At 39.3% G+C, this 72,089-nt stretch overlaps 3 protein-coding genes across 3 annotated transcripts; 2 read left to right on the top strand and 1 right to left on the bottom strand.

Moving 5' to 3' along the window:
* Positions 1 to 11,893: 11,893 nt before the first annotated feature.
* glulb (glutamate-ammonia ligase (glutamine synthase) b) lies at positions 11,894 to 14,745 on the top strand. Its single transcript, XM_041791930.1, has 7 exons — positions 11,894 to 12,044; positions 12,658 to 12,840; positions 12,922 to 13,083; positions 13,167 to 13,313; positions 13,405 to 13,532; positions 13,637 to 13,836; positions 13,920 to 14,745. The coding sequence occupies exons 2-7, from the start codon at positions 12,675 to 12,677 to the stop codon at positions 14,236 to 14,238; spliced, it is 1,122 nt and encodes a 373-aa protein (XP_041647864.1). The 5' UTR covers positions 11,894 to 12,044; positions 12,658 to 12,674; the 3' UTR covers positions 14,239 to 14,745.
* A 29,420-nt stretch (positions 14,746 to 44,165) lies between these two features.
* Positions 44,166 to 50,226, top strand: znf648 (zinc finger protein 648). The gene is made up of 2 exons (XM_041791738.1): positions 44,166 to 44,331; positions 44,440 to 50,226. Exon 2 carries the CDS (start codon positions 44,493 to 44,495, stop codon positions 45,957 to 45,959), a length of 1,467 nt encoding a protein of 488 aa, XP_041647672.1. The 5' UTR covers positions 44,166 to 44,331; positions 44,440 to 44,492; the 3' UTR covers positions 45,960 to 50,226.
* Positions 50,227 to 50,359: 133 nt separating this feature from the next.
* On the bottom strand, positions 50,360 to 71,697 carry sec16b (SEC16 homolog B, endoplasmic reticulum export factor). The gene is made up of 25 exons (XM_041791737.1): positions 71,398 to 71,697; positions 70,805 to 71,116; positions 68,753 to 68,859; positions 68,562 to 68,667; positions 68,109 to 68,320; positions 67,891 to 68,030; positions 65,517 to 65,578; positions 65,265 to 65,403; positions 64,938 to 65,168; positions 64,369 to 64,466; positions 58,737 to 58,818; positions 58,507 to 58,624; positions 58,309 to 58,420; positions 57,388 to 57,493; positions 57,114 to 57,251; positions 56,898 to 57,011; positions 54,657 to 54,735; positions 54,390 to 54,549; positions 54,121 to 54,281; positions 53,998 to 54,026; positions 52,243 to 52,350; positions 52,060 to 52,152; positions 51,858 to 51,972; positions 51,438 to 51,476; positions 50,360 to 51,356 (listed from the first exon to the last, which is right to left on the bottom strand). The coding sequence occupies exons 2-24, from the start codon at positions 71,074 to 71,076 to the stop codon at positions 51,460 to 51,462; spliced, it is 2,799 nt and encodes a 932-aa protein (XP_041647671.1). The 5' UTR covers positions 71,077 to 71,116; positions 71,398 to 71,697; the 3' UTR covers positions 50,360 to 51,356; positions 51,438 to 51,459.
* Positions 71,698 to 72,089: the final 392 nt, after the last annotated feature.

Genomic DNA, 72,089 nt, shown 5'->3' with positions numbered 1-72,089 from the left:
CCCCGGCTTCACTTGGAGCACACATAGAAGACACAGAGCTTTTTTATTTCTTGCATATAACGCTGACAGGTTTGCGGAGAATATGACCACACTTGAATCCCTGTTTTAATTGCTTTTCAACAGCGGTAACAAAGGAGTAATTTAGACCACATACAATGGCATTCTCAGCTGGCCTGCCCTAGTTATTCCAGGAAGAAACTTTTAATTCAAAGTGCTGTGTAGATTAATTTTCTGATATGTTAAACATTGTTCCGCATACTAATTGACACCATTTTTTATTGTGCAAAGCAAGTCTTTTCATGGAGGCATAATTAAAAGGGCTGGCGAGGCTTTTATGGCACACGTTAGAGCAGAAATTAGCCAATTACCATTTCTGTTTGAGGGGAGAAATGACCATCACTGTGCCTCGCTCTCTTTTATGTGGCACACTTAATGGTTTTTTAAATCCTCCCCCAAATATTTAGTATTCCAGGCTTCAGGAGAGAGACAGAGAGCAAATTACCAGGCATATATATCTGTCTTCACACATGAATTACTGTTAAACACCACAAATAGGAAGAACATTTTCTCTGATACTATTTCTATTCATATATCAAAGGAAATAAATACCATGGTCTGTTATCTGATTGTTGTGTGAATTTATTCAATCTATTAGACGAGATTTTTAATCAACTAAATATTAAATTATGGGCAACCTTTGGATGTGATTATTATTTTAGTGAAATTCATTGTTCAAAGCTCAAAAGAGCCGAAACTGATCTTAGCTCACATCAGCCTTTCAGAGAAGATTGGGTGGAGTGTATAGTGGAGCGATTGTGCCACCCTGTGGTGACAGTGAGGACAGCATGGAGTGAAGCAAACAGTAGTCAGGTGAGACAGTGTCAGTAACTTTCAGGATCAGACTCAGCTATACACTGTTCCAAATTATTATGCAAATATGATTCCAATCAAACATTTGATCTTTGTTTGTTCAAATAAAGTTTTCAATTTTGCTGCTTCTCCTGTAAGTTTCCATCACTGACCCCAACCTCACACACGGTTGGTCATTAGTTTGCCAACTGAGCCTAATTAAAGGGAAACTACTGAAGGAGGTTGTTCCACATAATTAGGCAAGTCTCAAGTTTCATGTAGTATGAGGAAAAAGAAAGATCTTTCTGCGATGGGGTTGTCGGGATAAACTAAAACTCTCCATTAATATGACAGTGTATGAGGGCCACTCAGGAAAAAAAACTGAAAATAAAGAGGATCTGTAAATTTTCAAGAAAAATTTTTAGCAGTTTAAGTTTAAAAAGTTGTTAATGTTTTACTTTAAAAGTCATAAATTTATGTGAACAAAAAACTAGACATTTTTGAGATGTTAATGTTGAAAAGTCAGAAATCCAGCCACTGTTTTGAGGTTGATTTCTTGTCAATCTTGACCTTACACTGTTGTGGATTTATCATTTTGAAAACTTGAAATTTTGAGTTTCTAATGTCAAAATGTAAGACTTCTCAAACTCTGAAATTTCATGCTTTTTCCTTATAAATTAAGGACTTTTAAAAATCTGGAATTCTGAGTTTGTATTTTGTAAATATACAACTTTATAATTTTATAATTATGTCGATATTTCTCCCAAAACAATTTTAGATGGTTTTTGTGCAGAAATTAATGGATCCTCTTATCTTTTAAATTCTTTTTAGTGGCCCTTTTAAGCCATTGTACCTTATGTTTCTAATCATGATTAAATATATTTATATTTATCCTGGCATCCTCAAAAGAAATATAGAAACTATACATGGACTTACAAGTTGGATGAGAGACAAGCTCTGAGAGACACCGCTAAACAGGAAGTACTCAATTCAGGACACTGGGACTTTTTACTGGTGTAAATATAAGGAAATTTACCTTGAGCAGATTTTTTGGAAAACAAAGTTTAGAAGTAAAAGTGAGTGTAAATGATCTAGCTCTAATTCTTCATTTTTGTTTGTTTTAAGATTCTTTATTATCTGTCTCTTAAATGTGTATTATTTATTATGACTTGTGCTGCTGACCTCTTGGCCAGGTCATCCTTGTGAAAGAGATCTTGATCTCAATGGGTCTTTATCTGTTTAAATAAAGGTTCAATAAAAGAATTTTTAAAAAGAAATACGTTTTTGCATGTGGTACAAATTAGTCTACAATGACTTTTATTTGTATGTGAAGCATTTTGAGGGCAGGTTTCTTTAACAAGAGCAAGGAGATTGAGGAATTTCTTAGAAGGAGAAAACTCTCATTCAGGAGATATTTAATGTTTAGTTGCTTGCCATTTTATTTTATTTTAATATTGTATATCCCTGATATACCTCTACAGTGATGCATGAAGATTTGAAATAATGCCAAAAATACACGTTGGATGGTTTGATATATATACATTCTGTATGTCTTTTTGCAGGTAATGTGTCTGAGGAATTTCACTTGACATTTCTAATTACCTTCTAAAAAAGTATGTTGCGTTTCTTATTTACTCACAGCTAAAAGTAACTAGTTACAACACTATCTCTATTACTTTTGCATCACTCCTTGACACCTGAGCTCTTCCGCAACTTGGATGTCAATGAAAAATACAATGTTAAACCTTACCAGTGTAATATGATGTAATGGCTATGACTATTTCATGCAGTAAAAGGTGTAAAGACATGTGAGTCATGCCAACACAAGAAGTGATGTTACCAGACAGGACTCATGTGCTCCACAAAAATTTGACCAGCAGCTGAGAACGTCTGTCACTAATTGCAGTCAAGTTGTTGTGTAAAGTCAACAAAGCCACAGAAAGTCACATGTCCTCCACCTTTTGTGCTGCCACAGGCCAATTTATTTTTTTTCCTTAGTGCAACAAATCCAAAAGGCTGTGGATTTAAATTCTACTGTTCTGAAGATCAGTCACTAGATGTCACTGTCAGACTGATCTTCTCTTGTTCAGTTTTGAATAAAGAGGCTTGAGAGAACATTGTCCAGTGATTTTCCTGTTCAGATTGGAGTGTTTGTGCTCTTTAGTTCCAGATAATTGAACTCTTACATTTGTTTGGATTAGTCGTTTGCGAACAGATTGTGCTAAAGTTCTTGTGAAATAACAGAGCGGCACTGAGTGATGGTCTTCGCCTGTGAGAAGTTTGTCTTTCCGTGACTTCATGAGAACATGCAGGTTTGCTTGAACCCAAAGCTTTTGTCATATGAAGCGTTCACATATGCACCCCTTAGAGATAGCCTGAGAAAGAGTCAGCAGCTGCAGAGAGGCCTCTGATCCACACACGCGACAAAGCGGCACATCCGGGTGACATGACGGGTGCTCCTGCTGTAATCCAGTCATGAGACAAAAGCAAACCGTGGAGTTGAGACAGGTGTGTGGCTGCTCACTTGTAGTCTGGAGCATTTTTTAGCTTTAGCACAAACTGAACTTAGCTCACATTTGCTTGCCTTGTAAATCATGGCAGTGCCTTCATTCAGGTTCGTCCTGTACCCTGATTTAGCCATAAATCAAAGTCTGGCTACTCCAACATCTGTCTTTTGGCCCTTAATTTCAAATACTGGAAATGTCTTGGTTTCCCCTCAGCTCATTCATAAAAGAAAGGGGCCTTTAGTTACCCCAAGCCTAAATCTGGTTTTCTGCATGAGAGTCATCCAAGTCCACTATCAAGAGTCTGGCTACATCCCCACTGGCCAAAGAAATAAGGGTATAACACAGGTTTTTTGCACGTGTTTCTAATTGTTATCTTCTGTGAGTGCAACACAACAGTGCAGCTCTGTGTTAAAGAACTGATTCTAAAAATATCCCCTTAGCTTACATTGGAGACTACGACTGTTGTAACTAAGAGCCCTACAGGTGTTAAACTGCAGAAAATCCTTTAGGCACAAATTTCTTTCAGCACGCTTTCTGCAGGCATGGAGTTGTGGGAAATTTCTACTGCTAATTTAAGATTTGGCAACGAGAGAGAGAGCACTCTGATATTGCTTTCTTCACAGGAAAGGTTTGAGTTTCTTTGCATGCAACATAAACGATCTTTTATTTCACAGAAGCTGTTTGAAAATGCCGTCACCCCCATACAAATTCCTGACATGTCATCGGTTGTCTTCATCTGCATTTATGTAAACAGACGTGTTGACAGTACCAGACATTTTTACTATGAGTGTTTTTAATGCTTGTTTGTAATTAAAAGGACCAGAATGCATTGAAACAACATTATATCATATTAGATCGTTGTCATGATTTTCAAACCTTGCTGGTTGTATGTAAGGCCTGCTGGTAGATTTCCCATGACTCTCAGTTTGGAGTGTTTGAATGGCTTTTTGCCCCCTGGCACTTTACCCTACCCCTCCATTCCAACCAGACTGCCACACCTCTATCAGTGCCTGTTGTGACTAATCTGGAGAACCAGGAGAATTCCTGGCAGGCTGGGCTGGTTTTGGGCCTTGAGAGCCGGTGGACAGTGGCAGTAAATAGATTGTGGTTGCGCTCATGAGGTGTAAGCAGCATCGTTGTTTGAGTAGAGGCTTTTCTCTTTCTGTGTCTCCCTCTCTCACTGCATCTCCAGACTGTAATTTGTCCATCAACCAGTCAGTACACTTGGACAGAGAGGTCATATGAGTCAGACTGGACACATAAGCTTATTCAGTTCTGTAATTACCTTTGTTCTTTAAAAAAAGGTAAATCCCTCCTCCACAAGAAATTCATAACTCATAAGATCATAATAAAAAGAAAAGGTGGATCACAAAAGGAGAGGTGGCGCTGAAAAGATGGATTAGTTTTGTCATTTTTGGTCCCTCATGCCAATAACAATAGCAGTGTGTTTAATTTTCACTTAAACCTCCTGACAGAAGCTCTCACTCAGCTGATCTAGCCTTAGGACACAACCCCACCTCCTTATGGTAAATCACAAATCAATTTTCTGATCATTTTCAGTCACTCAAACATGTTTATTGAAAATGTTACAGTTTGGATCTTAAAAGCAACAAACATACTTGAATAAAACGCAGCATTACAGAATAGCTTCAAAGAGATGCCTGCATACATTTCATGGTGTTACATGCTCCTTAATAGGGAGTTGTTTTTGTTATTTTTCCTACACATTTTGAGAAATTAACACAGAAAACAACAGCTTTGCAAGATTATGAGTTAAATGAGTTCAGACCTCAAGAAAACATCCCAGATTTACTCATTATCATGGCAAAACTGTGAAGTAAAACACATGGATCCACTTAGAGCTTCCATATATCACAGACTTTATGCCACAGTTATTTTTCTCTCTCCATTCATGACCCACTGAAACCAGCTCCATGACCCACTTTTGAGTTAAGAACCACTGCTGCAAACTTTTTGGTCTGAATTCATGATAGAAATAGATTTCCAGGTTAAATATTTCAAAAATGAAGCTCTTGAAATTTCAACTGAGGATTTTTTCCCACTTTAATAAAAAGTTTAAGATTGGAGCAGTTGTACTTTCATTATAAAGCTGCCTAAATTATACATTTCTCCACCAGGATTCAGTTTCTGGGATAGATATAGTACATCTGTCACACCTAAATGTTTCAGATCATCAAACACGTTTTAATATTAATACTAGACAAAGATAACCAGAGTAAATACTAAAAGCAGTTTTAAATTATGATTCATTTATCAAGGGGAACATATATGCAAATATATATGTTGAAATGATTACAGCCTTGAGCCTTGAGCCATCGGCTGTACTCATCTTTACCTTCTCAGACAGAAAACCACCAATCTGCACATCATGTCCCAGATTTCAGAATACCAGAGCACCAGGCCCTGCATAAGCATCTTTATGACTGATTCATCCATATGTTGTTGTGCAGGTAGCTAAATGAAAACACTCCTCAGATGTCCCAGGCCATCTTTAAATCTCTCACTGTTTCATGCATGATCTATTTGGGCCATCCTGATTTCACCAACAAAGAGTCTTTAAAACAGCCAAACAAAGGTGGAAAAAGTGCTCACATTCTTCACTTGTCAGGGCCTACCAGCGCTGATAGATAGTCTCTGTTCATAGTGAATGTACTGGAACACCGATGGCTGAGTATAAGGTTGGCCTGGGCAGAAGGCAGCATGGGTTCAAGTCTGACCCGTGGCTCCTTTTCTATTTTGCATTCCCCACTCTCTCTCTCTCTCCCTAATCTAAATAAAGGGTGAATTAAAATACATAAATAAAGAGGAAAACCCCAAAAATGAGCAGCTCTGCTAGGTTAACTTCATTACCTTAGACAGACATCCTTCTCAGGTTATACAGCCAGTGAAAGGACTGGAACATTCTAACAATCTAATTGGGATCTTTGATAAAGGATTTAGTTTAGTTAAACCTTTATTTCATGTATTTGTGTGTGTTGAGGTGGGGGTGTTTAAGACCAACAGCAAGTGTGTAAAACATGAGGGTAAAAAAGGCAACTCTAAAGGAATTATTCACATTATGTTGAACTTTTTCACTGGGCCTCATTATCAACCGTTCTTAAGATGAAATTCTTTGTAATTGTTGGAATGCATTTTTAGTTTCTCCCATTTATTTTGGATAAGTAGGACTTGATAAGTGTAAAAGCTCAGACTTCTCTTTGAACAGGAATAGTATTTTACCAGAGATGATGTCCTCAGATGTCTGCAGATGGACCACAGTGGCTTGTTTAGCCCACTTATGAACAAAATTGACACTGAAAGTTCTGGATTTTTTGGACTTTTTCCTGCCACAATCCACACAAATTCCTAAATATAAGAAAAAAAGCCAAAAAATTTCAGTAAAAATTCTTAACCATATACATATATTTATTTTAAAGTATAACATCGAAAGTACCCCAAAGTTTCCTCAGTTATTCCCCAAATGCTTTATTGAAACTTTTTCATAAAGCCAAAACATTTTATTAATTTTTCCACAATATTTTCAAGTAAATCCCCCCCCCCCCCCCCCCCAAATTTCCATGAAAAATCTTGAAAAAAAATTTCAGAGCCCAGTCAAATTCCCCAAAAGGTTACAAATTAATTTCACAAATATCCATTAAAATACAAAATTAAAAAAAGAAAAGATTCAAAGCAAATTCCCAAAAATTACAATTAATTTTTCTACATCCACATGAATAGTCCAAAAAATTTTAAACAAATCTCCCAAACATCCAAATACATTTCAAAAATTTCTTATAAAAATTAAAAACAAAAACAAGCAAATTCACCCAAAAACTTAAAAAAAATTTAAAATATAACCCAAATTTCCATGAAAACACAGTTCTCAAAAAACATAAAATTTTACAAACTGATAAAAGTTTGTCTGAATATTTTGCAGCACAAAATTTCAAGCAAATTACTTAAACTTAAATAGACATTCTGAATTATTATATCAAAAATTCTAATCACAAAAAATTGTTACTATGTTGTAGAAAAGCCATAATGTAATGTCCTCATATGTGTGGGGTCTCAAGGGATTTTTTTTAGAAATCAGCTCTCAAATTGTGCTAGATTAAGAGTGTCACTTTAAAATAGAATTTTTAATCCATAATATGGTCAAGCATTATTCAAACATGCAGTGTTTGATCTTTAAATGTAAATTTTGAATATAAGCGTGGCACATGTTTAGGAATTTTAACATTAGGCACTTATTTAACAAAAACTATCTTCACACACAGAGGTTTTAAAAGTGTATAAATTAATCATTTTAAAGCACCATACAGGTGCATTTTTGAAGATCATGTTAAAAAACTTGTGATATTTCAAGATTTAAAAAAAATCTTGATGATTAAAGCTTACAGCTCATACAGTTTGCAAAGGTTTTCTGAACCTTCACTCTCTCACTGTGGTACAGTACACACAACTTCAGTCATGAGGAAGACTGCTAACTAGACAGTTGTCCAGAAGACATTCACTGTCATCCTCCACAAGGAGGGTAAGCCACAGAAGGTCGTTGCTGAAAGGACAGGCTGTTCTCAATGGCTCTATCAAAACATATTCCAAACAAAGCTGATTTAAGAGCTTAGGGGAACTTCACAAGGAGTGGACTGAGACTGGAGTCAGAGGATCAAGAGCAACCGCACACAGATGTGCTTCCAGCCTACAAGCATTCATCGACTTACAAATACAGGAAAGAACAATTCAGCAGTTTAAGAATGTGTCATGAATCACATTTTGATTTCTCCCCAGAATTTTCTTAAGAACAGATTTAAGAAAATTCTCAGGTATACTGGTGAATGAGACCTATTATTTAGATGTGGAGAATTATGGACACTCCATCAGTCATGTCTATAGAGCATCTTGTGTCCAGCTGAACCTGTAGCAGATAAATGTGTGCATACTTATCAGCAGGTATACCTGTGGGATCTGTCCCATTAAAAATGTCAGTGCCTTCTTTAAAAACATTTCGATAATGTTCTATGTGCATATCTGTTTTGAAAATTCTTTCGTGGACAGCTACCCTGCAGCAGAAGTTTCAGGTGGTGGTGTTGGTGCTGATGGTCTTGTTTGCTTTTTTAGCACAGAAAAATACATCAGTGTTGAATTCAGCCTGTTTCATATCCTGCTAAAAACTCCCAACAGGAGCTTTAGTTCTAGTGAGAGGGGTAAAGTATCCAATGTATTGTTACTTACATTAACATTATACACTATATTGGTACTGTGATAGGATGCCACCTGTGGAGCAAGTCCAGTTGTGAAATTTACTTGTTCCAAATATTCCATATTCAACTGTCAGCAGTTTTGTAACAAAGTGGAAGCGATTCGGAACAACAGCAACTCAGCCACGACGTGGTAGGCCATGTAAAATGACGGAACGGGGTCAGCAGATGCTGAGGCGCATAGTGCGCAGAGGTCGCCAACTTTCTGCAGAGTCAATTGCTACAGACCTCCAAACTTCATGTGGCCTTCAGATTAGCTCAAGAACAGTGCATAGAAAGCTTCATGGAATGGGTTTCCATGGCCGAGCAGCTGCATCCAAGCCATACATCACCAAGTGCAATGCAAAGCGTTGGATGTAGTGGTGTAAAGCATGCTGCCACTGAACTCTAGAGCAGTGGAGATGACTTCTCTGGAGTGATGAATCACACTTTTCCATCTGGCAATCTGATGGACGAGTCTGGGTTTGATGGTTGCCAGGAGAACAGTACTTGTCTAACCGCAATGTGCCAAGTGTAAAGTGGAAGAATGGTCAAAAATTCCCATAAACACACTCCTAAACCTTGTGGAAAGCCTTCCCAGAAGAGTTGAAGCTGTTATAGCTGCAAAGGGTGGACTGATGTCATACTAAACCTTATGGATTAAGAATGGGACGTCACTTAAGTTCATATGCCAGTCAAGACAGGTGAGTGAATACTTTTGGCAATATAGTGTATGTAGGTTAAACTGCACAGTGAGGATTCAGTTGCTGTCACAGTGGGAATTCTAATCACTTTTCTCTGCACGTTTGGCCTAGTAACCCCAGCTTGTACCTGCATTTGTCTTTTCTTTCTCACCCAGTCCACCCCCATACACCACACACGTCTTAGATTTCATCTCACCAGACCACTTGGGGCTCCCCTGTAAGCGGGCCCCACACAAACTTCCTTCAGTGATTGATTCATCACCGTGTCCCTTTTCAACAAAACAAGCCGACACTTGTCTTAAAAGTCACGTGCCAATCTGAAAATCTCTCACAGTTGTGTACATGACCTATTTAAGCTCATCCTTTTTTTTTTTCCCTGATAATGACTGTCTCTTTTGGCTTACAGCATTCCTGTTGTTGTGCTCCACGGCAGATAAACTTGTTCCAGAGGAGCCAGTTGTCTGTTTATTGCTTTTCACTGCCAAAATTTCCCTAATCACGTTTTAAACTTTGTTTTGTACAAAAGCCAAATGTGAGAAGTCGACTCAAAGACTGAAACTGTGTGAAGATGTGTTAAAACTGACACAAACAGCTAATGTGCCAAATACATTAAACAATAAAACCTGCAGCTGCTAATAAATGGTTTGTGTGTGATAAAAAAAAAAAAAAAAAAAGGCAGACTAAACCCGAACATTCTCCAGTCATACAGTTAGACGCTAAAGTGAAACCTGGGTGAAAGTTTCTGCAGGTGGTGGTGTTTTTTGAATGAGGGGGCTGGCAAAGGAAACACATTGCTTCACAGTGTTTTGTGTGTTTAGCTGGATTGAGATGAGTTAAAAATGCTGATCAAAGTGTATCATTTACTTAGCCTAGTTTCATTCACTTACTGACCTACAGTTCTATATGCCAGCATCCACCTTTGTGTCTCTCTCTCTTTGTAAGTTTTTTCTTGGTTCTCCTGTGTTTACATTGCTCAGTGTTGTATGCAACACAGAGGTGGAAGGTTACTGTACACTGACTCTGCTTTTTAAACAAGCTTTGCTCTAGTATTTTCATCAATGCACCTTACAATAACTAGTATTACTACGATACTACGATAAGTGATTGAAACAAAATCCAGAAAACAGCCCAGTATCAGAGCTACAGTTTTCCTGTTATGAATCAGAATCATTTTAAAGACCTTGTGTGTGTAAACATAACATTTGGCTTTATTTCTGCATTGCTTTAATTGTACATGTACTATATTTACCATGGAGGTTGTGGTCTTAATCAGGCTTGTACATCTAGACACTGCAATTTTACTCCATTCTTCTTTGAAAAACAGAGATTTTGCGTGAACAGCCCTCTTCAAGTCCAGCCGAAATTGGATTGAGGTCTGGGCTTTGACTCAGCCACTCCAGAACATTCATCTTGTTGTCTTCAAACCATGTCGGTGTAGCTTTTGTTGTATACTTTGGGTCATTGTGTTGCTGGAAAACAAATCTTTTCCCAAGCTCAAACTGAATAAGATTGTCCTCTAGTATTTCCCTATATTTCACTGCACTCATTTTACCCTCTATCTTTACAAGCCTTTCAGGGCCAGCTGCTGAGAAGCATCCCCACAGCATGATGCTGGCACCACTGTGCTTCACAGTGGGCATAGTGTGTTTGCGGTGATGTGCAGTGTTTGGTGTCCTTTAAACATAACATCTTGTCCAATGGCCAAAAAACAAGTGCATAGAGGAGCATAATTTTCCACAAGGTCAACATTGATGTATTAAATCCTTTTTCTGATTGGTGTTTTGTGATATTCTAATATTTTGAGATGATGGATTTTGATTTTTATGAGCTGTAAGCCATAATCATCAACATTTTAAACATAAAAAAGTCTTGAAATATATTGCTTTGTATGAGATGAATGTAGAATATATGGAAATATCACTTCTTGAATTAAATCACAGGGAAAAATAACTTTACATTCTCTAGTTTTTGAGGTTTATATGAACTGGTGTTATAAAATAACCTTAAATAAATACTAGGTCCTGAGCAACCTTGTTAGAATAATTCAACACTGGGATGCAATGGGGCATAGATACTGATGAAAACAGTAGATGAAACTGGATACCAGGAACTATGCACAGCTATACTATTTAGTCTGTGTAGTTGCACTCATTAGTAACCCATCCAACTCATTTAATAAATAAGATTATAAAAACCTACAATAATTCCTTCAGTTTCCATAGAGTCCTCGCTCCGCTCGTTCCAAAATGAAAGCTGACGTCTGGGTGTTCAAACAAAGTCTTAGGACTTCAAGGATCACACAAATGTACAAGAGTCTGTTTATCGTCACGAGGGGGCGCACCACTTGTTTACCCCGACCTGTGAGAATGTCTCAACCTCTCTGCCTCTCTATGTTCTTCATTTCAATCCGCTGTCTCAGTTGCCCTAATTTTTTTCTTCTGTTTGTTGGGTTTTTTTTTTTAAGTCTCACAGAGATGATAATGTGTTAGTTAAAGATAAAGAGCCCTCTGCGGGTTTCCTCCTTTTGTTATTTCAACACAGTGACCGCTTGCCTTCACATCTCCTCATCACGGGCTGATCACGTTTCTGCTCGACCAATCAGAGGCCGAGCTGATGCTCAGCAGCGCTATAAAAACAAGGTGGCCGCAGAGAGTCAGGCAGGAATGAAAAACAATAGAAACGTTCACACAGACAACACGTCTAAAGACTCTTTTAATCTTTTGATATTTTTTTATACTTAACATAAGGTAAGGCGCCTTCTACTTTGATATATTTGCTGTCTTTTTTCTCGTTGTTGCATGAATTTCTACGAGCCGAAATCCGTTTCCTGTTTGTGAAGGTGCTGCTGAAACTTTGTCTTTGTTATCCCTGGTTGGCTTTGACGGTTATTTGTTCACTTGTGTTTGACCATATACTTTATCTGGTAAGTGTTAGGTGTGTTTTTTCTCCCCTCCTCGTCGGGGAAGATATTTTTATCGTGTTAGTCAAAGCAACAGATAATTTAAGTCACGACAATGCTGTTTATTTATAGAGCACTTTAAAAACAGGTTGATTTTATTGCTTGAAAGAGGAGAACAGATGAATCGTTAAAACATGAGTGTAAAATAGTCTAAAACTATCAATGTGTACACTTGAATTATTAAATTTGAGTGCAGAAATGCATTTTTAAGAGAAATCAGGAAATCTAAACAGCTTTTAGGCTGAACCACTGATGTTTGTTTTGTGGGCACTTCTTGTGGATGTCTCTAAGCTGAAGTATTTCGAGTCAGCCATTTGCTCTCCCCTATACATCCTCTCTGGTATTTATGTGCATACAGGCTCCTCTGTGTGACGCTCACCATCTGCCCTCTTCCTCTGCAGGTTTTGGGGTCAAGAAAATGGCCACCTCAGCAAGTTCAAAACTGAACAAAGCTGTTAAACAGCAATACATGGAACTCCCTCAGGGAGGCAAGGTCCAAGCCATGTACATCTGGATAGATGGATCTGGAGAGGGGCTGCGCTGCAAGACCAAGACTTTGGATTTTGAGCCCAAGGCAGTGGAGGGTAAGATTGATGCGTTCAACACCGACAATGAAAGATTGGAGAGTTTAAAGTAGATTATTAATTAGTATTTTTCTTTGTTAGATCTTCCTGAGTGGAACTTCGATGGCTCCAGCACCTACCAGTCAGAGGGCTCCAACAGCGACATGTACCTGATCCCCTCAGCCATGTTCAGGGACCCCTTCAGAAAAGACCCCAACAAGCTGGTGCTCTGTGAGGTGCTCAAGTACAACCGCAAGCCAGACGGTAAGCAGATGAGAAGAAACTTAAATTTACCTTCTGTCTTAAAGCTGTGTTAAATTTGCTAATTCCTGGCATTGTTTCAATAGACAACAACCTGCGCCACACCTGCAAACAGATCATGAGCATGGTGGAGGACAACCATCCGTGGTTTGGTATGGAGCAGGAGTACACTCTCCTGGGCACAGACGGACATCCCTTCGGCTGGCCGTCCAATGGCTTTCCGGGTCCACAAGGTGAGACTGCTTTCTAGACGATCCCATTGTTCATTTACATATTGTACAGGCTAAGTGAGTGTTAAGCTGTGCTTTTTTCCTGCTTCCTCAGGTCCTTATTACTGTGGAGTGGGTGCAGATAAGGCATATGGGCGAGACATAGTGGAAGCACATTACAGGGCCTGTCTGTACGCTGGGGTTAAGATCTGTGGTACCAATGCTGAAGTCATGCCAGCTCAGGTATCATCCTAGTGTCTATTTATTTGAGTAGCTCACCCTCACTTTAACTTCTTTGATATTTAAATTATTTAAAATCATTTAATGATGCTTTCTTTGTGTTTCAGTGGGAATTCCAAGTCGGCCCTTGTGAAGGTATTGACATGGGAGACCATCTGTGGGTGGCTCGCTTCATCCTCCACAGAGTTTGTGAGGATTTTGGCATCATTGCATCCTTTGACCCCAAACCAATCCCTGGGAACTGGAATGGGGCCGGCTGCCACACGAACTTCAGCACAAAGGAGATGCGAGAAGATGGTGGACTCAAGTAAGTAGAAATGTTGATGTGATAAGTAAGTATTGTCTTGGTAGTTTGATTTATGTGTTACTAATTATTTCTTTTCCATGCAGGGTGATTGAGGAGGGGATTGAGAGACTAGCCAAGAGACACAGGTATCACATCCAGGCCTATGATCCCAAAGGCGGGCTCGACAACGCCAGGCGCCTCACCGGTCATCACGAAACCTCAAACATCGATGAGTTCTCTGCTGGCGTTGCAAACCGTGGCGCCAGCATCCGCATCCCTCGGGCCGTTGGGCAGGATAAGAAGGGCTACTTTGAGGACCGGCGTCCGTCGGCCAACTGCAACCCTTACATTGTTACAGAGGCTCTGGTGCGCACGGTCATACTGAAAGAGGAGGGCGACCATCCAACAGAATACAACAAATGAACATTCTCAGGCAAAATGTCATGACCAGTACTGTATTTAGCCTTCAAGACTTTATGGATTGACCTGTACCTTTTTTTATTTTTTTTACCTGATGGATGAAATAACAACTGAGGTATCCCTGAAATCTTTGTGTAGCCAGTCCTGCATGAAACTTTTACCTTTGGCACAATCACTGCCTTATTGCCAACACATTTTGTCTCCAAAGCTGATTGTTTATGTATAAAATAAATATGCTAATGTCTTTAACTTGTAGTCATGCTAATTGTCGAAGTGCAGCAGCTTTTTGCTGTAAATATTGTTACTCTGACTCAAAGGATCCCAAAGGCATTTGAATGTTTGTCTGCAGTCTTGGCCTCTGTTGCAATGCTGGTTTTATCATGTTTTGCATAGATAAGGTGAATATATAAGCCAGTAAACTTTTATGTTATATTGAATGCATGCCATCTTAATGTTTTCCACTTGTTATGGTCTTCTGAAAAAAACTTAAATAAATTGCTAACATTTTTATATCTGAGTCCAGGTTTTAATTCCACATTTATCTTCATTTTTGTTATGACACTTTACATATGAACCAAGACTAGACTGCTCTTTCTTATCTAGACATGCACTATAATACCACAAATTAGATGGAACAGAAGAAAGGGGTAGAAATTTTGAGCCTAATCAGAGTAACTGGGCATTCATGTGCCGACCTATGGAGAAAAAACAATACCTAACGGGGACAAAATAACAGCAAAGGCTTAGTGTGGTTATGCTGATAACAGCAACAATCTGACTTATTTTACCAAAGTAACTACTTTCTGCTGACTAGTGGTGTGAGTAAGGCAGCTCCATAGCCTCATCCTCATCAACAACCTAGCTGCATTACAGGAGTGTGAAAATCCTTGCATGACTGCGTACAGATGAAAGGACTCATTATAAAGCAGTCAGTCATTTTTACTGGGTCATGAATGAGTATCTAGCAAATAAATTCTGTCAAATTTAATGAGACGCTTTGTAAACATGATTTATTTGTTGTCTTTGCTCAGTCATAAGTTTTGCACTCTCTGGGGGCCCCTCCCCCTGCCAAAAGATGAGAATGCTTTCGCCCAGTTACCCCATATTGAGGAGAAGCACACCTGTCCCCTCTCCCCAGCCCCCCCCCCCCAATAGCTTGCACTCACACTGCCAGGTCAAACCAGGTAACCAGGTCTTGGCACAGAAATGTCATCACACTGTAATATGACACGTGGCTGACAAGGTGCACAGTCTGACAGCACGGTGGATAAATACACAGGCAACGTGACGGTAGCGTTACTCAGTTTGGGGCTTATTTTGAGTTGAATGATTATCAAAGGGAACAGTGGTGTTGATTATATGTTGCATACCCATGCTTGTGCACGTGTGACATTAGTCGTACCCTCCTTTTCCATCCATGCCAAAGCCAAGGAAGTGGACTATGCTTTACTGCAGTATGGAGCGCTCACAATGGTCCAACAGACTGAATTTGGGGCTCAAGCTTAGGTATAGACTATAGACTACTGGGTGCCTGAATGCAGCCAAAGTCTTTTTTTTAAACAGATGTTTCTCCCTCTTGTATTACAAAACTGATTCTAGGGATAGACAATCAATGACATTTTTTTTTTTAAATCGCAATATGTCGTACTGCAATTTTCAAAATAACAGTTTAATACAAAATTTTGCAGAGATGTTCTTCCCTACACATCATGTATACACTCAAGTGTCAATTTTTTATAGAATAATTTGCAAAAAAATCGTATTTTCTTTTTTGTTCAGTTTAAACACTGTGTTTATTGCTTGTCTATTGAGGAATACATAAGATGAGTAAGTTAAAAAATAATCACATACTAAATCGCAATATTAATATTGTTCAGTGATAAGTAATTCTACACTAACTTTTAAAAAGATTTAAATCTTTAACTGTGCAAGTTTGATTGAGAACTATCTGCACAGACTCAGTGCTGATTGTAGCCAAAGATACATCTACTAAATACTGACTTGAAGGGGGTGAATATTTATGCACTCACTTATTTTACATCACATATTTTTATTCAGTTTACATTACTTTGAATAAATCTGTTTTCACTTTGTCATTAAAGAGTTTTTTGTATTTTTTTGTCAAAAAAGCCAAACTATATTAACCATGATTGATTTTTAAAATCAATAAAAGGGTAAAACATCCAAGGAAGTAAATACTTTTTATCAGCATTTACCAAAACCAAAAACATTAAAACTCTTTATTTCTCGGTGACTGCTTCTAACAGCAGTGTGACTCATTTCTCGAGAGTTTAATTTGTGCAGGGAGAAGTGTTTTTTTTTTTTTTTTAAAGGAATGCTTTCTTCATAAGGGAGAACAGAGCATGTCTCCTCTCGTCCCTCCGTGCCAGACTGTCGCCTGTTCATCATAACTTTTTTGCATTAGTTGCAACAAAGGAATTCCATTTTTTTCATTGTTACCGTCTCATTTGTAATTACGAAATTTGCCTTGCTCCATCCTTGTCTTGTAAAAGCCATCTCCTGCAAGATTTGCAGTGTATTCCAGTGCAGCCCTCTAATTTAAAGATGAAAATAAAATTTGAGGAGAAACTGCAAAGGGCGAGATCCCCCCTCCCTCCACTTGCCTGGCTATAACTACATTAACATCTGCAGTGATGCTCCCTGTGACTAAATCCAGACCAAAATGTATAGCAATGTTGAACACAATGATTCACAAAACATTTACAGTCTCCTCCTTAAACTAAAATAAGGCCAAGTGAAAGCCTGAACTACCAAAAAATGTCGTCAAACTTTCAAACCAGTTTCCACATGTTTATCATTTACCATATAGTCAGTGACAGCATGCACGTGAGGGCCCTGACTTTGCTGACTGCTCACGGTTTGCTGAAGTATGCCACAGGTCATTGCAGAGATAAGTGCGTGAGTGTGTTACTTTGTGTGTGTGTGTTAGTGTCAGTGTGTGTCTGTCATCCTGGTATGTTGTTTTGACATGGGTCCAGATAACCTATGAACAGTTCTAAAAGTAGGCCAAAAGGGAAAAAAGGGGTTTCTTTCTAAATCTGTACAGAGTCCAGAAAACCCCTTGAGAGGAGTGGGAGTTCATTTTGAGTAGTTAGTTTAAGAGTAAAGTTTACAGCAAACCATATTACTGTCCATCATTTGCATTCATTTATTACTTTAGTTGTGTAAATACTGCATAAAATGTGGTCTTAAGGGTTTCCTTGGACTGTTTCCTTGTGTAACATGCAGACTTGAGAGGTTCAACCTGTGTATCATTACCAGTCTGCATTATGCTTTCTTCATAGTAGGTTGATTTGGAAAAAGATCTGCTTACAAAGTCCATTCCAGGACAACCTCAGATCTCAGAGTCAGGTGGCAGATTTCAGAGTAAAAGGCCTCAGGAAAAAGGGATCTCAGATAAATTCTTAGATAGATCTAAGATAGAAAAGCATCAGGTCTCAGGAAAAACAGTGTCAGACTAAGATGAAAAAGTATTAGGAAAAAAAGGCATCAGACTCAAATGAAAAGGTGTAAAGAAAAAGGCAGTGGGCTTCAGACAAACAGGTCTCAGAAAAAAAGGCATCAGACTTAAAACAAAAAAGTGTCCAGAAAAAAGACATCAGACTCGGATGAAGGTGTCAGGAAAAACAGGCATCAGAATCAAATGAAAAGGTCTCAGGAAAGAATGTGTCAGACTTCAGACAAAGAAAGTCAAGGAAAAAAGGCTTTTGACTCAGATGAAACGATTTTGGGAAAAAAAAATTATGTCACAAAAAAGAATAATTTCAAAAGGTCTAGACTCATACAAAAAGGTGCTGGGGAATAATGGTATTGAACACTAGAGAACAGGTCTAAGGAAAAAGGGAACAGTCTCAGATGAAAAGGTGTCAGAAAAAAAGGAATCAAGCTCAGAAAAAGGGTATCAGGAAAAAATGGCATCAGACTTCAGATGAAGGTGTCAGGACAAGGCGTCGGACTTCAATCTAAAAAGGTGCCAGGAAAAAAAGATGTCAGACACCGATTAAAAAGTGTTCCTGACACCTTCTCATCTTAGTCTATCCTCATTTTTCTGAGACCTTTTCATCTGTGTCTGACACCTTTTTTCCTGACACATTTTCACCATAAGTTTAAGGCCTTTTTACTGAGACCTATTTGTCTGAGACCTTTTCATTTGAGACTGGCGCCTTTTTTTCCCTGAGACCTTTTCGTCAAAAATCTGACACATTACAGGTTTCCTTGAGACCTAAGTCTTTTCATCTAAAATCTCAGATTCTGAGCATGTCCTATAATGGACACCATATCTGCTAAAAAAAAGTTTGCTTTTCTTGGTATTGGTACTTTAAACCCATGCCATGAGATCATGAAAATCCCTGGGATTAATCTTAAAAAAATTTCTCTGAAAATATTGATCAGTTATTTAGTTGTTTAAGATTGCAAGATGTGACGAAATCAAGGATTAGCCTGTTGACAGACATGAAATCTGCCCAGTCTATCAGCTTTGCAAGGTTACACTCACATTTTAACTTCAATCTCCATTGTGTAGCTTGTCAAGAAAATTATTTGTTTCTGTTTTTACTTTTGTTGCAGCTTATGACAATAAAAGTGGCAGTGACGAACCTAAAATGCTCCTGGTATTATAAGATCTTTATGATTTTAATTACATATTTTTAAAAATCTGCTCTATACTTCTACCATGCATTTTTTATTTGATTACCACAAAAGTGGCTGTTAAGACCTGATGTTGTTATCAGAATAAACAGGCATGCATGCTGGTACCCATAGGGACAGTTTGTGCCTTGTTCGTTTGGCAAGAGGGAAAGCACAGCTGCCAAATATGTTAATTTAAACTCACTTGTTTGCTTTTTTTGTTACTTATTTGGAGTCATTTGCGTGACTGCCTGTAGCTGTGCTTGAATTGTCACAACATGGAGGCCTCTCATTTCAGATGTGTTGGTACAAACTGGGTTAGACAACAAGTTACAACAGTAAATAGAAAAAAATGAGTGAAATGGTGAGGATATGTGTTCACACCTACATTCGTTTTTTTCCCCTCATTTCTAAAGGAGCAGCTTTTTTTCTGCATATTTACACTTAAAGTTGCATTTCAGCGTATAGTTTCTCTGCTCATGCTGCTGTGCTTTAGGTTTTACTCTAGTCATGTCAAATATCTTTGGTTTTGACCTTGAACTGAGACTTTAGCTTTCACTTCACTGGCCCTGAGAGGAAACTTGTTTTGCAGTGAGATAAACCAACACACAACAGTCACCTGCTGCTAGTCGCTGCTGGTGCCCCCCACCCCTCATTATTTCCTCATGCTGACTTTGGTCCAGTGAGGCTGTGTTTTTGTTTTAGTCTTAAAACAATTATGCCTATATCTGCAAAACATTCAATTATAAAAACAATGCTGAATGAATCAATAATGACAAAAAATAAGAAAATGAAGCAGCTAGCACTTGAATAAGTTTGTTTTTGATGTGTTACCATCATGCAGACATTTAACCTACTTTTTGCATGAGGAGTCACGTTTAGGAGTCTATTTTAGTCAAAGGGCCATGAACTGGTGTGAGGGAGGTGACGGTGTGACCTAGAAACCTTTGCAGTTAGAGTTGCACCTCACGTTCACTCTCTTTAATGGTCATGTCTATTCTAAGTCCATTTGAGTGGGACATTGACCTCAATGAAATGCTAGACACAGTAGTCACTACGCATAACCAGTTAAAGACTGGAAGGAAGGATATGAAGGCCCCTGCTACGCCTCATCTTCATAAAGGGGGTCTTTCTATCCCTGATCCACTAAAATAAGGGTAGTCAAGAAGTGTTTGTAATACATATTAACTGCTATGATTGTGTAAATCCTGCCATTCACATTAGCTCCTTTAACAAGTTTACCAAGTTACAGTGCCTATAAAGAGTATTCACTCTCTTAGATGTTTTATTCTTTTATTGATATTATAAATTAATCATGGTCATTACCCACATAGCAAAAAGTGATTGAATCAACATTGCGATACTGTCAGGCTGAAGATTGCAATCAACATTGATGTCAGACATTGAAAAAAACATTGAAAGTGCTCAATATGATCAACATGGAAATAATGTTGAATTTCCAATCAGTTCTGACAATGAATCAACCTTGATTCAACTATGACATGAGCAACATTGAAAGAATGTAGAATTGCATCAACAGTGATTTAACTATATACAGTTGAAACCAGAAGTTTACATACACTATATAAAAAGGCACATAAACTTTTTTTTCTCACCGTCTAACATTAAATCAGATTAAACTTTTCCTGTTTTTGGTCAATTAGGATTACCACAATTATTTCTATTTGCTAAATGCCAGAATAATGAGAGAGATCATCTTTTAGACAATTTTTTACTATTTTCTTGAGAGTCAGAAGTTTACATACATTTCATTAGTATTTGGTAGTATTGCCTTTAAACTGTATGACTTGGGTCAAATGTTTTGGATATGCTTCCACAAGCTTCTCACAATAGTTTGCAGGAATTTTGGCCCATTCCTCCTGGCAGAACTGGTGTAACTGAGCCAAGTTTGTAGGCTGCCTTGCTCGCACATGCCTTTTCAGCTCTGCCCATAAATTTTCGATGGGATTGAGATCAGGGCTTTGTGATGGCCACTCCAAAACATTGACTTTGTTATCCTTAAGCCACTTTGTAAGCAGTTTGGCAGTATGCTTAGGGTCATTGTCCATTTGGAAAACCCATTTGCACCCAAGCTTTAACTTCCTGGCTGATGTCTTGAGATGTTGCTTCAGTATTTCCACATAATGTTCTTTCCTCATGATGCCATCTATTTTGTGAAGTGCACCAGTCCCTCCTGCAGCAAAACAACCCCACAACATGATGCTGCCACCCCCATGTTTCACAGTTGGGATGGTGTTCTCAGGCCTGCAAGCTTCCCCCTTTTTTCTCCAAATGTAACGATGGTCATTATGGCCAAAAAGTTCAATTTTAGTTTGGTCAGACCACAGAACATGTCTCCAAAAATTAAGGTCTTTGTCCCTGTGTGCATTTGCAAACTGTAATCTGGCTTTTTTATATTTCTTTTGGAGTAATGGCTTCTTCCTGGGAGAGTGGCCTTTCAGCCCATGTCGGTACAGGACTCTTTGACTGTTGATAATGACACACTCTTACCAGCTTCAGCCAGCATCTTCACAAAGTCTTTTGCTTTTGTTCTTGGGTTGAGATGCACTTTTCGGACCAAAACACGTTCATCTCAGGGACACAGTCTCCTTCCTGAGCGGTATGATGGCTGGACATTCCAATGGTGTTTATACTTGCGTATAATTGTTTGAACAGATGAACATAGCACCTTTAGGCATCTGGAAATTGCACCCAAGGATGAACCAGACATGTGCAAGTCCACAGTTCTCTTGCTGATATCTTGGCTGATTTCTTTTGATTTTCCCATGATGTTACACAAAGAAGCAGTGTGTTTCAGGTGTGCCTTAAAATACATCCACAGGTGTGCCTCTAATTAACTCAAATGTTGTCAATAAACCTATCAGAGGCTTCCAAAGACATGACATCATCATCTGCGCTTTCCAAAATCGTTTAAAGGCATAGTAATCTTAGTGTATGTAAACTTCTGACTCTCAAGAAAATAATAAAAAATTGTCTAAAAAATGATCTCTCTCATTATTCTGGCATTTAGCAAATAGAATAAATTTGGTAATCCTAACTGACCAAAAACAGGAAAAGTTTAATCTGATTTAATGTTAGATGGTGAGAAAAAAAAGTTCATGTGCCTTTTTATATAGTGTATGTAAACTTCTGGTTTCAACTGTATATGCATTGCATTATACATTGAAACAATGTTATTAAGTTACTAAGTAAAGTTGTACTAAGTTGTACTTTATTCATCCCCAAAGGGAAATTCATAGTTCACACTGTTGGGGGCGTTTGGTGCCTTGCTCAAGGGCACTTCGACAGTGCCCAAGACGTGATGGAACCTCTCCAGCTACCAGGTCGAGTTCCGCTCCCGCTCCCCTTCCAGCCGAACTCCTTCCAGACTGAGCCTTCCAACAGTTCAAGGCAGCATGTAGCAATGAGCAACAAGGCCATCACTGTATGTGTGTGTGTAATATGTAAAAACAACAAAAACAGTGTAAACTATGAATTTCCCTTCAGGGATGAATAAAGTACAACTTTACTTTACTTAGTAATAACATTGTTTTAATGTATAATGCAATGCATATATGTAGTTGAATCAGTGTTGATGCAATTCTACATTCTTTCCATGTTGATCATCACAATGTTGATTCAATCACTTTTTGCTATCTGGGTTGTCAGCAAGTTGTTGAGTTTTTAGTCTCAGGCTAAGATTTTGCAAAGACTGGGGGTCACTAACTACAAGAGTAGAATGTGATGTCTTTTGAGGTTATTTTCCAACAGGCACCTGGTGGAAATATACAACAGCATTTTTGGGGCAGAGAAGAAGATGTAGATGGAAATGAAGACAGCTTATGAGTTAATATCTCTTACAAACTTATGTTTTTTAAATCATTTATTAATTTGAGCAAAGACGGTCTATGTTCCTGCAACAACCAAAGAGCTATCTCAGAAACACTTCGGATTAAAAGTGTATGAAAATGTGAGTCGTCTCACCAAAAAAACAAACTGATTGGACTTTTACTTTGAATAACCCGATGGAACTTTACTGTACCTGTCATGTTGTAGTACTGGAGAGTGGTCTTGGTCTTGTCCGCCCCCAAATATACCCCCCCCCATCAGCACCATTGAAACGATGTCAATTCAATGTAGGGCATTTCAACATTGAAAAATCATCATGTATACTACACTGATCCAACATCAGTTTTTCAAATGTTGAAATGGTAACTGTAACTAAACATTGAAACAACAAGATTTTTCAACCTCAACCAAAAATAACCAATCTGACCAAAATCCAACATTGAATTAATGTCTTTTGCTATCTGGGTATGATTTGGCTTTTTTTTTTTTTTTTTTTTGACAAAAAAAATGACCCAAATAAACTTTGTGATGTCAAAGTGAAACAGATTGCTACAAAGAAATGTCAGTTAAATAAAATATGTAATGTGAAATAAGTGATTGCATAAATATTTACCCCCTTTGCAGTGACTGACCTACTTCAACTGCTGCTGGTAGTCTTACAAGTTTTGAAATGATCACCTGAGTGCAGTGAATGTGTCTCAAGTGATGATAGTGCAAAAACACCTTTGTCTAGAAGGTCCAGACACTGGTTTATCAGTATTCCTGACTACTATTACACCATGAAGACAGAAGAACACTCCAAGCAACTCAGAGAAAAGGTTATTGAAAATTTTAAGTCACAGGATGGATAAGAAAATAATTCCTCACAAACTGAGTGTTCATACAAGAAGGCGACTAGAGAGAGAGGCCACCAAGACACCTACGTATGACTACTCTGACGGAGTTACAAGCTTCAGCAGCTGAGATGAGAGAGACTGCATACAGCAACTACCTGGGTTCTTCACCATTCAAAACTTTATGGGAGAGGGGCAGAGAGAAAGTCACTGTTGAAGAGAACTCACATCAAATTTGGACTAGAGTTCTCCAAAAGGCCTGTGGGAAACTTTAAACACTGCACATCACCACAAACACACCATCACTGCTGTGAAGCATGGTGGTGGCAGCATCATGCTGTGGGGGTGCTTCTCAGCAACCAGCCCCGGAAGACTTGTTAAAGGCAGAGGGTAAAATCAATGCAGCAAACTATATAAAAATCTTCTTATTCAGGGTACAAGAGAACTATAGCTTAAGAGAAGATTTATTTTCCAGCTAGACAAGTGCAGATTTACTGTTGAAGTACAAAGGGGTAATGGTGGCAGAATGATGTTGAAGTCCCAAACTAGCTTAAAGTGAAAAAATCAAGACATGTAACAAAAGAAAGAGTGGACCTTTGTGCAAAAAAATGCACTTAAAGTGAAACCATGGTAAGCTTGTTTTTAACCAGTTGGAGCTCTGTGCCCTACTTTACTCAGTGGTCTGTACAAAAATGTACCGTGACAAACAGCGAACAGTTCTATGGTCTATTACACTAAATGTTAAACACACCTATGATGAAGGTAACAAGGTCAAACACCTGGAACATCTGGTGTGTCACGATACTGAGGTTGCTTGAAAGAGTATGTGGGTGTGTTTGTTGTCTAAGGGCAGATTTGAACTAAGGCTCTTCCTGTGTCACACAGTATTTAAACGTGAGGTGTAGTTAATACACTTTCGTTTTACATTTATCTGGGTCAAATTGGGACATGCCTGGATTTTCTAGTAAAGATTACTGATGTGGAGTTTGTGCCATCAGAAAGAATCATACTTTGATAATACGTATAGTCTATAAGGATGTTGACAAATATCAGCCATTAGCAAATAAGATAGCATCAAAAGGGGCAAGTATCTAATTATCAGTGGTGTCAAATCTATAAAGTACTGGCAACTTGAATACCAAACTGCTGGATCTAATGATAGATGATGGATGGATTGATGGATGAATCAACAGCCTCTGTCTCAGTCACCTCTCTTACGAAGACCCTTCTCCCTGATTTCTCAGTTTGGCCAGGCGTCCAGCTTGTAGAAGAGTCGTGGTTGTGCCAAACTTCTTCCATTTGAGAATAATGGAGGCCATTGTGCTCTTGGGAACCTTCAGAACTTTTTTTGTAGCCTTCCCCAGATCTGTGCCTTGCAACAGCCCTGTCTCTGAGCTCTGCAGGCAGTTCCTTTGACCTCATGGCTTGGTTTTTGCTCTGATATGCATTGTCAGCTGGTGTGAGGGGGCTGAATATTTGAAGGGAATACTCAAAAAATCAGGGGCGGAAATGTTCAACTGGCACAAGGTGGCCCTGTGACAAAGTAAGGATTTGTACGCTTGCATGCATTCAGTATCAATGTGTGATCATCCCTATGAAGTCTGGTAATGATTGACCAAAGTGTTGAAAAGTTATATGGCATTATTGGTGTATTTTCACTGCAAAACGACAAAAAGTAATTTAAGTTTGGGCTCTGGTCATGACCCCTCCCTATGGTGAAAACTCACAGTTCACACAACTTTAGATCTCCAGGTTGTCTACTATGAGAAAAAAAGCATTTTGGAGTCAATCAGATGAAATCCCTTTGACTAGTTCATTAAAATAAGAAACTTCTGAATTGCCCAAAAATGCCAACATTTGACACTTAGCTGTTTGTATTGCACTTCCTGTACATTTTAGAGCATGGCCCCAAGAGACTTTTTTTGTCTAATCATGATACATATGTGTAACGATTTTCATGCACATATCTCTTACCCAGTTCCCTATCTCAAATTTGGGGCCACTGTGGGGTCCCAGCTACTGGACTTTCACAGCCACCAAAATACAAACATTTCCACAGAGGGGGCAAATTTCTGTAAAGTCTGGTGAGTTTTTGAGTTAAAGCCCCCAAGTTAGCAACTCCTCTGGCAGAAAAATAACTCAAACAGATAGGGTCCTCACCATCCTAGGTCAGGGTCCTTGCTGGCCCTATCAGTGCTCTGATAAAAATGATTTTTTTCCTACAGGCTTTAACATAAGATTTTTTTTTAAGTGATGGAGGTCTGAATACTCTCTGATGTGCTGTATGCCAGGACATTTGCCTGCTGGGATGAAGTCTGGGAACACACAAAATATGACTTGGCTCAGAGTTTACTGCCAAATGAACATGTCTGAATCATGTTACACTGGCTTCCTTGAATCATGTCTGCAAGCCAAGCTCAAAAAATGTCATGACACTCACAAAAACACAGATACAATCATTGCTCTTTTTTTACCATAGTAGTGACATAAAATAAAAACACATTAAGGGAGTATCTCATGAGACAATAAACTCTCTTTATCTGGGCTATCAACACATATGGAAGTCACGCCTGAAGAGGAGGAAATCCCTTGAATGGCTATTCTTCAACTTGCTAGTGTCATGCAGCATGTTTACTGTAAAATGTTTCCATTGTTTTAGAAGGCTGAGCCCCTCCTTATCTTAGACTATGTAATGTGAGCCCACTGTATACAGTAGGTACAGTAGAAGCGTGTGAATGTGCTACTTGGCAAAAAAAATGAGGATTAACATGATATTTTCAATAAGATAACCTTGGTTGAGAGTTGACAAAGAGGAGGTGTAGCATTACGCCTAAAGCCTTGTTTCCATGACAGCCTTAACCCAAGCAATCTGGTGTGTGGACGAGGCGGGGGTGGGGCTGGATACCAGGCTATATTACATAACAGCAGTCAGGGCAAGTATATGTATACTACACACGGTGTTGATCACAACCCGATGCTATGTAAAAGAAGCCAGTGTAGTCTAGTAGGCGTGTTTCATAATCTCGTGTCATCCTTTTCCATCCCACAATACAGACTATTCATTGAAAATAAAGACAGCTGAGCTGCAATTCAATTTGAAGAGGTCTAATCGAGAACCATGAGTTGGAACAGTAAATGAAGCACCATCCTCGGCAGGTTAGCCCTAATCTCATCACGAGTGCTGTCACGTCTGCTTCAGAGGTCCTTTACCCTCAGCTATCACTTGTGACAAACGAGCTTTTCTTTGCCACCCTTCCCCTTCCTTCCTAATACCCCCCCCCCCCGAGATGGCTTCAGGACATGAAAACTGTTGTGGCTTGGCTGACCTGAGGGTCAGAAACTTGAGCAGCTATGAAAGCAGAAGTGCACAGTGCAACATGGAGGTGAAAGACCCAGAATGAAAGAGCACGCAGAGAGATCGAAACACCACAAATGGTTAAAAATGTCACCAGGATTTAAATCAAACACTTCTGACTTTTTCTATCAAATCCAACCCTTAAAAATCTATAATAATGTAGGTCAAATGAGTAGTATTGCATTAATGAAGCACCTCCCCTAACTGTTTAATGGGAACAAGCCTCAGATCTGGTTGCATCCAGATTCAGCACAAAAAAACTCAGCAATGTTTGGACAGGGAGATTCCTTGTGTGTTCTAATTTGTGTGTCATATTTAGTTAGGGTGTCTGCGCTACACGTGCACTTCAGCTGACCCAGTAATAGGAAACATGAGAGAGCACAATCTCAAGTTACAGCCTAAAGAATAAGGTCAAGTGATGTTACTATGCAAACATTATCTAAACAGGCACCCTAATGCGGGTCACGGGAGGAATATAGAAGCTATAAGCTTTTTAATGTTTTCTGCACCACAGCACACACTGTTCAGAGTCAGACAAGAAAATAAACACCACCCATGTGGTCAGGACTTATAGGAAACTATAGAGAAGAGGAAGCTGGATTAAAGATAAGACGCAGGGGGGAAATAGCCATTCAAGATATTTACATGTAAAGGAAGGTTAGAGAGAGACAATACCCCTAGACCACTTTCTCTTCAGCTGAGAGTATGTATACATGTGTTAAGTAGTGTTGTTGATCAATTCAGGTCCTTATCAGGACATTTGAGTACCTAAAATCTGCATAATGTGAAAGAAATATGCTTTTGTACAGATTGAAACCCAGTCACTGCAATTACATTTTTCTTCTACCTGACTTGGAGGTAGGTGAAGTTTATGGTGCCAGCTTTTGCCACCAAACCCTGATAAAACTATAGGCCACTGACTCAACCAAGTACAAGTAAAATGTATTTAATTTAAAGTTTACCTTAACTGAGAAACTACTGAGGAGTTTTACAGAAAAATATGATCATTCCTTATTGGCAAGAACAATAACCAGACATCTCAGGGCAAGGCAAATGCATACTGATGAAGACTATGCACCATGCATCTTCTGGGAAAACCTCCTGCCACAAGCAGGAACTCCCAGCTCAGTTGATAACTTCACTCATGGTGCAAATGTGTCTCACTTTAAAAAACCCAACAACAATCACTTTCAAAGTCACCTAAATAACCCCAGCAGGGATCACTGTGCAACAGGCAATAACCCAATAACACAACTAAACACATACAAAAAACATCTACACAATCTGCCCAAGGGCATGATGGGAAACTCTGCCAACACATCCTCCAGATTTGAAATACAGTGGAGTCAGCAGAGGTGGAAAAAGTACAAGAGTATGGTACTCAAGTAAAAGTACAGTTACTATGGTTAAGACGTACTTCCGTAGAAGTAAATTTACTGATTTCAAAATGTACTCAAAAAGTAGAAGTACACAGAAAAACTACTCAATTACATTAATCAGCCAATACGTACATGTGGCTCTAAACTAAAACTTCAGTCCACAGAACAAGCCTTACAGTTTTAGGATGAACTAAGCAACAAAATGCACTCCTTAAGGCACAATTTAGAGCCAAAGAAATGAAGAAAACCAAAGAAAAATATTTCACAAACTTCTTTGTACATACAACCAATACAGCCAACATAGCATGATATTTATAGTTAATTGTAAATATAAAATATTTCCATATTCATATCTGCTGATACTGATAATTCACTTCTCAGGCCAATAACATCATGCATCCCTATTTTAAACTAGGAGTTCATGAGATACATTCATTCATTCATATAAACATTCATATGTCCATTGCCTATCAGTCAAGGCCAGTAATCCTGGTTAAATGCTTTTGTCTAAACTAACAAAGTTCCAATAAAGTTCCAAGTTATGATCGCTGCCATGCTGTCATAATGCTCTTTAACCTAGTGTAAACAATATCAGCTGATAACACAGATAGCAGAACAGTGCAGTTCAGTACTATTTTGATCAATAAAACAGAAAGGTACACATCCCTGCCCCCATAATGCTCTGTGACCCCAGGTCCACTGTGGACCCTTTCTACCTCCTGGGAACCCTCATCACCCAGGACCTCAAGTCGGAGCTGAACATCAACTCCCTCATCAAAAATATCCAAGCAGAGAATGTGCTTCTTGAGGCAGCTAAAGACATTCATGAAGGTAATGATGGTGTGCTTCTCAAATCACCATCATCGAGTCTATCCTCATATCTCTGATTATTGTCTGGTACGCTGCAGTCATGGCAAGGGAGAGGAACAGGCTGCAGCCTATCATCATCTCTGCAGAGAGGGTGATTGGCTGCAATCCACAAATTCAATTGAATTTTAATTTGCTTTATCGGCATGAAAAGGTTTGTTACTGCCAAACAGGGTACAAAACAATAATAATAAAAAAAATGGCATTACATGTTTACACATGTAATATAAATGTACATATTAAGTGAGCACTGTGCACTGAGGTGTGCAAGCAAAATTGCTGTCAACCCAAACAGACTTTTTGAGGCTTTCCTGCCACAACCAGTTAAACATTTTTCAATGTATCAACATGACAAATTCACACGGAACAATTCTCAACTTCTACATTACATTGTACAAACTGTTATAGCATTGGCTATGTTTACTTTATGAAGCGTTTACGGATATCAGTATTTAACCGAAGAGAAATCACGTCACTATACAAAGGCTACTTTATTTATACTGTGATGGATATTGATGGACTTGATCAATTTTTTGGTCTTTCCGCAATAAATCAGCCGTGTTAATCAAACATCACAGGACTAGTTATACAGCTATAAAACATAATCCGCTGTCATTAGATGCCTGCCACCTTAGGTATTATTTTACAGCATGGTTGATGTGCTGGGGTCTTGATTTTTCTTTAAGGTAAGCAGAAGGAGACTGGAGTGGAGTTTAGCTTATATTCATCACTGACTAAATGCTTATGGTTGATACCATGACAGCAAAGCTTCATCTTGTGTCTTTATTAATATGCCATTACAGCTCCAAACATACTCCGCTGAGGATCTGATCTGACCACAGTTAACATAGTAAGATGTTGTGATAAAAAACACACAATTTTCAGCTGATAAAAGCTGTTTTCAGCATACTCCCTCATTATTCCTGTCACCAGTTCCTCCTTTCTGTCACGTGCAGCGGCTAGAACTGCAGAGACTCGCGCTGCCTGTGACATCACATGCATACCCATACAGTCCACAAGTGAGGGTACAGGTGTCTGTTGAGTTGCAAACTATTTTGTGGTTTACCATACTGAACCATACCAAACCATACTAAATCAAACTGGACCATCTGGTGGAACTCTCTTGTCTCTGTTAAAAGTTATTACACAGTCAGATCCACATGAAAACTACTATTTTAAGGTGGAAAAGTTAAATATTATTTATTTGATTGCTCTTGCTGCTAGAACACCACAGGTTCCCGTTTAGGATCAATGAACAAAAGGTGCTTTGATCGATCTCACGTTTTTGTAGGTGGTTGACTTTGTCAGACATGTGAGTGGTCCCAAATTTGGAGGTCCAATTTTTTTCCCCTCCATCTGGCTAGGCTAAGTCTGGACTGCCATGTGCACCCAGGAAGGCATAAATATAGACCTCAACCCATGGCGTTCCCCTTAGCTTTATCAAGGTTTCACTGCATAAATCCAACCAAGCATGGACAATGTCCGCAACAGACTTTGTCCAGTCTAGGCACAAAAGCTGTTCTGTCCAGTTAGAGAAAAGAGCTTCTGGTGAAAAAAATTGGGCGGCGTGTTAGTAGGAAGGCTTTTAAGGTTAATGTGAAGAGGAAATGATCCAAAGTCATATCACGTTTTCAGTCCAGAGCTGACAGACAAAAAGGAATTGGTGCTTCGTCATCCACTAGAGTTGTGTGTTGTCAGTGTTATCCTCTGTTTGTCTTTTCCTGCGCTTGAGGTCAGTCACCGCACACGTGAGAAGTTATACAAGAGTCAGGCCTCACCTATTTTTCATGCCAGACTTATGTTCACCAGTAAACCAGACACTTCTCCACTGAAAGTCTTTTTTCTCTCTCTCTCTTATCCTGTTTTGTTGAACTCTGTATTGTCATGTTGCCAAGCAAAACAAGGAGAAATAGTTCTGCTTTTTTTTTTCTCACATGCACGTGCTTGTTACTTGAGAGTTTTTTCTTTTTTTGGAAAGATGTGTAAAAATGCTGCATTGTCCGCAAGTATTTGCCCTAGATTCTCTGTTTGGTTTTAACTATTCTAGAAATAATGCAATCAAGTCTTTGCCCTACATAACAATGTAATCAACACCAAACCCCTGACTTCTTGTCAGAATTTTAAGAAACAACACCAATCAATCATTGCAAACATTGAGGACTGATATGTTTAAGCAGTCTGTTTACTAGGACTGTTTCTCTGCATTGTTTTGTTCACTGGTCCTCTGCATTTTTCTCCTCCCCCCCTCTCAAATCCCATCGTGCAGTTTACAAGCCCCCCATTCTGAGACCTCCAGAAACCGCGAAAGTCACACCACCCCCATCCTCCAGCAACAAAGATAGTGGAATTTTACAAAGGTCACCGCAGTAAGCTCAGGGTGAGCAAAGCAAAAAAGAGCCTTTGGGCCTCATGTTGGTTAGAAACCATAAAAACACCCCAATCAGCGGTTCTGGTAAATGGGACTGTCACGGGCTCTACAATGGGACTTCTTAGTAACTTTAAGAAAAATAAGTTTGATTTCGCTGATGTGCTGAGGCTAAAGTCCTCAATGCACTGGCCGCGAGATCGTTTCCCGGTCCTGGCACATTTGGTGCATGCCCCCCCCCCCATCCCATGAGTCCTGTCTTTCTTTAGCTGTCCTATCCAACAAAGGCAAAAAGTCCAAAAAATTATCGTAGTCCTCAATTTTTGCCCAGTTGTCACCAAACTTTTGGCACCACCACAATTTTAAGCCTTTTTTATGTATTTACATACAAACTGTGCTTCTTAAGCTTAAGCTGTCTTTTCCATTTTTGCTGCTTTTCACCCATTTTGCTATCTTTTGCCCATTTTTTTGTCAATGTTGGCCACTTTTGCCCATTTCTGTCACTTTGTACCAATATTTGCCCATTGATGCCACTTTTTTTGCAACTCTTTGCCACTTCCTTTTGCTACCTTACCCCGTTTTTGCCACGTTTTGCCAATTTCTGCAACTTGTTTTTAACACCTTTTGCCCATTTTGGCTACTTAACCCATTTTTGCCACTTTCTACCCTTTGTTATCACTTTTACCCATTCTGCCCATTTTTAGAAAATATTTTAATACATTCTTGCCACTTTTCCTCCACTTTTGACTCTTCACAATTATTCTATTCTTTTCCATAAAAGTGTGTTTCTTCTACTTTAGTTTCTTGCATCCTGACGTTTGTGCTCATTATTGCCTAGCTATGAAGCCAAACAGGTGTCCTGTTTGAGAACTCATTACCCCAGGAACTATCAAAGTCTAAACCATGTTAATGTATCATGCTCTGAAACTCATTAAACTTGTCTGAACATCGTGCTCATCCAAACTAAGACGATGTAGGATGTTCCTGTTTACTTTTAAGCACTGGCTGACCTAAAGGAAGGATGACTACACTCTTCCTGTGATTTTGCAAACTTTGCAAGTTTTATCTGATCAGAGATGACCAACCCAGAGGCAAAGGGGCTTGAAATTACAGACAAAGAAAGAGAGGGCCAACAGATTCAGACATCTCACAAGAGTTTAAAAAGAAAACAAAACTTGAACTACCATCTGATTGTTATTCTGCGTGTGTTAGTGTTAAAGTGAAAGTATTCTGTTGCTTGACCATTACATCAACAGGGCCTGTAATGACATTGTATTCAAATAAATGTGATTTCATATGGACATTTTGGAGTGTTTCTGTGGGAATTTGTGCCCATTCATTCTGTAGAGCATTTATGAGGTCAGGCACTGATGTTGGACCAGGAGGCCTGGCTCACAAAGGTGCTGGATGGGGTTGAGGTCAGGGTTCAGGTCAGTCAAGTTCTTCAACACTAAACTCATTAAACCATCTTTGTAGTTCTTGCTTTGTGCACTGGGAAACAGTCATAATTGAATAGAAAAGGGCCTTCCCCAAACTATTGTCACAGAATTGGAAGTAAAGCATTGTCCAAAATGTCTTGGTATGCTGAAGCAATTGAGATTATTCTTCACTGGAGATAAGGGATCTCGTCCAAACCCTGAAAAACAGCCCCATACCATTATCCCTCCTCCAGTTGAACTTCACAGTTGGCACAATACAGTCAGTAATGTCAGGTAATGTTCTTCTGGCATCTGCCAAACCCAGACTCACCCATCTGACTGCAAAACAGAGAAGCAAGATTCGTCACCAGAGCACATTTCCACTACTCCACAGTCCAGTATGTGCTTTACACTTCTCTTTCCGACACTTGACTTTGGACTTGGTGATGTGAGGCTTGCATGCAGCTACTCAGCCATGGAAACCCATTCCATGAAGCTCCGACCACACTGTTTATGCAAGAGTTGGCAACTTTTAAGCACTATGCACCTAAAGACTCATTTATGCTCTACTTATGTATGAAAACAGATCAGTGCATTGTGTTCTTTACAGCCGTAATTGCCCTTATACTGATGTGCGTCTTTTATGTCAGAGTGGACATTGAAATCCTAGTCCACTAGAGGTCGCTGTGTCTCACATAACTACTTCTGATGCTGCTCCATCTGTCCATAGACTGAAGAGGGTAGTCTGTCCTTTGCTCAGCAGTACTCTTACAGTTGTCTGTCCTTTTCTCCAGGTGAAGCAAATATCATTGATACTGTATGTTTGAATTTTCCAACAACTCACTTAATACTTGATAATATTTCCTCAGAAAACTTGATTAAGTTTTGCCTTTTTTTTTTTATAAATGATTCTTCTTTGTTGTTTTTTGCTACTCTGGGTTGCACTGTTGGCTACATTGTTCAACACTGCCCCCACAATTGGTGGTGGTATTACAACATTTGGTCCTCATCCCTAAGCTTTGAGAGAACAGATGAAAAATGGATGAAATGAAGGCAGGGTAAGGAGAGAAAAGTCTGTCTGTTTTGACTTAAGCAGTCTCTGACCTTGCTCTGTGATTTTATGTGGTCTTCTGCTTTGTGGCTAAGTTGCTGTTGTTCCTATACGCTTCCGCTTTCCAATAATATCACTTACAGTTCACCATGGAATATCTGTGAAGTTTTGCCTACCATCTTCTTGCAAAGGTAGCATCCTTCACAGAACCACGCTTGAAGTCACTGAACTCTTCAGAACAACCCATTTTGTATCACAAATGTTTGCAAATTAGACTGCATGGCTGTGTGCTGGATTTTATACACCTGTGACAACAGGTCTGATTGAAACAACTGACATTGTTTAGACATTTCAGCGCAAAAAAATCAACATATGGTAGCTTTAAATTAGAAAATATAGCCAAGAGACAGTTAGCTGAGCATTATGGCAAAAAGCAGTTGAGACTGTTAACAGTTTACTAACAAAATAACCCTTTAATACCTCAAGTTACACTGTTATTATGTAAATATTTAAATCTAAACATTCACAATAAGACACAGCAACTAAATCTGGAATTGGACAGGCTTAGGATAAAGAACTTTGAGAGAAATTTAAAACTGTTGCAACAAAGAAAATGATCCCCTATATGAAACATACAAGTGTTTTTGCACTTTACTGTAATCCCCAAATTACAGTAAATCATCTCCTCATTATTCATAATCCCATCACTGTCACAAACATGCCTTACTAAACTGCCAGAGGCACAACAAGTTTAGCCATTCCTTTATATACTACCACGAAGATCTGGTGATATTAGGGTGTTGCCAAGCAGAGAAGCAAACGGTGAATCAATGCAAACTGAAGAACTACAGGTGTAATATAAGCTTTAGGCAAAACCAGTCTGACTGCTGTTTTATAACTGAGGGCATAGAGGGAATGGCGTGGCAGCTTCAATGTGGCTCTAACAGAATAAGAGGTTTTAAGGCTCCTTACGGGCTAAATTAAGAAAGATTGCTCTGATTATGCATTTTAGAGCCTAAATAAGCTCAAGTCACCCATCCACAGCTGTTATCATTTCAGACAAAACAGAAGGGAAGTAACAGACTGGCACTCTGCAAAGGGAGACAGCCTGTTAAAGCTGATCATCTGTTTAAAGATCCTGTGTTAGGTAACAATTTCCTCAGCACTAAAGCCCTCTTACTGTTCTGTTCTCATGAGGCAACAACAATCACTTCTCAGAAGACTGACGGCATTTATCTCCTAAAATGCTCTTGTAGCATTGTTTACTGCAGTGCTTTAGTATCACTTCTTCATTCTATATAAAGTGACACAAGTCTCTGACGGTGTCACTGTTGTTAACATCCTCTTTAGTATAAAAAGGACAAGCCAATCAAGTATTCAGGGCCATTAAAGACATATCTACTGGTAGCTGCCATATGGTAACCTCAGTTGTTAAATAACGAAGTCAATTTACAAAAAAGCTGCAGTTCTTCGAGTGTCCATGTGACCTGCGCCAGTGAATTGTACTGCCGAGCAAATCGCTCCCTCTCTAGTCAATCGGAGCAGTTCCACTGCCCGCGCTCCAGTCCGGCACCAGCGCGTCCCGGAATCGCCATTCCGCTGTGCTTTGCTGGGGATCACAGGTCTATTTTCAGCGCTGGCCACTGCCAGTGCGGCCGTCAGAGGTCAAGGTAATTATTGGGAAACACTGCTGTTTTCTAACCTTGCAAAGCAGATGGATTTCCGTTTCCATGTTTCTCACTGGCAAATCCATCTTGCAAAGCTCCCGTCTGAACCATTTGGGCGTGTTAGAAAGTGACAGGACCAATCAGGGTCGAGGGGCAGTATTATCTGGAGTCATGACATAAGCAAGCAGCAAGAAGAGGCCAGTGCAATTATGGTGGAGGACATTAGCGTGAATGCTGCTAAAGCTTTAAGTTTTATCAGATCTTGACGACATTTCTTTGTTAAAAGAAGAACAAAGAACAGCATTGAGTTGTTTTTTTAAAAACGACAAAAGTCGTGTACTGACATGTCTACAGTCACCATGGTTCATGTTATGCAGCTCTCTATGGACTTTACTTGTCGGTAGTGGCACACCCATTCTGTCTACAGTCTATGGGCGCACGTGTTTTGTTGCTCTGACTGGCCATTAGAGATGTGACAGACAGAACATTCATCCAATCACCCTCCGAGTGTTTTTTTCAAAGGCTCTGCCCTTTCCCAAACGCCGTCTGTGGAAGGTTTGTTCAGGTTAGCTCTTTTCATGGTAAAACAAGAGAAAATGTTGGCACATTGGAAATGTTACTTCAAAAGAAGTGATGACATAGAGATTAGAGATTAATCGTGAGTAATCTCAGAATTTCTCTAGTTGATCGCGATTGATCACATCCATTTTATTGCACATTAAAATTCCATTATCTTGCATTTTAAAATGTTTTTTGTCATTTTTGATTCTACTGTTTTAAAATAAGCGTAACTGACTGTTTTTATGGGCAGATCAAAATTTTTAACATGAACTTTACCATGGAAAAAGGAACTTTTAATGGATTGAAAATGACATGAGAACATTAGAAAGGTTCAGATGACTTTTGACTTGTCTACTGAGCCCTGTACATTTTTTAAAATAAAATGATAAATTTAGGCGTAGTGGTGGACTTAACTTATATCAATGCAACTTCAGGAAGACGTTGACGCGCCTTAGCCACAGTGCGTTGGGGAGGACAAGAAAGTATAAACATAGTTATACAGTTATATAACTATATAGTTATATAGTTTAAAACAATTAGTTCACTGATTGTGGATCTTAATTAATCATGATTAACTCAATGAATCATAACAGCTCTAGAAAATGTCATTATTGTTTCAGCCCTAACTTTCACAATTGTAGCAGCTCTACTAAATCTATGTCATAAGGCATGCATACAAGTTGATTTTCATTGGTATCATACTGAGGTTTAAATTGTAATACTTACTCAAGTGTGAAGTGTTTGGGGGTTTTTTCCACTTAACCTGGAATTGTGTTTAGTTACAAGACATAAACAAAATTAAATAGGTGTAATGACTCAAAAAATACTAAATAAAAAGAAGTTACAGCAACAGGCAGCAGAGGAGGAGAGCACTCTTATATAACTTTATAAAGTGTGCATTTAAAGAGGTACAGTATGGGTTTATGTCCTGCAGGGAACAAGTTATGCAACCTGATGCATAGCGAAACAAATCCAACAATTTCCACAGTCGGGAAACAGAGTTCTGTGGAAAATTCCAAGGTCCGGTATGTTCTCAATTAAGGCGGTCTACTCTACAGTGAAACACAAGAACCAGCACAATGACTCAGCACTCTCGCTGCACGGTGTGCCAGTGAGTTACATATAGAGATCAGGGAAATGTTGATTCATGTCCAGGTTTAATGGAAAATCCATCTGAGTTTTAAAATCCTCTGTGATTATTCTCACAGTGTCCTGCTTGGTAACTTTATATTCATTTAAGTAAATTAGAAATACAGTGGAATTAAACAAATGAGAGCATTGCCTTAAGGGTGCAGATAGCTGAAATTTTATGTAAGCATGCACACATGCTTCTGCCATAGTTTTTTTAAAGGCAGTCTAGAGGGATAACCCTTCTTCTCTGGAGGTCTGGAAGAAACAGGAACATCCAGTAAACTAACAAACCGCAATCTTTTTAATCCCAGCAGGAACTTCCTGGGTGATGCTCCTTAAACTGGTTGTTAGTACAGCTTTAGCATCCGGGTTCATGTACTGCGTCACCACAAAGGACTCTTAGGTAACATCCACCACAGCTTTGTAGGGAGCACTTTAAGTCGACAAACTCCAAGACACCGAGTCATGAACATTTCAACTCCCTCTGACCAGCAGCAGTTTTACATAACTGTGAAGGATGTGTACTTTGTGTCACTTTGATTGAGCAAACAGTTTACTTTTAGCAGCTTAAGGTACAAGTTGTAACCTATATCCTTTTTGAGTTTCATCATCCAGGACTGAGAGTGGAGATGACATTTGTGAAATCACAAGATATATTGAATAACACATATGCACCGTTATGTAACCTCAAAAGGTATTTTGTTGACAACGTTGGCTGATGGTTATCTTTCTTTTTGAGTTCCAGAGGGGATCTTAACTGTCACCACAACACTGCTGTGTTTTATTGTTGTTGTTTTCTTCTCTTGAGACCCAAGCTTTTGTTTGGTGTGCATTTTCTAACCCTTCTCCCACTTAATTGAGATCAGTAGGACCTGATGAGTTTAAAAGCTCAGCTTTGTCTTTGAACAGGAATTACATTTGACCACAAATGATGTCCACATATCTCCCAAAGGTCCTGTTTCTACAGGAAAATACTGCACTGGGTTGGTTTTAGAAAGATGTTTAGTGTGTGTGTCAGCAAGTTGTTGGGGTCGTCAGTCAGTCAGAGTTGGTGTCAGTCATTGGGAGAGAGATGATGGAATACAAGGACTTGTTGAGGCCAAACATGGAGAAAATTTCAATAAAAAGTACAGATTTCCAGGACATATTCGGTTCCAAAATCAACACAAAATGTCCAGAAATTTCTTTAAAGTCCAACAGCTACTTTAAAGTCCAGTCAAAAATTCTCTTTTTGGATTGAGGTCTAAGCTTTGACTCAGCCACTCAAGAACATTCACTTTGTTGTCGTTAAACCATCTCTGTGTAGCTTTCATTGTATGCTGTAAAATAAATCTTCTCCTAAGCCATAGTTCTCTCACAGACTGAGTAAGATTGTCCTCCAGGATATTCCTACATTTTGCTGTATTCATTTTACCCTCTACCTCTATAAGTCTTCCAGGGCCAGCCGCTGAGAAGCATCCCCATAGCATGATGCTGAAACCACGATGCATGGTGTGTTTGTGGTGATGTCAATGTTTGGCATCTTTTCTGATGGCCAAAAAGCACAATTTTGGTCTCATCAGACCAAAGAACTTTCTTCTACTTGACCATGGAGTCTCCCATATGCCTTCTGCTGCGCTCTAGTCCAGATTTAATATGAGTTTTCTTCAACGGTGGCTTTCTCTTTGCCCTTCTCCCATAAAGCTTTGACTGGGGAAGAACCTGGGCAACAAGTGTTGTTTGCAGTCTCTCTCGCATCTCAGCTGCTGGAGCTTGTAACTCCTTCAGAGTAGTCATAGGTGTCTTAGTGGCATCTCTCACTAGTCTTCTCCTTGCACAGTTGCTCAGTTTGAGGATGGCCTGATCTAGACAGATTCACTCGTGTGCCTTATTTCTTCCATGACAGTTTTAACTCAACTCCAGGGGATGTTCAGTGCCTTGAACATTTTTTTGTATCCACCCCGACTTAATTTTAAATAACCTTTTCTCTGAGTTCCTTGGAGTGTTCTTTTGTCTTCATGGTGTAATGGTAGCCAGGAATACGGATTAACCAGTGACTGGACCTTCCAGACACAGGTGTCTGCACTTAGGTGATCCCCATGTCACTAATTGTAACACTACTAGGCACCAATTGGCTGGAGCTCTGTTGAATGATGTCAGTCACTTTAAAGGGGCTAAATATTCATATCTCAGAATGATGCCTCATTATCACAGAATAGGAAAGTGACTCTCAAAATATAAAACACTGAAGTAATCAAAAACCTGGGAAGTTTAATAAAATTGTCTGATATTGTTATGAAGTTATGGCAAATTTATATGATTTTTTTTGTTTGTTTTTATTATTATTTTGTATTTACCAAATTCACATTGTTCTTGTGTGAATGTAGCAACAGTGAAAAAAAATTCCAAAATGTGAAACATGCTGTTCTTTTTACCATCATGTCCTCATCAGCAATATTTCCCTTACTTTTCTCTGCTTCCTCAGCCTATTTGACCCTGCAGTCGCCAACAAAATGTCTCAGAGTAGCTGATTGCACACTGGGGCTTTATCTGATTGGTGAGATTCTTGCTTGCTGATTTAAATTCATGCTGCATGTGATTAAGTGTTCCTACTATTCTCTCTAACAGGCATCTACTTTTTGCTCATATTGCAATGAGGTTGAAATTATGATTTTTTGTGGCTCTAGTTCACAAACTACACATTAATTTAATTGAGAATGTTCGTTATGATTTTATTATAGTGAGTCAGTGCTTTTCAGTGCTTGTCATATGGTCCTGCATAGGAAAACAACACACTCAGAATACGTTGTGCAATAATTCCTAGAGCTCATACCTGGAAATTTACCAGTAGCTATGTATATGTGGGGCTGTATGGGAAAGTGAGCACAGAGAGAACTCTACTGAGACCATAACAGGATACACTAGACAAAACAAGGACCGTCAGATTTTAAAAGACAGCTTTGTAAAGGTGATTTGTGGAGTATCCTGTTTCAGTCTGCTCTCATGGGAAATGTTCTAACAGACCAGCAAAGACCAGCACAGCCCATTCAATTAGAACGAGTCTCACGAAAAGCCCTCATTTACTTAACGCAGGCTGCTTGAGCCCTGTCTGTCTTTACAGTACAGTACAATGTTGTTTCTACATAAAAAAGGCAGTCTCCTCCTCATGTTGACCAGTGATGGCGTAAACTGAACATTTAAATAAAACCTAATTTAATATGTGCAAACAACATCATTCTAAATTCATCCAACATGTTTCTGAATGGATCTAATAACATCAACGGGAAATGAGGTCATCTACTGGCAGAAAACTACACTGCAACTTATTTACCTTCGAAGAACCGCAGAAGTACAAGATGTCCCCCCAAAAAAACAGTCACATGAAATTATATAAAAAAAAGTATTTGTAAGAAAAACATGGACACATGCAAGCCTTCTTCCAAAATAGTATTACTCTGAGCAAGGTCCAGCTGCATTCATCAGAAGAAAAGGTTTTAAATAATACTAAGAAGATGTTACCACAACAGTCTGTTCTCAGTCTGTTTTTTAGGGTAATTTTAAAAAATCAGATTTTAATGCTTTTGTTGAGCAATGCATATGCCAAAACATATGCCAACAATAATAATAAGATGTCCTCTTAGATAAGATTTCCTCTTAGTGTTTTTTTGTTGATCTGGGTATTTTTCCAGCCTGTTGTTTCTTTGGTCATCAAATGTCAGGTAAGCAGCAACATCTAGTGGCCATTTTCCAAACCTACACATAAATGGAAATATGGCTCAACAACTACTGAGCCTTCAGTGCGATCTGAATCTTATCTCTAGTTTGAAATGATCTTATGTAAAAAAAAAAAAAAAAAAAAAAAACTTTTTAAAAGAACATGAAATCTACCTAACATTACAGCCTGATTAAAATCAAAGCTTAAAACCGTTGATGTCCTTACTTTACTGCCAGATTGGCCTTAATCTGCAGTCTAAGTAAAGCAATTTCTTGCCTAGAGGAAATTTTTATTTGTATTATTAATAAAGTCCAACAAATTATTCTTAAAAATATTACTAAAATATATTATGCACTCATAAGCAGAGTCCTGCATGTTTTTTTTTAAATAAAAGCCCTTAATCTTTCAGGGTGGTTTAAATCTGTGTTTATGCTGAGTATTATGATCAGTAAATGAATAAATACATTGCCTTTAAAAAGTATTCACCCCCTTGGATGTTTTAGGACTCAGTCATGGTCAATATAATTTGGCTTTTTTGACTAAGAATGACTTCTACAAAGCAATGTCAATTAAATAAAAGAATAATGAGAGAGGCCACCAAGACACCTTTGACTACTCTGAAGGAGTCACAAGCTTCAGTAGCTGAGATGGGAGACTCTGCATACAACTACTGTCATCCAGGTTCTTCACCAGTCAAAGATTTATGGGAGTGTTGCAAAGAAAACTCATATTAAATCTTGACTAGAGTTCACCAAAAGGCATGTGGGAAACTCCCTGGTCAAGTGGAAGAAAGTTCTGTCGTCTGGTGAGACCAAAATGATGCTTTTTGGCCATCAGACAAGACACTGTTTGATGGACAACAAACACAGCACATCACCACAAACATACCATCCACACTGTGAAGCATGGTGGTGGGAGCATCATGCTGTGGGGATGCTTCTTGGAAGCCAGCCCAAAATATAGGACTATCCTGGAGGACAATCTTATTCAGTCTGTAAGAGAATTACAGCTTGGGAGAAGACTCATTTCTCATTCAGACAATGACCCAAAGCATAAAACAAAAGCTACACACAAGTGGTTTAAAGACAAGAAGTTGAATGTTCTGGAGTGGCCAAGTCAAAGCCCAGACCGTTCTTACCTCATATTATGGCTTTTTATCTCATAACTTTGACTTCTTATCTAATAATCATGGCTTTTTATCTCATAATTTTGACTTGTAATCTAATAATTATGGCTTTTTATCTCATAATTTTGACTTGTAATCTAATAATTATGGCTGTTTATCCCAAAATTGTAACTACTTATCAAAAAATTATGGCTCTTTATCTCATAATTTTGAAATCTTATTGCATAATTTTGGCTTTTTATCTTATAATTATTACCCACGCCAATGAAATCGGCAGGGTTATGTAAAGGGTTCCGTATCTTTGTGTGTTTGTTTCTTTGTACGTGGACAAGATAACTCGAGAACGGAAAGTTGTATCTTCACCAAACTTTCAGGGAATATTGGGATAGTGACAGGGACCTGTTTGGTTTTTCTCAGACTTCGAAATTTTGAACGCCATAGTAATCAATGGGAGCGTGAGTTCCTCTGTGGCGCTGCTTAGGCGTAGGTCTGCCGCCTCAGACAGCCATTCTAGTTACTTCTTGTTATTATGGCTGTTTTGTCTCATAGTTTGGACTTCTTATCAAATAATTATGGCCTTTTATCCAATAATTTTGAATTCTTATTGCACAATTTTGGCTTTTTATCTCATAATTTTGACTTCTTATCTAATAATAATGGCTTTTTATCTCATAATTTTGACTTCTTATCTAATAATAATGGCTTTTTATCTCATAATTATTACTTCTTGTTATTACTTCTTGGCTGTTTTGTCTCATAGTTTGGACTACTTATCAAATAATTATGGCTCTTTATCTCATAATTTTGAATTCTTATTGCATAATTTTGGCTTTTTATCTCATAATTTTGACTTCTTATCTAATAATTATGGCTTTTTTATCTCATAATTATTACTTCTTGTTATTATAGCTGTTTTTCTCATTGTTTGGACTTCTTATCTCATAATTATGGCTTTTAATCTAATAATTTGACTTCTTATTTCATAATTTAGGCTTATCTCATAATACTGACCTTTTAACTCATTAGGCCAACTTATGTTTTAATTGTCACAATCTCATAATTTCGACTTTTTATCTCATAATGTCCATCTCATAATTATGAGTTTTTAATCTTTAAATCATCCCTATTTCCTATTTTTGACTTTTAATCTCATAATTTCAATTTTTAATCTCATAATGCCTTTTTATCTCATAATTAAGACTTTTTATCTCAAATATAATTTTGACTTACTATCTCATGAAATCGACTTTTTTTCCTACAACTTGGGATAATCTCTTATATTCCAGCTTTTATAATTTGCTTTTTAATCTCATAATTTCGAGTTCTTATTTCAATTTCTACGTTTTGTCTCATTATTATGACGTTTTATCCCCTAATTATGTCATTTTATCTCATAATTGACATTCTATCCCATCATTTCGACCTAGATCTGCTTTTGTTTTTTAAGTACCTGACTTTTATATCATTTTTTAAGCGGCGGAAATGGGTTTATTATATTTATAACGTAGGGAGAAATGCATTATTACATATTATTATGATGATACTAATACATCATGTCGTTTTGAGTTGTCTGTTTTAATGAGACTTCTTTTTACCTTTAAAAACCTCTTAATCTCAATAAACTCAACAGCCTCTTCGTTGGAAGTTGCCCCAAAAGCTAGCATAAACAACATACCAGTTTTTTCCAGCGTAAGCTAGCAAAAGGCTAAATTTTCCGTTTCTAAGCATCTGGACGGGAATTTGATCCTTCTAACCTTTCATACTAGCCGTGTAATTAAGTCAGCAGGCTATATACAAACGGGTTGTAAGCTAAGTCAGTGAAATGTAAGCTGAGACAGACCTAAAGGATATCATCGCTGCTGCTGACTAGCAGGATAGATGCTCACTCAGGACGGCTTCTGCCAAACCCCGCCCGTACACACCATAGACGTTTAGGCCGGGGGCCAGTGTATTTAGTGGCATCTCTTGGACCAGACCTGTTCGGAAGGAGCCGGCGGAGTAAGTAGCTTAATAAAATAGTTTTAATTTCTAAGATCAACTTTCACGAGGCCTACTGAATGGGCTGCCTTTTTTTATGAAGAATTAATCTAAAATCTGTCAAGGACTGCTATCTGAACCTTGGGATATTGGTTTTAACTACAAGGTGCATGCAGGTAAGATAAATGCAGCAGTAGAGTAGTTCCAAGTTGGTATTTGATAGTATAAGAGCTTTTTAGTGGTAATAACATGTTCTTTTTCATTCTGTTTTATGGATTTTAAAGGCCACACAGCTTAAGGAGGTGTGCAGAATTAATGCTCCTTTCCAAAAGTGACCATGGCTGATGAAATACTTCCAGTGAAGTCTGACAGCAAAAGCAACAGGAAACGTAAAGAAAGGCATCCCCCGGGTGGACAGATGTTAATAGACACAGATACTTTGAAGACGGCCTCTTTAATTGGAGGTATATGTGTTGGTGTGAACTCACTTTCAGAGAGTAGTGATGCTGAAATTCTTTATCTGAACCCTCAAACACCAAAGTGGTCTCTCATAGAGAAGTTTGCAGAGCTTTCACCTGGAGAGGAATTGACACTTCACCATGACCAAAACAGAAACAGTAAAGTACTTCTACAATACACTAAATATACAGAGAAGAAAGAAATACATGGGTCCAATGACAAGCTCCTGGATGCAAAAGAAAAGAAGAAAAACAACTGCTCTAAAAACCTTAAGATTCGTAAGGTACAAAGTGATGCTGCAGTCAAACCAAGGGCATGTGAGCTCAAAGAGAGAAACGTTGAGGATAATTCTTCAGCTGGTGATGGAAAAAAGACCAAGAAAAAGGATGTGAACAGCCGTCATGTTAAGAAGTCACTTAAAAAGTCTACTGACAGCAAAATCTCTCGCCTTTTGGTGGCAATGAAAAAACGAAGTGAAGTTGATACAGAGCAGCGTCCCTTTAAATGCTCACACTGCCCCTGGGCATTTAAGAAGCTCTGCAACCTGCAAAGTCACTTACAGACACACACTGGCCTCAAGCCGCATGTGTGTGATATATGTGGGAAGGCTTACTCCCATCAGGGCACGCTGCAGCAGCACAAACGTTTGCACACAGGAGAGCGACCATATCATTGCCCCTTCTGTGACAAGACCTATATCTGGTCCTCAGATTACCGCAAGCATATCCGCACTCACACGGGTGAAAAGCCCTACATCTGTGACACCTGTGGGAAGGATTTCATTCGCTCCTCTGACCTGCGAAAGCATGAGCGGAACATGCATACCAACAACAAGCCTTTCCCATGCAAGCACTGTGAAAAGACCTTCAATAAACCCCTCTCCCTGAAGAGACATGAGCGTAAGCACCTGGGAGAGAGGCCCTTCTCCTGCCCTGACTGTGGGAAGACCTTTGCCCTGGCCAGTCGCATGGCAGAGCACCAAAAGATCCACAGAGGAGTGCGTCCATTTGTCTGCTCAGTGTGCTCAAAGTCTTTCACAAAGTCCTCCAATTTGTTTGAGCATGAGGCCATTCACAGCGGGGATCGACCTCACAAGTGTGCGGAGTGTGGTGTGGCGTTTGCCATGGCTTCCCGTCTTGTCCGTCACCAGTACACCCACAGTAAAGAGAAACCACTTAACTGTACAGGATGCAAAAAGAACTTTTGCCAGATGGCCACACTGAAGCTTCACCAAGAGCAAAACTGCTCTGGACGGATATTTGTCTGTGTTGAGTGCAACAAATCCTTCCAGTGTGCAACAAAGCTTGCACAGCATATGTTAAATCACAAGGACAAGAGGGAGTGAATGTGTAGAAAGACAGGGATGTAAACAGAAACCACTGACATGGTTCCTTTCATATAGACTGCTAAGTTTTATGTTTTTGGTTTAATCTTATCAGATATGTGCCCTTGACATTTTGGACCCATCCAAGGTCACCAGTTTATATATACAAGGGTATTTATTCATGGTACATGTGTCTCATGATTTTGAAACTTCTTATGCACACTTCATCTTTCTCATGGTGCTGGGTTTCCCTTCAGAATCTTGTAGGATACAAATAACCACATGCACAGCCTTGGCACTGGATCTGACAGCTACATTTTGAGAGCACATAATAAATTTAAAATTTAAAGTTTACACAACACTGCCACTTTGCATTTTAAAAATGCAGTAAGTTTATCTTGACAAATTACCACTAATGAAGTATTTGCATGTCTGACTTTATTTTGAATCTAAATGCCATGGCAGGACATGCGGACCCTTCTCAATTAGGAGAGGCACTGAGCATTGCATTTCAGGAGCTCCTCATTTCCTCGCCTTGAAATCATTAATACACAGAGATTTAAATTCCTAACTATAGCCTTGGTAACATAAGTGCACATGCATACAGGAAATTTTTTTAAATCAGTATTTATGACAGCTTCAAATCTCCTGCCAGATAAAGGGGCAGCTTCATGTCCAAAGCCAGTCAGTGCTTCTTGCACATACAGTGGCAAGAAAAAATATGTGAACCCTGTGAAATTATCTAGTTTTTTGAATTAATTGATCATTAAATGTGATCTTATCATCACATCCAAGTCAAACACAATGTGCTTCACCTAATACCACACAAATAACTATATTATTTAAAGTCTTTAATGAACACAGCCATTGAATATTCACAGTGCCACTGAAAAAAAGTAAGTGAACCCTTAGGCTAATGACTCCAAAAACTGAAGTCAGGACACCTGAATTCCAATCAATTGAAAGAGATTTCAGCCAGGTGTAGAGTTATTGTGACTTATAGAAAAGAAGCATCTTCTGATGTGAACCATGCATCCCAAAAATACATTTCAGAAGATTTCTGATCAAGAAAAGTTGAATTGCATAAGACTGGAAGGGGTTACAAAACCATCTCAAAGACTGTCCAGAAATGGAGATGATGTAATACTGTGGCTATTCTCCTTAGAAGTGGCCGTCTAGCCAGGCTGACTCTAAGGGCACAACACAGAATGCTCAAAGAGGTTAAAAAGAACCCTAGAGTAACAACTGAAAGCTTAAAGGGATCATTAAAACTAGTCAACACCTACGTTCATGGGTCTACCAGAAGATTGACAAGGCATGGTGTTCATGGCAGGACACCACAAAGAGAGCTGATGCTTCCAAAAAAAAAAAAAGAAAAAAAAACACTGCACACCTGAAGTTTGCAAAGGAGCACCTTGAGACTCCACACTGGACTGATGAAACTAAGGTTGAATTGTTTGGGAAGAACTCACAGCATCAAGTATGGCATAAAAAGAGTACAGCATGCCAACATGAGAACATCACCCCCACAGTGAAGTAAGGTGGAGGGAGCATCATGATTCATGGCTGCTTTGCTGCTTGGGGGCCTGGATCGATTGCCATCATCGAGGGCTAAATGAATTCCCAAGTTCATTAAGATAACTTACAGGATAATGTCAGAGTGTCTGCCAACTAGAGCTCAGAAGAAGTTCGGTTTATGCAGCAGGACAATGAGCCTAAACATTGAAGTACATCTACTACAGCATGGCTTTCACAAAGAAAATCTACCATTTGGACTGGCCCAGTCAGAGCCAAGACCTGAATCCAGTGGAGATGCCGTGGAATTACCTCAAGAGAGCCATTCACACCAGACAGCCTAAGAAAATGGGTGAACTTAAGCAGTTCTGTATGGAAGAATGGCCCAAAATTCCTCCTGAACACTGTGCAGGTCTGATCAAACTTGGGGTAACTGTGGCTCAGTTGGTGGTCTGCTGTCTCACAGGTTGTGGGTTCGATCCCCAGCTCTTGCAGTCTCATGTTGAAGTGTCCTTGAGTGTGTTAATGGATATGGCTGCATATGCAATACTGACTACTTCTGCCATCAGTGTGTGAATGGTGTGAAAGGGTATGAATAGGTAGGTGTGACCTGCAGTGTAAAAACACTTTGAGTAGTCATAAGACTAGAAAAGAGCTTTAAAAGCTCAAGTCCACTTACCTTCGGCAGCTACCGGAAATGCTTGGTTGAGGTTATAGCTGCCAAAAGAGGCTATACCAGTTATTAAATGCAGGGTCCACTTACTTTTTCCAGCTGCACTGTGAATGTTTAATGACTGTTCAGTTAAGACTTTAAAATATCCGATTTGTTTGTTTGCTATTAGGTTAAGCCTATTTTGTTTGTCTATATTTGTGACTTAGATGCAGACCAGATCATGTGAAGACCAATTAATGCAGAAAAATACATGATTTAAAAGGGTTCACACGCTTATCTCTGCCACTGTATATTATGCATTTTGTTCATGGTACAAAAGCAGCAAATAAGCCCCATCATGACAACGGAGGTACCTCTGATCATACAATGTGTTTAAGAGACGTGACATCACCCAATTATTTGTTGTCCAATTGTTGCCTTGAATTTGGCATTTTTTTTGATGATGCACTTTGTGTTTGGAAGCCTCATATTTGGAGGATTGTGTGGCATTGCTATGGGTGTTTTCACCGTGCATGTCCTAATCAAAACGAAGCTCTTGAGACATTCGTATTGGTAACTCCACAGTGTAACATTTGAGGCGTTTCAGCATTCGGAGTGTGAGAGCGCACGGCACAGCGAGAGCTCCGCACACTTTCGCTGTGTTCCCCCCTGGCTCTGCTGATGATTTCACGCCTCTGCTCCTACCTCCAAATGCATCACAGAGCGGGATTCACTTTGTCCCCCTGTTATGCCTCTGCAACACTAAGAGCAAAGGCATAACAGGGGGACAGGTCCAAATATCACGCCTTAAAATGGCACTGTGAATCAGCCTGATGTCTCTATCCTGGTTGGCAGGTTGTCTTTGCAGCAACTTGTCAATGAAAAGCAGCAATACTTTACTTTAAATGGGACCATTATTTTTATTTATTTATAATGTTCTTAATTTAAAGTTCTTACAGATCAGAACTAGTGTTCAAGACCATTTACTTGTATTGATAAATTGTTAACTGAGCCAATATGTTTTCCCATGTGGCACCAGTCTTGTTTTGCACCGGTGGAGTACCCATTAGAAATAATGTACATGTTTGTAACACATCAGCATTTCTCTTTAAATTTAAGTTCATGTCCACTTCTTATGCTGGGACAGGTTTGCATCCACATGAATTGGAAAGATTTAAAATAGTTTAAGGAAGCTGGCTTTCCAGTCATTCATTGCAGTTGGAGATTGCTCTGTTAAGTCAGCATATGTCCTGAACTCATGTTGCTTAATTGTCATATTATGTTTCAAAACTATTTTAGTATTGGACATTTTGACATGTGGTTCTGTAGGTAGATGTAATTTCCCTCATGAAGATTACAGTTTCACATCATATTACAACAGTGTAAATGAAAGATTTGGATTCAGAAGAGTGGAAAAAAACATTTCCTGGCAGTGATTGTGCTGCAGATGTTACCTTTAAGTTTTGACTGCATGAGTGAGCGTGTGGATGTAGTTAACAAGATAATCCTTTAGTTTAATATGGAAACTGTCCTCGTAATCTTTGGGTTTTTATTTAGAACTTCAATTACTGAATTCTCTTTTCACATTACTGTCAAAAACACATGTGAATCAAATCTTAACATGTCCAGTGTCTGTATTTACTCCATTTCAGTGCACATTAAATGCCAGTTTACATAAATCATGGTTTGGATCATACTGTGCTATGTTGCCAGCTCAAGCATGAAAAATTCAAACTACAGAAAAAAAAGGTTGTAAGTGTTTCTAAAGTATTTCTGAATAAGAATCTCAATAAAACATCTTTCAAATAGTTGAAATAAAAATACCAGCACTTTTTGATATTTCTCAAAGATTAACAAGATCATACTTTATTGATCCCCAGAGGGGGGAAATCCAGAATGACTTTATAAGACCAGTTAGGGTCATTTACATCTGAATCAAACATTTTTTGGATGCTGTTTCAAACTGTCCCTCTGTGGTGATTAATTTAAATATTTGTGGTATGTAATTGGCCAGCAGTGAGCAGTGATTCCCCCCCTGGACGTCAGTGTGAGCTGAAATACAGGTCGGTATGTCCCACTCACACTTGGCAACTGCAGACTAATGGTAAAATGAGACAGCACCTGCCATGTTGTCACTTACTCAAGTGCATTAAGTGAGGCGCAGCCTGTGGAATCCCTTTCATTGCAAGATTAATTAATACAGTCATGCAACTGTAATCAGATTTGTAAATCATAAAAAAATATATATTAAAGATATGGATAAAATATTTAATTATAGTGAGAAAGTATTCATATAAAATTACACTGATGATAAGTGTCACAGGCTGGTGCAGTGGTAAAAAAACAAACACATGTATTGTTAAACATTTAGCACAAAGGCTTAAAGCATACAAAAATCTCAGTTACATTACAGCATATTTACCATATAATTCTCGATCATTTCTTTATATACATTTAAGCTTTGTTGTACACAGGCATTTATATAATGTACTTTTTTCAGCACATAAATAGCTTGGTCCCATAAATGTCTGCTGGCCGGATCTGTGTCAGCAGTCATCACCCATCAGGCAACACAGCAATGTGAAAATTTACAAAAACTATAAAAATAATCATTAAAATATGCTATTCTTACTTCCCTTGCAATATCAGAATGCAATCTGGTCTTACAGCTTTGTAGAGTAAATTTGGTTTCTATTTTTAGCATCTTAATTGCAAATATATTTGATTTGATGAAATGTGTGTAATGGATTTATGCCTCTTAAAATAAATGAAAATGAGATGCTTTTTGCAGCTCATGTGTTTGATAATTATTTATGTGACCTGAAGTATGAGAGTCTGATTTCATAGAGCAGTTCCAACCATGGTCACAGCGGTAGTCCCAAAATTTCCCCTGCAACACTGCAGCTCCAAGTCAAGTCCCTCAAACCTACATGGTTATTGGGGTCAATTAAGATGCCCCTTCCCCCAAGTATATCTGACAAAATATACACCGGTAATTTCCCTCCTGTCAGCTTTAAGGAAGCATACCTCAGCTGTTTCTGCAATATATGTCTCTGCAATCTGAGTTACTTAAGCTGGCACATCCAGAGTATTTCTGTATCCAAAATGCAACATGATGGTGTTGCAGCTAGCTGTTTAAAAGGGTATCCTTAAAAAAGATGTGCTCAGAGCGACGTAGGTGGGCTCTCACATGGGTTCACTTAGACATGTGGTGAAACACTCTAGCTTCAGTTTTAAAGGTGTCCGTGATCCTAGAAACATAAAATATTTAAGGTTATAGATGAAATCTTGTATTGTATGGTGCATATTTATCTTTAGGTTACTTAATTTACCTGTATTGCAAGTTAGTGGTCACTACCCCAGCTGCTGACCTGTGAAGAGGACATGGACATTTCTATGATATTAAGAGGAAAAGATCAAATTTGTGTTATGTTTCAGTCTGCGTAAAATTAAATAAATGAAAGCCATTCTTTCAGATTTCATTGCTAAAAGAAATGCAGACTGAATGTCCTGAGAGTCTGTGCCAAAATCTGAAACTGGACACGCTGGTCAACATCAGTGTTAATGGCAGAGACACAACCCAACAGAGCCAGTGACCTCAGATTCCCCCAATAACTAAAGAGGGGTATGGAATTTAGCAACATGTTTATGATTTGAAGTCTCCAAAGTACAAAATAACTGATAATTTATTATTCATGCATGTAAATAAGAAGTAAAATATAAAAATATACTGTATGTACTTAAAAACTGACCTGCTTTCCTTGAAAATGGATTGATCCCTGCAGAGGAAGACTGGGGTGGAAACATACCAGGAGAGACAGTGGCAGGTGGTGGAGGAGGGCAGAAGCCAGCACTGGGTTGAAGCATCTGAGGGGAAAATCCAAAAACATATATGCCTGTTCCCACATTTAAAAAAAATCCTATCACTTAATGTATGTTTAATTTGACTCTTACTGTCTGCGCTGGGCTTCCCTGCTCTGTACCCTCCTTTGGAGCGTCTTTGGGTTTTGATTTGAACCAGCCACTGAACCAGCCCCCCTTGGTGCTCTGTGTGAACACAGAGGTAACCATACACATGTCAAACAACTTGAATGTGGTTAAACAGGCATCAGAATGAAGATGGCTCTTCCCACCCACCTGTTTCGAGGGCTCGTTGGTCACCTCTGAGGGTTCTAAATGTTGTGGGATGCTCTGCTTCCTCTGCTCCTGCTGAGTGGTGGAGATGTCCAGCATCTGACCCCCCATCTTCAAACACAAATCACATCCAGGTTACCTCAATACAAAAAATTAGCAATTCTTTCAACTTAAATGATTAAAATACTGAAACAATGTGGAAAAGAACTAATGTTTGGTAGTATAGCTCTTACAGGAGACCAGGGAACAATATGTTTTTCTCTGGATCTACAATTTAAGCGTTTCTGTGTGAATAAAGTGAAAATTGTTTGTTTGTTGGTAGGATTTATTGTTGCAACATTTTAACTGAAGTCTATTGGATTTACCTTTTGTCTGAAAGCTACAATGTGTAAAATTTTTTGCACAATTCTTTTTCTTTAAAAAAAAAAAAAAAGACTACTGGATGTTTTACCCTGTTATTGATAAGTAATTTAGCTTTTTTGCTAAAAAAAAAATTAAAAAAAAAAAAAAACGTATAATGCTAATGTGAAAACAGATTTCTACAGAGACATGTTTAAATTAAAATATGTAAGTTGAAATAAGTGACTACATAAATATTCATGCCCTTCAAGTCAATATTTAGTAGAGTCACCTTTGGCTGCAATCACATCACTGAGTCTGTGTGGACAGGTCTCAACAAAGCTTGCACATCTGGACACAACAATCGTACTCCATTCTTCTTTGCAAAACTGCTCAAGCTCTGTCAGGGTTCTCAGGTATCGGGCAAGAACAGCCCTTTTCAAGTCCAGCCTCAAATTCTCTTGGATTGAGGTCATGGCTTTGACTGAACCACTCCAGAATATTCACCTTGTCGTCTTTGAACCATTTCTGCTTTAGCTTTCACTGTATGCTTCATGTTGTTGTCTTGCTGAAAAATAAATCTCACAACCATAGCTTTCTTGCAGACCGAATATTATCCTCTAGGATTTTTCCGATACGTTACATTATGCATCATTGTTACATTATTAGCTCCAGGGCCCAGCCACAGCCCTGACTTGAACCCTATCCAACATCTCTAGAGAGACCTGAAAACGGCTGTCCAACTGATGGTCCCCTTCCGAACTGCCTGAGCTTGAGAGGTTTTGCAAAGAGTGGCAGAAAATCCCCCAATCCTGTTGGCTAAAGCTTGCGGGGTCATATTAAAAATGTTATCAAAGGTGCTTCAGCTAAATACTGAATAAAGGGTCTTACTACTTATGTCAATGTGATACTCCATTTTTTTTTTCCTTTTTCATAAATTTGCAAAAAATTCTAAAACTGTTTTCACTCTGTCTTTATGGGGTCATCATGAGTGTTATCTAATGAGAAAAACATGAATGTAAACAGCTAGCACTGGGCTCATCATAAACTGAAATAAGTGAAGGAGGCTTGAATACTTTGTAAATGCACTGTATTTGTGGAATGCTTGCCACAGAGCATGACAGCTGTATATAAAAAAAAAATAATAATAGAGTTTTACCACCAATTACTGATTCCTGAACTCTTTTTAGTTAGTTTTCTGTTGATCAATATGAACTTTATTTTATTGCCTTTTGGTTGCTGTGCATCTTTTGGTAATCTTTTCCTTTTACAACCAAAAAAATATGTCAGTTAGACTGTATAAAAAGTATTTTTTCATTGGTCTCTTTTTCCCAGCACTGTATCAATCCAGAAAATCAAGAATAAAGGAACAGCATCAAGCCACAGAAATTTGACATAATGTTGAAGATTAAAACTCACCGTGTTTGCTACAGAAGAAAACCCAGGCCCTGTTGAAACCAAATTTAAATATCACACACAAGCTCACCCAGACAATAAATCTTCAGACTGTAATAGCTGCTGTAGAACACTTTGAATTCTCACCCTCAGCTGCTGATGGGGGATTATTTTGAGGACAATGTGGAAAAGCAGTTCTGACTTCAGCACTATCTGTGTTATGACAACTGAAGTCCTGGCCCGCTGCCACTGTTTGCACTGGGGGAGCATAAACCACTGTTACTGGCATGGGATGACTGGCGGACGGCCTAGACAGAGCAACAGAGAGTGGACGATGACATAATGCAGACCATTAGGACTGAATATCACGTGTGCAGTTAGAGCTGGTTGACAGCTTGTTGTTGGATAAGATGTACCAGTCCTGTGCTCCTTTAGCCTCCCATGAGGAAGCTGACGTCTCCACAGGGTGTCCTTCATCTTGATGCCAGGGGTCTTCTTGCTCCTCCCGGCCTCTGTAATAAAGGAGTTCAGGCTCTGGACTCTGGATATCACTTCTTTGGTCATGAAAGTCTGACTCTGGAGTAAAACAGAAATAAAAAGCAACATCCATAGGTAGTCTTAAGAGTATTCATTAGCAGATGTAGAGCCCATATGGTGGAAAAATTTGAAGTAGAGATACTTACCTGAGTAAGCTTTGCTGTCCTCATGGGTTAGAGCACTTCCCCCAGGCTGGTATGTTTCTGCAGAGTCATAACTCCCTGTCTGAGTACAATAACACATTTAGACTTCATGTTATAGATTTGGTTTCTACAGACAAAGGTATAAGAGCCTGGACCAGCTCCATTTAGGCATAGTAGTAGCTCGCATAAAATGGTTACACTAGCGTGCTGATATGTCTGCAATGATAATGCTGACATGCAGACTTGACTGATGAATTGCTCCCAATCTTCACTCATTAAGCATATTTTCATATTAACAGTTGCTATTTAACATAAAATTAAGTTTAACTGTGTAAAAGTCTTTCAAGTCTAAGGCAGCAATAGAGTGAAAATCTAATACTGTTAGAAATTACAAAATAAAATTTGTCTACATATTGTTGAAAATTGCAGCACTAATGGGCTCTGTTAGAACCATCTAAGGAAGTGCTTCCAATTTTTTTCAATCCTGGGCTTTAATCCAACCTAGCTGATATAAAGTATTAACATCACCTCCTCCAATGTTTTTTTCTGTTGCAGCATAATGATCTACAATCTCAATTCCAAAAAAGTTTGAGTGCTGTGGAAAATTTCAGTTAAAATTAAACTAGAATGCAATCATTTGCAGATCTCATAAACCCATATTTAATTCACAATAGAACATAAATAACCTATCAGATGTTGGAATTGAGACATTTTACCATATCATACAAAATATAAGCTCATTTTGAATTTGATGGCAGTGACACATCTCAAAAAGTAGGGATGGGTCAACAAAAGGCTGGACAAGTAAGTGGTGCAAATGAAAAGCAACTGCAGGAGCAGTGTGAAGCTCATTAGGTTTATTGGGTATAAAAGGAACATTTTAGAGAGGCAGAGTCTGGAAAAACCTCTGTTTGCAAGGGACAAGGCCAAAGGTCAACAATGAATTCCTGGGATCTTGGAGACCTCAGGCAGCCCTGCATTGAAAACAGGCATAAATCTGTGCTGGAAATCACTGCATTGTGCTATCCACAAATGCAAGTTAAAGCTGCATCATGCAAAGAAGAAGCCATATGTGAGCACAATCCAGAAAGGCCTCCACATCCTCTGGGCCAAAGATCATTTAAAATGGACTGACGCAAAATGGAAAACCGTTCTGTGGTCAGAGGAATCAAATTTGAATTCATTTTGGACTAAAGAGTAGAGGGACCACATTGCTATCAGCGCACAGTTCAAAATCCTGCATCTCTGATGGTATAGGGTTCCATTTGTACCTTCTGGCAGATTACACATCTGGAAAGACACCGTCACTGCTGAAAAGTGTAAAGAGGTTTTAAAGCAACATCTGCTCCTTTCCAGACTATGCGTCTTTCAGGGAAGGCCTTGCATACTTCAGGAAGACAATGGTAAACCACATACTAACCACAACAGCATGGCTCCACAGTAGCAGAGTCCGGGTGCTGAAGTGGCCTGCCCACAGTCCAGACTTTCACCAACAGAAAACATTTGGAGCATTATAAAACAAATAATCCAGCAAAGAAGACCCTGGACTGTTGAGCAGCTAGAATCCTATGTCAGACAAGAATAGGACAACATTCCTCTCCCAAAACTCCAGCAACTGGTCTCCTCACTTACCAGATGTTTGTGATCTGTTACTAAAGAAGAGGAGATACTAAACGATGGCAAACATGTCCCTATCCCTACATTTTTGAGATGTGTTGCTGCCATCAAATTCAGAATGAGCTAATACTTTTAATGAAATGGTAAAATGCCTCAGTTTCAACATCTGATACATTGTTTATGTTCTATTGTGAATTAAATATGGGTTTATGAGATTTGCAAATGATTATATTCTGTTTTTAGCTACATTTTACACAGTGCTCCAACATTTTTGGAATAGGGGTTGTATTTTTCTTTCACTTTTAGAACTACATCTTATTTAATTACATTATTACTGTCCAGTAACTGATAAAATAATGATACTCTATATCCTTACAACAAACCAGACAATATTGGCCAGAGATATCTGGGTTTTCATTTGTATTTTTTAATTTAGGGCCTTTATTCTATGGGGATGGGGAGTTTGGGGAGACAGAGTTGAGTATGACAAGCATCAAACAGCATCAAGATCAGAAGGCACAATTGCTCAGTGTGACCAACACCTTATATTTACCTTAAAATAATATAGCTACTCAGGAATGAAAGTCATTGTTTGTGTGCTCTAATAGACTAGCTAGAAGCATCCACCTGTAACCTGTGCAGCCTGTCACGAAGATGTTTCAGCCAGTCGGGTTCCTGTCCAGCTCCGCTCACCCCTGTATCATTGAACTGACCCTCGTAGTGTCTCAGCCTGTCTGACAGCTGCAGGAAAGGGACACACAGAGACAGTATGTCTTTAAAATGTATTGCACTGCATTATAAGTCATCTTTATTTATAATATGCTCAGTACTATGTGTGAATACCTTAATAACCTCTGCAATCAGCACATAGAAAGGCTCTCTCTGTCTGAGGATGGCCTGTCCAACCACCTCACAGTAATGAAAGGCCTGAGAAGCCAGTCCACAGTCCAGCAGGCGACAGGCGTACAGGAACTTGAACACCTGAGCAAGAAGCAGAAACATTCAGCATCTTAGGGCTGTTTATCAAATTTCCTCAAATATGATGGAGTGAAAAACTGTAATATTTATGACTTTTGTTACATCTTGTGCAGAGAGATTTTGTGCGAGTGAAAAGTACCTGAAAAGTCGGTATTGAAAACCATTTTCCTCCAAGTGTTTGGCAGTATTCATACAGCTCAGTGCACTGGATGGCAGAGTTTGATGCAAAGTGTTGAAAAGACTTCCTAAAGGAGAGGACCGGACAGGAAACAGAAAATGATCATTTCAGCTAAAACTGCTCTATAATTATGTAAAAAGATAAAACACTCCAAAAAAGCTTTCACAGATAAACTGGGCATTAATCAAGAGCCAGAAACATGTAAGATTTCAAAAGAACGGGGGTTAGAAGATCCTTTCTCTTGCTTACATTAATGCCAGTGAAAGTTCAGAACTTTTCAGCTATAGAATCAGCAGAGTGTTGGTGACTTTTACACACTTTCTAATATTACTCACAGTTGACTGTGGGATATCCAGCAGGGAGGAAATTTCATGAAAGGCCTTATTGCAAAGACGGCATCCATCACAGAACCATGCTTGGAGTCACTGATCTCCTCAGAACAAACCATTTTGTATCACAAATGTTTGCAAAGGTAGACTGCATGGTTGTGTGCTTGATTTTATACACCTGTGGCAATTAGTCTCATTGAAACACCTCACTTCAATAATTCAGGTGTGGCCAAATACTTTTGTCCATATAGTGTAGCTGCATCCATGCCTATCTCTTCACCAGCTGCCATGTTTAAAGGCTTGCAGTACATCTAAACCACATCCGTAGCTACCGGCTCTTTATCCTCAAATGACGCTGTCTTCTCTTCCCAAACACCATGTACTGCACCATGTACTTGCCCTGATGGATGTGAAATATATCCCATGTCATGGATATGTGAAACAGTCTGTGTGATATGTCAGGTTCTTTATTTTCTACATTTTGGTCAAAATTCCTGCATTAAAGGAAGGTAAACCAAGTGGTGAAGGGTATCAGGGATGAAGCAGAGCTCACCTGTGGCTGCTACTGAGGAGTACGAGTCTCTCTGCCTTCTGTGGGAACACCCCAAAAGGAACACCGGCTGTCAGGTAGCAGAAGTGGGCCGCATGTATGAGGCCTTTGGAGGCTGCATTAAAGAAACAGCAAAGCAATTAGGCATATACTGGCACAGAAACAAAATCACAACCAAAGAGTCGGGGCATGAATCTCTACCAAGAGTGTCTCCCATGGTGACTATGGCCTTCAGTTGGACAATGGGGTCTCCTGTCTCATTGGAGAGCATGACAGCCAGGTGGGGCCTCCAGTCTCCCCATTTTTCACTCCCACAGCACTGTACATAGAACATCACAATCAAAACTTTAACTTGCTAAATTGATTCAGACTGACATATTATAGATAGTGACTATTCAGGTGCACAGGGATCTAGTTTTGTTGTATTTTACCATTGCTGCAGCAGGAATTCTACCAGACAGCAGCTGGAAGAGCGTCTGGAGGGGGTCACTGGCTGTTAGCTGTCCAGTAAACCTGACAAAAGAGAAATGTGTCAATGCACAACTTACTCAAAGCTTTAGCACATGCATGCACCAGTGCCAAAAAGCATCCCTGCTGCTGGTCTGTACAGAAGTGATAGCTCAAATTCTGCCTCTCTTGTCAATCACAAATCAAATCCATCCCCCCTTCCTAGGACATTCCACTGGTGACATATGTGGCTGTGGGAAATACTGCTGATGCCAAAATAGCCTGGAAAAAAAAGGATAGGGTTACATGATAAATGCTTCACAGAAACTTTAGTTTAGTGTCATAGTGCTAACATTTCTCCTTTTAAAAGACAGAACACTCACTCAGCAAAAAAATGTGAGTGCAGAGTTTTAAAAGGGCTTATTGTATATCCAGCTTGATTATTTACAGCAGAGTGTTTATTGTCTGCTATGTAGCCTCTAAAGCTCTCAATCTGCAGTTTATAAATAACTCAAAGCAGAGCTAGACTCGAGGGAGGAAGTGATGGGATGTTGTAATAGCACAGAAACAGCTTTATCAAAGTCATCTAATCATCATTTAATCGTTGTTAATTCTTAGGAAAGTACAAGATCCTCCACATAAGACTGCAAGAAAGCAACATGACTTTGATAAAGTAAATGTCCAGTTATGTTATTTACAAGGTGACACACAAGGCACTCATATTAAGCATCTGTGATTCCTCTGTAATTAGTCCGGACTGCCACCAAGTGTAATGGGAGTAAAGTCAGTTTATTTTTCATTACTTGTTTTCTTTCAGTTACCAGCTTGTTTGTAGGATTTAGCACCATCTAGTGGCAAGTTCAAACATCTCAACCAGCTGATAACCCTTTACCTTACCCTTCAAAGCATGACAGAGCTAGTGAAGATTGTAGCATGAGAGAATAATGCAAAGGCCCTATCTACTGTGCAACATAGAAGGGCTATTACAGTAACATTATTCTTTTTGGGAGATTATGTGGGCTGAGGCAGGAGTTATGCGTGAGTTTGCATGTTTTCCCGCATGCATGCTTGGGCTCTCTCCAGATACTCCAGTTTCCTCCTTCAGTTCAAAGACATGCTCTCTGAGTAAATTGGTGACTCTTAAATTGACCATAGGTGTGACTGTGAGTGTGGCTGCTTGTTTGTCTCTGTCAGCCCTGCGATTGTCCGGCGACCAGACTAGGGTGTACCCTGCCTCTTGCCCAATAGCAGCTGGGATTGGCTCCAGCCCCCCCGTGGTGTGGAAAAAAGTATTGGCACCCCTGGAATTTTTCCAGAAAATACACCATTTCTCCCAGAAATCGCTGCAATTACAAATGTTTCTGGTATACACATGTTTATTTCCTTCATGTGCATTGGAACAACACAAAAAATTCGAAGAAAAAAGACAAAATTGACAAAACTCAAAAAATGGGCCGGACAAAATTATTGGCACCCTTTTAAAACTGTGGGTAAATCCTTTTATTTCAGGTATGTGATGCTCATTTAAACTCACCTGTGGCAGTAACGGGTGCTGGCAATCTAGAAATCACACCTGAAGCCAGTTAGAATGTATAAAAGTTGACTCAACCTTTCTGTTGTGTGCCTGTGTGTGTCACACCAAGCATGGAGAATAGAAAGAAGAGCCCAGAATTGTCTGAGGACTTAAGAAGCAAAACTGTGGAAAAATATGAACAATCCCAAGGTTACAAGACCATCTCTAGAGATCTTGAAATTCCTTTGTCCACTGTGCATAATGTAATCAAGAAGTTTATAACTCATGGAGCTGTGGCTGATCTCCCTGGACGTGGACGGAAGAGAAAAAATTGACAAAAGAATGCAACGCAGGATAGTTGGAATGGTGGATAAACATCAGTCAACTTCCACACAAATTCAGGCTGTCCTGCAGACTCAGGGTGCAAAAGTGTCAGCTCCGACCACACCTTGTCATCTGAATGAGATGAAGCACTATGGCAGGAGACCAAGGAGAACCCCACTGCTGACAAACAGACATAAAAAAGCCAGACTGGAGTTTGCAAAAATGTACCTGAGTAAGCCTCAATCTTTCTGGGAGAACATTTTGTGGACAGATGAGACTAAGGTAGAGCGTTATGGAAAAGTATGTTATTCCACTGTTTACAGAAAACAGAATGAGGCCTACAAAGAAAAGAACCCAGTACCTACAGTCAAACATGGTAGAGGTTCAAAGATGTTTTGGGGTTGTTCTGCTGCCTCTGGCACTGGGTGCCTTGACTGTGTGAAGGAATTATAAATTCTGGAGACTATCAAAGATTTTGGGCCACAATGTAGGGCCTTGTGTCAGAAAATTGGGTCTGCATCAGAGGTTATGGGTGTTCCAGCAGGACAATGACCTGAAACATACCTCAAAAAGCACAGAAATGGTTGGAGACAAAGCTGGAGAGTTCTGAAGTGGCCAGCAATGAGTCCGGATCTAAATCCCACTGAACACTGGTGGAGAGATCTCAAAACGGCTGTTGCAAGAAGGCACCCTTCAAATCTGAGAGAACTGGAACAGTTTGTTAAATAAGAGTGGTCCAAAATTCCAGTTGAGAGGTGTAAAAAGCTTGTTGATTTGCAAAAATTTCAGTCTCTAAATGTGCCAAGTTGGTAGAGACTTGCTCCAAAAGACTTGCAGCTGTAATTGCAGCAAAAGCTGGCTCTACAAAGTATTGACTCCAGGTGGGGTGGGGGTGGGGGGGTGGGGGGGGGGGCTGAATACTTTTGCACACCACACTTTTTAGATTTTCATTGTAAAAAATTTCAAAGCCATGTATAATTTTCCTTCCACTTCACAATTATGTGCCACTTTGTGTTCGTCTATCACACAAAATCCCAGTAAAATATATTTACATTTGTGGTTTTAACATGAAGAAATGTGGAAAAGTTCAAGGGTTATAAATACTTTTGCAAGCCACTGTAAAAGGTGATTTTTAGATGAACTAAATATCAGTCTAACACAGGTTATTTATCGTTTGCTGTATGGGTCGCTAATAATATAGAGGGCATAAGTTAAAAGTATACTTACTTCTGAAGGCACCACTACACCACTGTCAGAGGATTACAAAGCTTTGCAGACTTATCCTCTGGGGACCAAGAATGTCAAAACAAAACAATTCAATAGTTTAGTGACTGATTGGTAGAGCCATTCCCTCACATGTGGGGCCATTAGCATGGCTTAATGCATGGATACTGAGCATAACTGGACACCCATTTGAAGATTAATTCCCATGAAAGCTGAGCCAATAAAGCACGCAAACTAAAGTCCCTCTAAGCCTTGCTGGCTGGTCATATTTTTCTTACAGTGGTGAATGCATGACCCCTCCTTCTCTTCCTCTGATTGGCTTACCCTAATATTCCTCCTCTAATTTTAACCAATCCTCTCTTGCATCAAGTACTTGTGCATCATGTACTTGGCATTTAGAGACAGAGAGGGTGTGTTATACTCTTACAACTTCAGGATTCTTAACTATGTCTGTCCATGGACTTCTACCATTTCTGAAACTTTAACTGGACTGTGTGGGCTGAGATTTATTTGATCGCATGATGCTTATAGATGTTCCTTATGTTACCAGATGGGTTTGCCATATGCAAAGTAATGTAATCACTATATAGTTTAGTGGCTGCTCTTTTTTTTCAATTATGTGCACATGGAAAAACATTGTGAAAGCATGTGTGGAATAAATGCATCAAAGTTACAAAACTGTGCAGTCACTGCCAAAATCACTTTATAGTCCAGGTGCATTCCTCAGAGTGAGAATAAAATTCACAGGCAGGAAGCTGAGGATACACTCCAATTACATGTGGCATGAAAACCTCCTCTGGCCTTGGGTCAGCTGGTGTACTGCCAAACTTTTAATTAAACTAAAACTTTTTAGTTAAAGATTCTTGTTCCTTGCTGACTTTATATCAGAGCCTCTGTCATATATCCTTAATTTAAGTTTCCCTAGTAACAAAATCCCCAAAGTTTGGAAGTCTGCTTATATTCTTCAGGCTCTTTTGGGGGGGTGAACATTCTGATGCTAAGAAATACAGGCTGATATTGAAATTGTGTTTCCTGGCTGAATTATTTGAGGGATTAGTCACTAATCAACTGAAGGAGTTCTTAGATTCATGTAACATTTAATCTTTGTTTCTAACTGGTTTAGAAAGCAGCATAGCACTGTTACAGCTGCTTTAAAGGTTTTATGATTTTATTGAGGCTTTGGACTGCAAAAAACACTGTGTATCCTCATATTATTATTATGCAGATGACACAATCATTTATTGGTATTCATCATTGATTACACAGGCCTTTAAGGTTTTTTTTACAGTCTGCTTCTAATGTTGTTCAGTCTTGTCTGCAGAAACCTAAACTGGTTTTACTAATGAAGAACCTGGGTTCCTCCCAAGTCTCTCCCGTCTCAGCTGCTAAAGCTTGTAACTCCTTCAGAGTAGTCATGGGCGTACCCGTACCGCCCCACCTTCTTGGCACCCTTTTTGGCAAGTCCCAAAAAGGTGGAGCTATGCAGACTACAATAGGGGTTTGCCCTGACACCACTTTCAGGGCACTCAATGACTGCTCAGTCGGACTGCAAAACAAACATGTAAGTCTGCTATGAGGAGCGGGCGAAAATGGGAGAGAAACGGACTAATATTTGCTTAAATTAGGGATATTTGGACTCAAGAGACACTAAAACTGTGTCCTAGTCAGTGGATACTGATATGTGGCCACAAGTCAAGTTTCCTGACAGTTCTGTGGACTTGATTTTAAGTTCACGAAGCAGGGCCTGAAGGCTCACATCAGCCTGGTTTATCCGTGATGGATGTGAAACTGAATACATGTTGAAGTTTTGTGAGACAAAACTTTAGATCAGTTGATCCTCTGTATTGTAGCTAGTGCATCATCACATTCGTCACATTATTTTCAATGTGACAAATTATCATGGTATAGCTTACAACTTTCATATTGTGTCGTAGATACTGTTATGGACCAGATTTATTACTTATTAACGTACCATTACGTCTCAAAACATTTCTGTACATGTATTTCATCAGCTGAGGATCTGCACTGACCGTAGTTCACTTGGTTAAGATGTAGTTATTAAAAAAACAGAACTTTTCAGCTGAAATAAAGTCGTTTACTGCTTATTCCCAGCTGGTTTCTGTCACTCATCCTTTCTTCGACTCAGAGACTGAACTTGCACTGTGATGTCACATGCATAGCCTTTACAACCCACCCACCAAGTGAGGGTAAATTATATTGAACATGAATGATTTATAAAATCAGTAAAAGGGTATAACATCCAAGTGGGTGAATATTTTTTGTAGGCAGTGTGAATGCGGAGCATTCTGATCTCTTGGCCTGGTGAAAGAGCCCTTGACATCAGTGGGTCTTATCTGGTTAAATAAAGGTTGAATAAAATAAAAGAATCTGACCATATCTAAAGTGACAGCAACACAAACCTACAGCAGACAGCAAGCACCCCTCTGCAGTTTAGTCAGAGAGCATTCCTCATACATAAGCACCATGTGTAAAGTTGTTTACTGATTTGTTTTGCAGCTGTCATGTCTCCAATGACTTTGTCACCCATTTCTCACCTGCTCAGCACAGTGGTGTAGGACCTGTTGTCCATTTTGCTGGCCAGAAAAAGCGCATGTCCCCACAGGCCACTGCTCATAGCTGACTCTAAGGCTTCCTGGAAAACACACAAGAAGGTGTGAGGGGGCAAACACTCTGATCCCTGCACAGTATGCCATCTGCTGATGCTAAAGGGAATACTCATCTTTACAAATTTTATGACAAAATGTAAAATAAAAATACACATCCCTTACAACTTTCAGTTGTAAGTCAGATAGGCCAAAATAATTCAAACTCTCAAATGGTTCACTTAAAAATAAGCAATGAAGTAAATAAACTCTGAAGTGAATCCACATCTTCCATATTCCTTTGAACCTCTACTGGATATGGCAAAGAGCTGCTGGCACTTTAATGTAAGATTATTCATCAAATATCAGTTTTCTGCTAAACAGCTTTTACTTCAGATTTTTTAAGTAGATTCTGCTTTTGCTTCTTAGGCAGGAAGGTTGGCATTTGCATGCAGGGAATTACTCTAAACAGATTATGCCATTGGTTTATTGACTGTTCAATATATTAGAAAGACAGAGACCTTCTTTCTTCCAGATAGCAGTAGTTTGGTGTAGCTCTGCAGGGCTTTTTCAGACGTTTCTGAGCTGAAGCTGCTACAGTCTCCTGTGAGCAGATCATCTCCTTTCTGAGGAGGCTCTTCAGCCTTTGAGCTCTCATCAAAGTCGATCAGCGTGGGAGCTTCTGCCACCCAGCTTCCATCTGCATGTGAACCCTGCATCAGCAGCTCTGCGATATCTGAGCCGACGATTTGCTGAAAAAAGAGGAAAATAAAAGATCAGAAACTTCCTGCTACTTTCTTTGATGTTAAGTCAAATGGTGCCTTATTTGAAGTAAACAGTCCACATACTCCATTCTGCCTGCAGAGCAGTATCAGTAGATTCCACAAGAGGGCAGCAGATCTCTTATCATGCAGTGTGTCATCTCTCATGCAGGCCCCTGCCCTCTGGTGGGCAAACTCCATAGCATCTACTTTGTGCAAATCTTCCCTTAAAATAAAATAAAAAATTAGATGTATAAAATCAGTTTAAATCTTTTCACATTTCACAAGATCTCAATCATCTCAGATGTGACATTAAACAGAATAACAACTTCATACTACCTGGTCAAGGGCCCTGGGAAGTTTCTCATCTCCTGCTGTTCCTTTGTGTCACTCAGAATCACCTTTGTGCAGACAGAAAAGTCCCCAAAAATATTTTTTTCTCTCTTATTCAAGTATTTGAAACTAGGGCTGTTCGTACTATGAATCCGGTAGTACAATATGCATCAGGATAAACAGTGCCTAGAAAAAGTACTCACCCCTGTGGATGTTTTACCTCTTCATTTATTTTATAAATCAATCATGATCAATATAATTTGACAAAAAAAAAATACAAAAGGGGGCGCAGATGGCCTAGCGGTCTGAGGCGCCACCCATGTATGCGGGCGACCTGGGTTCAAACCAGGCCTATGGTCCTTGCCGCATGTCTCTCCCCACTCTCTCCCGTTTCAAATTCTATCCACTGTCCTCCCCTATCAATTAAAAGCATAAAAAGCCTAAAATAAATCTTTAAAAAAAATATACAAAAAATCTCTTCAATGTCAATGTGAAAACAGATTTCTATGTCAATTCCATTAGAATATGTAAGGTAAAATAAGTGACTGATAAATATTCACCTCCTTTAAGTCAGTATTTAGTAGAGTCACCTTTGGCTGCAATCACAGCACTGAGTCTGTGTGTATAGGTCTCAATCTGACTCACACATCTGGACACAACAATTTTACTCCATTCTTCCTTGCAAAACTGCTCAAGCTCTGTCAGGTTGCATGGGGATCAGGCATGAACAGCCTTTTTCAAGTCCAGCCACAAATTCTCTATTGGATTGAGGTCTGGGCTTTGACTCGGCCACTCCAGAACTTTCACTTCATCGACATTTCGGTGTAGCTTTTGCTGTATGCTTGTCTTTGTCATGCTGGAATATAAATCTTCTCCTAAGTGGTAGCTCTCTTGCAAGACTGAATAAGATTGTCATCCAGCATTTTCCTATGTCAGCCCTTCCAGGGTTACCCCACAGCATGATGCTGCCACACTGTTTAACCGGGGCTTTTGTGTTATCAGATTTAATCTGAGTCAGTGGCTTTCTTTTTACCAGTCTCCCATTACGCTTTGACTGGTGAAGAACCCAGACAGCAATAGTTGTATGCAGAGTCTCTCCCATCTCAGCTGCTGAAGCTTGAAACTCCTTCAAAGAATTCATAGGTGTCTTGGTGGCCTATCTCTCTCTCATTCTTTCCCTTTTGTGCATGGCCACTCAGTTTATGAGGACAATCTAGACTGATTCACACGTTTGCCATATTCTTTCAATTTCTTGATGATGGATTTAACTGAACTCCAGGGGATGTTCAGTTCCTTGAAACTTTTTTTTGTATCCATCCCTAGACTATGGGATGACTGTGGCTCAGTAGGTAGAGTCAGTTGTGGGTTCAATTCCCAGCTCTTGCAGTCACACTTCTTCGTCAGTGGTGCAAATGGGTATAGAAGCAAATCCGCCATCAGTGATTGACTGTGTGAGTGGATGAGTATGAATGGGTAGGTGCGACCTGCAGTGTCTAAGTGCTTGAAGTAGTCAGATGACTAGAAAAGCACTATACAAGTTCAATTCTATTTACCATTTACTTGACTTTCCAATAACTTTTTCTGTGAGTAGCTCTGAGTGTTCTTTTGTCTTCATGGTGTAATGATTGCCAGGAATCCTGATTAACCAGTGACTAGACCTTCTAGACACAGGTGTCTTTATGCTACAGTCACTGGAGACACATTCACAGCACTCCAGTGATGCCAAATTCATTAATTGTGAGACTACTAGCAATTGACTGGACCTCTGTTGAATTAGGTCAGTCACTTTGAAGGGGTGAATATTTATGCAGTCACTTATTTTACATGACATATTTTTGTCGAGTTGGCATTATTTTGTAGAATCTGTCACTTATTACATTATTATTTACATTAAAGATGTTTTGAAAGAGGATTTTTTCTTTTTTTTGTAAAATGTTTGTGTCAAAAAAGCCTAACTATATTGACCATAATTGATATATAATAAAAGGGTAAAAGGGTGAATAGTTTTTAGAGTCACTTCATGCATACTGGCCTTTCCATTTATAAACGTCTGTTCATACATTCTCCTCTCCTTAAATTCCTCTTTTTGAAGGCCATTAAATTTACAAGTTGTCTTTCTTTCTTTTTCCCCTTCTTGGGTTTACTAATTTATTTCAATGAATTTAGACATTTTAATGCAAAAACTCTGTATAATGTATCTTTAAACCAAATTTGCACATGAACTTGAAATTATAAATTGTTCCAGTGTTTTTGAAAATCAGCAAAGCAGCAGGAAACATTATATTGCAACTCTGCAGACATTGTCTTCAGTGCTGGTGACTCAGGAAGAAAATGTCATAATGTCATTAGAGTAGCACAGGCTGGTTGGTGATTACTGTACCTCCATACTGTGAATTTCCAGCTGGCTGACGTTCTCCTGAGTGGACAGACCGGGACTGACACGTATGAGCTGGCCTGCAGGTCCAAAACTTACCACTGCGTGAGGGATGGAGAACTTCAGAGGAGCCGACATCAGATGCACTGAGAGGAAATGATGAGGAGTCTTGATGAATACTGGGTGAGATAAACCTGGGAGAACAAGTTTATCTGAGCACTCACCTGCATCAGATGTGGGAGGATACTGTGTTACAAGCTCACTGTGTTCAGCTCCATTCATGTACTGACTCAGTTCGCAGCTACTGGAGGACATCCCTGAGTTTTTGGAACTTTCTAAAGTCCCCTGGTAATAGGAGAACTCCTCCTTGTCTCTGGGTGGATTAGTGTTGTAGTCTTTGAAGTAATGCTGTGAGTTGACTCTCCCTTGGTCAAAGCTGAAAGTATAAGCGCATCAATATGTCACATTTGCACTGAAATGCATATGTTAATTGGTAGAAGAGACAGCAACTAATAAATGGTACTAAAACGCATAATAATTAAACCAAAAATCCCATTCTTCAACTTTGACTTTTAATACACCTTGATTAATAACAAGTGTTTTCCCCCCAATGCCAATAAATTTCAGTTATAGATAGATAAGAGGTGACTTAAATAAAGTGGAATATTTGAGATCACCTGTACTCGTCCGTTTGGGTGCTCCCAGACTGTTCGTGCCTGTACGCTTCGTCGTGATAACTCTCCGTTCTGTTCCAAGAGTCGTGGTGACCCCACTGCCCGGCATCTGTATGATTAGAGCAGCAAACATCATTTACGTTTTTAACAACACAAATATTGTAGCATACTGCTAAACTTCTGCTTTACCATACCTTGTCGTCCATGTTGTCCTCTATAGTAGTCACGATCGTAATAATCATAATAACTGTGGTGGTCTCTGTAGTCCCAATGACTGTGGGGGGGATAGTCATACCCATGCCTGGAAAAATCATTATATTCATTAACTACTTCAAGTCTAACCCTTGCAGTGCCTATAAGAAGTATTCACCTTCTTGGATGTTAAACCATTTTATTAAATTGCCACACAGAAATGGTTCAAAGGCATCAGTGTGAATCTTTGGGGTGGCCAGGTCAAAGTCCAGACCCCAATCTAATAAAGAATTTGTGGCTGGACTTGTAAAGGGCTGTTCATGCCCAATCTCGTTCTTCACCTTGACTCGACGTCCACCTGTGGTAAACTGAAGTGACTGGACATGATTTGGAAAGGCAAACACACCTCTCTACTAGAGCAAAAACCAAGGCATGAGGTCAAAGGAACTGCCTGCAGAGCTCAGAGACAGGATTGTTGCAGGGCACAGATCCAGGGAAAGCTACAAAAAAGTTCTGCTACAGTGAAGGTTCACAAGAGCACAGTAGCCTCCGTAATTCTTAAATGGAAGAGGCAGGCCTTAGTAAGAGAGGTAACCAAGAACCCAATGGCCACTCTGACTGAGCTCCAGAGATCCTGTGTGGAGATGGGACAAAGTTCCAGATGGACAACCATCACTGCAACCCTCCACTGATCTAGGCTTTATGGCAGAGTGGCTAGACTGAAGCCTCTCCTCAGTTCAAAGCACATAAAAGCTGCTTGGAGTTTGAAAAAAAAAGCACCTAAAGGACTCTCAGATTGTGAGAAACAAGATTCCCTGGTCTTATGAAATCAAGACTGAACTGTTTGGCCTCCATTCCAAACGCTGTGTCTGAAGAAAGCCTAGCACCACAAATCATCTGCCCAATACCATCCCAACAATGAAGCATGGTGGTGGCAGCATCATGCTGTGGGGATGTTTCTCAGCAGCAGGGACTGGGAGGAAAATCGGGGTTGAGGGAAAGCTGAATGGAGCAAAGTACAGAGATATAATGAAAACCTGTTCCGCAGAACTTAGGACCTCAAAGTGGGCCAAAAGTTCACCTTCCAACATGACTATGACCCTGAGAACACAGCCAAGACAACACAGGAGTGGCTTAGGGACAACTCTGTGAATGTCTTTGAGTGGTCCAGCCAGAGCTCTGACTTGAATCCTATCAAGCATCTCTTGACAGACTTGAAAGTAGCTGTCTACTGAAGGTCACTATCCAACCTGACTGAGCCTGAGAGGATATGCAAGGAAGAATATTCAACAATCAAGATGTGCAGAGATTGCTGCATAATATTCAAAAAGACTCAAGGCTGTAGTTGCTGCCGAAGGTCCTTCAACTAAGTGCATTTTAAAGAATCTGAATACTTATGTCAGTGCAATATTTCAGAGGGTTTTTGTAATAAATTTGCAAAAAACTTCTATAATTCTGTGTTTGTTGTAGTGGGGTACTGAGTGTAGATTTATGAGAGAAAAAATAAAACCAAACGACTGCAGTATCAGGCTACAACATGTATAAATATAAATATAAAATCCTTCAAATATTGATATATTTTAGACCCACATTAAACACTACAACCAGCTATAGTTAAAGCTAATATGAATTCTGTAATTTTAGTTAATTTGTCACTCTTCTTGCCTTTACCACAACATCAAAAAATTGTATTACACATTAGATGTTTCTATCTTGAAGGCCTATCTTAGAAAACAGAATTTATGTCCAAAAATATTAAATTAAGACTGTAAGAGTCATGTGCAAATAGGTTGTATTCAAGCCTATATGAACTAAGTGCTTTAATTTAGAATTACATCCTTTATTTTTTGTTTCATGGAATAGATCGCAAAAAGAAAACATGTTTTTTTCCAGTATCATTCAGCCATATCAACTTCCTCTTAATATTAAGCCAGGGACACAATTCACAGTCCCCCTAATACAGAGAATTCAAGAGAGATTATTTCTGAATAAAACCCAGGATCACTCTAAAAGTGTCTTCAATGTCACATAAAAGTATGAGGGATTTTACACACCTGGACTGTGGTCTTTGGTGCTCCATATATCCATAGCCATATTGATACTGCTGACTGTTGTAAGGATGCTGCTCCGGCCTGACAGGAGGGCTGCTGTAATGACTCCTGTAGTGAGCATCAGCATGAGCCCAGTGCCTGTCCCTCTCCCTGGGCTCTGGTGGTGCGTAGCCCTGGTTCCCATCCTGCTGAGAGTACCTGTAGTAATCCTCTCTGTCTTTGGCCCTGTGGGAGTGACGACCAGAGTCAGGCCGGGGATGACCTCTGTGATCCATGATGGCCCCTTGAAATAACAGGAAGGTGGAGTTTGCAAGTCTGAAAAGTGAAATCAGATTAACTTTTGTTTAGGTTTCCTGCAGTTCACAAATGCCAGGCACAGTCAAAGTGCGTTGAAAAGTGCCACATCATTTCTCAGGAGACTCAAAACATGTGCTGATAACAAGTTAGTATGATAACAAGAGGGCAAAGTTCACAAAAATGACCCACACAGGATACATGACTTAAAAGAAAGAAGTTTCTGCACATGAATAGACAGCTGAATCCATAAGAGACACAAAAACTTCACAAAGCATGCATAGCAGTGACACAAATCCTACCTTCCTGTTTATAAATGTGTATAATCCTTCATCTCCGCTGTATTTGCTCTGTATCACAGCTTGTGTGTTCTCAGAGAGCTAAAGGTAAACAGAGGAGCCCGCCCTGAGGAGTTTGACAGCTGCTGTCCCACAAAGGAAAACATGAAATCACGTCCATGTTCAGTCTGATTAGAATCAATAGAATACCGTTAGTCCTTCTGTGTCATTTTGATTTTACTGCCGCCTTCTTTAGTTGTAGTTTGCAGCAGGAAAAGTTACAGCTCTCAAGTGTGTAGACCTGCCACGTTGCCGGTAGGAGAGATGCAGACAGGACTGTCACGGTTAGAACAGAAGAGTTGGATCAGCTGATCTCCGGTCAGTGTTTAGGGAGTTTTCTGGGCGTAGAGAAGTAGAGGAGAGGAAGACGGAAACAGATCCACCGTCAGTCGGAACAACTTTATGGATTGTGGTGATAGAGGTAATTCTTCGCCTTACTACTAGAGGCGCTAAAGTACAGTGTAAGCGACCGGAGCTTTAGTTTCTGATGCATTCTTAGTTTCTACGCTTATTTGGGATATGTGGAGCCTGTACAGTTAAAAACCGAAACCTTGTCTTTAAACAGGATGTAGTTTTCACCAAAAAGTAGTCCCTTTTCTGATGATGGACCACAAGACCTTGTTAAGGCCATGTATAAACTAAATTTCCACTAAAAG

This window comes from Cheilinus undulatus, linkage group 7, assembly GCF_018320785.1.
Source record: "Cheilinus undulatus linkage group 7, ASM1832078v1, whole genome shotgun sequence".
NCBI lineage: Eukaryota > Metazoa > Chordata > Actinopteri > Labriformes > Labridae > Cheilinus > Cheilinus undulatus.
Note: the sequence above shows the minus strand (reverse complement) of the source record. Positions and strands in the feature narration are given on the sequence as shown.

What these genes read in the sequence shown, in the direction of transcription:
- glulb (XM_041791930.1), top strand. Translation starts at nt 12,675, where the DNA reads ATGGCCACCTCAGCAAGTTCAAAACTGAACAAAGCTGTTAAACAGCAA. An exon ending in GTACAACCGCAAGCCAGACG is followed by an intron (nt 13,084 to 13,166) that starts GTAAGCAGATGA and finishes TTGTTTCAATAG; the next exon opens with ACAACAACCTGCGCCACACC. An exon ending in CTGAAGTCATGCCAGCTCAG is followed by an intron (nt 13,533 to 13,636) that starts GTATCATCCTAG and finishes TTTGTGTTTCAG; the next exon opens with TGGGAATTCCAAGTCGGCCC.
- znf648 (XM_041791738.1), top strand. Translation starts at nt 44,493, where the DNA reads ATGGCTGATGAAATACTTCCAGTGAAGTCTGACAGCAAAAGCAACAGG.
- sec16b (XM_041791737.1), bottom strand. Translation starts at nt 71,076, where the DNA reads ATGGATCACAGAGGTCATCCCCGGCCTGACTCTGGTCGTCACTCCCAC. An exon ending in TGATTGCAGAGGTTATTAAG is followed by an intron (nt 57,012 to 57,113) that starts GTATTCACACAT and finishes CCTTTCCTGCAG; the next exon opens with CTGTCAGACAGGCTGAGACA. An exon ending in ACAGGCTGCACAGGTTACAG is followed by an intron (nt 54,736 to 56,897) that starts GTGGATGCTTCT and finishes TATTGTACTCAG; the next exon opens with ACAGGGAGTTATGACTCTGC.